A 65,973-nucleotide genomic window follows, 5' to 3' on the forward strand; every position below is an offset into this window, starting at 1 on the left:
AAATAGTGCATTTTTGTAGTTATTCTAAAAAATAAAAGATTATTCTAAATAATCAATATTTACAGTTGTTTATGTACGTATTACTATTCGAAACAACAGTTTTCTGTGAATGTTATGTAATATTTTTATATAACATAAAAATAAAAATAAAAATAAAAGTATATGTTTTTTTGCATTTTGAAATACTATAGTTATATATTCCAGTTTATTCTAAACCTTAGTACACACGATAATTTTTCAGTTCTTTATTACACATGACGGATCGTCTGTGCCCCAGATTATATATACAAAAATTATTAGGTATGTTTTAATATACTTTAACATCTTTAGAAAATATTTGTAAAGTTGTATATTAAAAAAAAGTTTGATAGAAATCATTATTTAGTTAAATGCTAAAATTTCAAAGAAAAGAAATGTACAGGACACGAAAAGAAACGAACCAATCGTGTATACTTAGATTAAATTTGAATGGATATAATATGCTGCAATTTAAGAATTAAAATGTTAAGCATTACTTTTCGTAACAAGAACGCAACAAGAACTCTGAAAAATGATTAATTTGCGAGAAAAGAATTTGATCGTCGTTATAATATTCAAGGGCTTTGCTCTTTTATTGCTTTTTCATTGTAGCTAAAGTACGAGATGAGATTTTTCGCAAGTAACATAAAACTTAAAAGTAATACTGTTAAAATATGTAAATTATTTAATCACGTTATACAAATATCTACTTGAAATGAGGTAACATGCTGATCGTATCAATTTTTTTGCAACGCGTGCTCGCTGCTGCGAAGCAGAAAAGCGTCACAGTTTCATACACATGTATCACAGCCTCGAGTGACTCCAAATTACGATTAAGGCAATTAAGTGCCGTTGAAGATTTGGAACGAATAGGTTACATCTCTTCACTGGGATACGCGAAAGAGAAGTGAAATGATTTTAATAGTTTCGTGAGGGAGCTTATGCAAACGCGGCGCCGCGTCGCATTCGGGTTAATGAAGTGGAAGTCTTGGGAGCTAAAGTTTCCTTGCTAACGGCCTAATCAGCTTGTGATCATATCGCGGTGAATTTTCTCGTCGTATAACGTCCCGTTTCTGCCCACGTCGCCAAATCGGGACACTCTTCTACGAACTGTATCTTCGTTGCGATAAATCGTGCGGCTCCCCAACGACGGAACGAGAATCTCGGTCGGTTAACTATCACAGGTTTATCGCGGGTGCGTGAGCACCCGCTCCCATTCACACACCCCGGATCGTATGTGTCGCTCTCATCCCAGAGTACATTCTGCCCGTAGGGGTGTTAGGAACGGATTTTAATGGAAAAAGCGTATCTGCACAACAGGCGTCTAGGACGAGCGCGGTCCCGACATAGTTTCCCTATCCTTTTTATTTCTCTCCCCACGTTCCGGACCATCTAGACTGAGCTATAAAACGCTAGACCGTTCCATCCAGCTTCTCTCTTCTTCCCTTTTCGACTCCTTTCGCTCTTTTCTAACCGATTCTCGTGCACGTCCACATTCTCTCTCTATCTCGCTTCACCCTTCCCACTGTTTTCTCTCTCTCTCTCTCTCTCTCTCTCTCGGTCATACATCTTCGTGAGTACAAACGTGCCGTTTTACAGCGACGTTAGTATCCACCTCTCTGTTTAACTCTTCGTGAACCGTCCGTGCGCCAACGCCTTTCGTCTCTTTTCTTCCCTTGTGTCCTTAGCCCCGACCATTTCACACGGGAACCGTAAAGTCCGAAGCGCAAATAGCGAGATATTCGAAGCATGTACGCGAAACGGAGCGTCCTGATAACGTTGCTTCTACCACGTTGGACTGATATTCGTAGTTAGCCGCGAAACTGGGACAAGCGTATCTTCGTTCTTCAACCGCTGCGTCGCAAAGCGATAAAATCGTCTGAATGAAGAAGATTACGATCAAACGTATGCGTATCATCTCGATCGAACATATTGCGTTTCCGATGTTGTTATCCTCCACATATAATTGAAGTTGCTTTGCATCAATCCGAAAAGAGGAAGCGGTGGAGGGGAAGAGAATCCCGCGGTGGAACGCATATTGTCGAGGGTGCCTCTGCACTGGAAAATCGATTCGCTGCATTAGAATCCGCTCTTTGAGAAAGTCGAAAAACTCGAGGAAGCTCAGAGAATTTTTTCATTGAGAAGAATCTCGAGTGCAAAAAAGGAATCAAAGCACTGCAGTTTTACGCCGGTAGAATATTTTTAATTTAATGACATTCTTAGAAGATCCATGTTGCATGAATAATAAATGAACATATTATTGTCATTATTGTCATTACTATATAATTGTTATTATAAAATAGTATTATGTATATAATCTTAACGATCATTATTGTTATCATGTTGTCGTTATAAGATATTTTACGACAGATTATTTCATTACACATCACATCAAAAGGTAATAGTTGTGTTTACTGTTTGATCGAATAGATTTGTTTATTCTCTTCTAGTCAACTGAAATATTGATTTTCATGAAATTGATTTTATTAATTCTTCCTTGCTGTATAAATTATGTGGAATTTCGGAGAGCTGCCTGAGGATAAGATTATTGATATGGCGAGTTAATGAGCCGATAAGTTGAGTGACCGAGCAATATGGAATATCAAGTTAATAACACGATAAAATGATATAATGACAATATTATTATAGCAAATAATTATATCAAGTGCATATTTTTAAAACGTCAAAGAATTAATTGCTCATTAAACGCAATCTTTTTAAAATTTTTTAATATAATACGTATTTCTTTATATTTTTTAAATATTTAAAAAATGTGATTATTTCAAAAAATTAAAAGAACATGTAATTTCTGGTTTGTTGAATCATATTATCGTACTTCTTACAGTTAAGACATAATTTCTTCTTTTTGGTGTAGCAATTGTAAAATGGGCCGATTTATGGAAATGCTACTTTAATGCAATTATAGTAGAACGTCACGTTTAATATCTTTTCCGTTTTGTAGTACGCTCTAAAGTGATTGCCTAAAGGCACGTGCCACTCTACGTTTGCTTTGTCTTGTTGTCGTAGTTGGCTGGCTGTGTAACAATTTTCGCGGTTGTATTTCGTATTACATACACACATTCAGAACTCGCCGCACGCCTTTGTGGCGCATTCGATGAATTGCCGTGTCCCCACCGTGTCTGGAACATAAGCACTTTACCAGCGGAATTCACAAAACAACGTGGCATCTCGCGAGTTCGCTTCTTAGGTGTTTCACTGTGAAGAAACGTCTATCACTTTGGTTTCCTGAGAAATGTTGAAACTCGACACACTGTTAGGAAGCTTCGGGCAAACGCTCATTAACTGTAAAGGGATATCGCGTTGCGTTTCGTTGAGTCGAGCATCTACAAGTGGATGAGTGTAGAGTGATTGATCGCAGCCGATTTGGCTGTCTCTCGCAAATTGGGAGAGAAATTGAGGATGTTTGCGAAATGCAAGACAACAAGACGGGGGGGGGGGGGGGAAAGGAGAAGATGCATAGAACGACGAGCAAAATAAGATTATGTAACAGAAAAAAAGAATGAATAATATTCCATTTTATATCTTTAATATTCTATAAGCTTTCAATATCGATAATTGTATTGGTAATTGTATCGATATAACGATATCGTTTATACAATTTATATCTTACATTTAAATTTAATAGGCAAAAAGTACCCATTTTTATAAACCTTACTTTATTAATTAAATAAATTTATGTACAATATGTGCGTGCGTGTGTGTGTATGTGAAATAATGGACAATAATTAAATTAAACAATTTTATACATCCAAATTATTATCGAATTTTCAATATTCGTGGTAGATATGAGTTACTTTTTATAACAGTGTTCATAACATTTTAACGTATAACTGCAGCATTCGGTGTGCTTGCTTCTTTTTCTCTCTTTTTGATAAAGAGGAGTGCAACAAGCGCTGAAATTTTCAGTGCGACAAAAACTTTTTAGGAAGATGTCCCACCAGTGGCCAGTTACCCTTAATTTGGAGCAACGCCAGTGCGCGGTTATTAAAACTTGGCGGACTGTACTGTAGTAGTTAAATATTCAATTTCCATAATCTTACAGTTCTATATCGATTCCGCTGGTGAAAATTGCTGAAAAAGGGCAACGATTATGTCAGTCGTATGTAAAATGCGCTTTGTTCGCAACGTAGTCACTCGTTTTCACGGAAGAACTAAATTAGCTCGGGAAAATTTCCTGACAAACGAGAAAATAAAACGAGAAAAAGTTCGAGCGTTTTTTGTTGCGAAATATTAAAAGTTCCTGCAATACGTTTATTCACCTTTTACGCCGCGTTTTTCCTTCTTATTTATCGGTAATGTTGATTTATTTCTGCTACGTTTGAAAAATCAATAATGACAAACCTTTTGAACAAAAGTTAATTTAAAGCAAGTAATAAGTTGCCCTTTAAAAGGAAAAATAAACCATTTGTACAGGAATTGCGAAACGTATTTTGCATTCGATATGCCGTTTGAACACTTCTCTCGGAACGACCTCAATTAGCAGATGACGGGTGTTTCATATTATTTTGAATTTTTCTTGCATCAAAGGAGGATACTCACATCTCGGGGCTTTATTATTTATATATTCCCATGAGATACCATTTATATCATTTAATTTCCTGAGAATCTTTGCGATTTAATTGCACAAACATTTCCCAGAAACTTTATACTTTACCCTCCTTTTGTTTCTTTGTGTATTAAATGAATTAGTGGAGAAATAATATGCCAAAAAAAGAATTAATCTCTCTATTCGTACAAAGCTTTGTAAATACTGCACCGCCTCCAGTGCCTTTAATAATATTAATTAACATTCTTGGGAATTATTAAATTCAATTTCTTTTTCTATGCATTGCTTACACGACATACATTTCCTTGGACGTTTATTTATCAAATTACTCAACTTCATTGCAAAATATTTCCGTTTTACAGTCAAATTTCTCTAAAGAGGATCTTCTATTATTTAGATTTTGTCCTTTTTATATCTTTTTATTTTTTCTTTTTTGTTCGCGCAATTAATGGTACAACTCAGTTGTTTTATTTCATGAAGGAACGAAGAGAATCGATAGATCCCACACTATAAAGTCCTTTTGTGGATGCGGGCATTCCGAACGACGTTAATGCTCTCAATTGTACAAAGAATCAGCTTTCCATGCATTTGACTGTTAGTATATTCGAGTAAGTAAAGAGTCAAAAGAAAGAGCGTCACTACGACGGATACATGAATAATGCGTGGGAGCTTTACCTGGATTTTGATGTCCGCGTTTACTTTTCCACGGCCTTAATTCGCTATCCAGTGTTTTTCGAGTACGGCTGCCTGGCGAAATGGTGTTGGAGATACCGCTTGACGGAGTCCCTTGAAGCTCCTTACTTATCACTGACGAAAGAGGAGCATTCTTGATAAAAGATTTCCAGCTGTCGGGGATAAAGAAGACGCGGATCTGAAGACGCAAAAGGATTTCTCGGAGAATCCGGTCGTTTCCGCGACTGCGTTAAGATGTCCTCAAAGGTGAAGGTTCTAACAAAGGAAACCTCTCAAACCGATCGTCTTCAAAGGTGTTACGATATCACTTTTGTAACAAACTTCTGTCGCTTCTTTGTCGCGTATTTACATGGAAAGAATATTGAATAAATCTCAAATTATTAATTTAATATAAATAATAATAAAAGAATACTGCTAATATTGCACTTTGTAATAATTATATATTAAACATTGGTATACATACATCAATGTAATAAAAGTAAATCTAATGAAAAAAGTTTCTAATTTTTTTCATTAAAGGATGCTTTAAATATTTGTCTTCGTAGTTTAATCTTCCGGAGCTGACGTCAAAATTTCTAACACAGTTACTGACACTGGGTTTGTGAGACCCACTTAATGTTTATGTTGATTAAAAGGCAGTTCATTTAAAAGAACCAAAATCACATAACTCATGAATACCAAGTTTGTTTTAATAAAGACAATTCGAAGGAGAGTCAAAAAGACTGTTTGTGGACTCCCTACAGATTTCCGTTGAACAATGTTTTTAAACAAAATGATACATCTAAATTAATAATTAATTAGGGCTTTATGAGAATTTTTTTCTCTCATAATGATTATTTTTGATACCTCTAATGATTATACAATACAAAAAATTGTTTAATTAAAGTCAGTAGAAGATCCAAAAACGGCTTTATTAATCTTCCTTTTTTTTTACAGACGTAACCTAAAGAATATGAATTGAATGTTCCAATAGATCGTCAGCTCCGGAGAATTAATATGTTTGAAAAAGAGTTTTATCGCAAAATTTTTAAATAAGGCACGGATTGTAAATTATAGTAGATTATAAAAAACGGTAAACTGTGTATCTATCGTGAAACAGAATTAATAACATTCCGTCAATGAAGAGATTGATGAAGACTTATCAGAGGGAGCATTTATTTTTTTGTAGGATACGTTATGTACATGCGGCTCTACAAGCTCCGCCCAAAAGAGCAGGCCACCACTCCACTTCCTTTCAACATTTTTATTTAGTAAACATCGTAATATCATAGTATGTACAATAATATACCTATCTATTCTAACGATATCACTGCGATTACGGATTTCTTCTTCTGCGTTCACTTTTTTTTTTCATCTTAATCTCTTACGCTTGCGCTTAGCAAAATCGTCGATTAGGATCTACGGCTCGTCGAGTTCCAGTTCCGTCGCACTGTCGTCGGAGCGCATTCTCGCCGACATTTAATTCACGATCTAGTTAATGATTAATTTCTCTCGGCGCCTATCACCTGTCGCTGTCGCGAAATTTCACGTGCGCTTGTGTTCGCAGTTATATGCGCGACGCGTAAATTGAGCGTAGCGCCGCGGACGAGTCGAGAGAGGCGAGCGACGCTTCGTTGCTAAAACTCTCTATTTCCTAAAAATAAAAAAATTGAAATTTGCACTTTTCGTAGCGCTGAAATTTTTCTTTCTCGACCGTCTTCTGATACCAAAGCGTATTGCACGGAGAGAATTTTCTTTTGAAATTTACCCTGAAAATATGGTGATTGTGGTACGATATAATATTTTAAAGATTTTTACCATGCACTTCAGTAAAATTGATCAAACTTATTTTATACTTTATTGTAGTTTTATTAATGAATGAGAGAGATTTATATTAAAATTCTTCGAAATACAATGTTGTCCCACGGCTATCATATTTTCAGGGTAAATTCTAAGAAAAAATTCTCACCGTGTGTGTACGAAAATACAAGCAAGCACCTGCCTCCATCGGATCGTGCCTCCAGAATTCGAGAGCTTTTCCAGTATTTGAAAAAAAAAGATCGAGATTGTATTCATCAATGCCAAGAAAAAGATAGTTTGAAAGTGAAGAGGCAGGGAAGGAAACGATCGCATTGACTACGGCGTGAAGTTTCCCACAAAGTTTGGAGATCAGGATGAGGATGTGGGAGAGGACTCGCGGACAACCACGGACTTCGAATTGGATTCCAATCGCGCCTGGAATTCAATTCTCGACTCCGGCCAGCCACGTGGAATGAACGAAATTCGAATTCGTTTCATCTTTCCGAATTCGGGCGTCGCACGGGCAATGATGCTGCGTTCATCTTATTTTACGGAGTCGGAAATTCAGAGCGTGTCCGCTTCTATTTTATGCATTACAGAAAAACTTTCCGCTGGATTCTATTCGCTATAAATTCTTGAGTCAGCATCGATCTTTTGTCAACGAAATCTCGAGACACCTAGACATTTCAAGAAATTCATTGAAGAAATTATCAGCAAATTGAGCTTCGGGAAAGAAAACAGACGATAAAATTATATTCTTTAATTTTAGATTAATTTTATTTATATACAAACATATTTTCTGATTTTATTAATTTAATAAAAAAAAACGCACTGTAAAAAAATTTGAGAGATTACTGCAAAACAATAAATTCCCATGTTTTCGATATAGAAACATAATTTATGAAGTGATAGAGACTGTGATTGAAATAGGCACCTCGTATAATTACAAGAAATTGAAAGATTAAAGAAAAAATTAAACATTATTCTTCTGCGTTATTTGATAGTGAGTGACTTCAGTTTAAGTTCCTTTCATTTTCATTTGTAGATCGACTTTTGCGCAAAGCCACGCGATGCCTGGTACGATATTCGGTCACGACACTCGGTCGCGGTCGACGGGGATTTCGCTCGCGTGTACACACGCCGCGTAATAAAACGGGTGTTTCATCCAATAATTCGTATTATTAGGGAGTAATATTAGGAAGGGAGAGAGAGGTGGGCGACCCGTGCTTGGCGTCATTGCAGTTGCCGGTGGTTTTGCTCGAATCTGACAATAATTGTGCCCGAATTACATTTTGGAAGATGATGAATGCCGCGTAATGGCTCGCGTGAAATCGTGTTTGATTTCAAATCCACCACGGACATATAGCCTGGCTAATAATTGCCCTAAAGGAATCCAAGTTACATTGTAAAGAGATAGAGGGAATATTATCACAAGCTATTGAAGCTACCGAGAATACCAATGGACTGTTAATTCTAAATTTAGTAGAATTTTTGTATAACAGAATTAACATTTTTAAACATTACATATATTTTATAAAAGGCCTTGTGTTAATTTATTATTTATTGTAAATTGTAATAAAGGAAATAGAATTAATATTAATATTATTTGTACGTTACTTAATCACAGCCAAATTGTATCTCCTTAATTCATATTAACGTATCTTAAAATTTATAATTTTATGACAGCTAAATATAAATATATATATATATATATAAACATTGAACAATAATAAAGAATAAATCTGTACAAACTATTGTCCTTCAATTAATCTTCATTAAATGGAACTTTTCTGATCAAATGCGATTTTAAACGAGCTTTTCTGATCAAATGCGATTTCAAACGAGCATTATCCATTAGCCAGAAGGAATTTAAATAGCGCTATTGATCGAATGGAATGAATCGTAATAGGATATCAACATTTAACATAACACTGAATTTCAAAGGTTACATTTATTTTGGTTCGTGTAAATGCAATTGGAAATTAGAATACTATAATGTGCTCACTTTATTTTCGAATCACTCGCGGCGTATCGGTTTGATAATCACGGAAACGTGTCAGTACGTGTAGAATTTCAAACCACGAGGTTAAATAATTTATTTGCATTTCGCTACGTTAATTGTTTATCATTTAGACATCGTTTAACTGTATCTCTATCTTTTTTTATGTTACGCGTACTTTTTGCGCGTTTGTGAACAAATCAACTGTAGATTGACTGAAGTATTTCTGTTGTACGCGTTTGCGAACATCTTGTATTTAACCGGAACAACCAGGGTCATCGATACGCCTCCCAACGTCCGCCCGGTAACGGGAAAATCGATGCGGCACGCATTGCGGACTTGGTTCCGCGACTCAACGGCGCGCTTCCTATCTCTTACACCCAGTTTCCGCCGAAAAGAAAGAAAAATGCCTGCAAACTTTTGTTTCGGCCTCGACGCTCGTACCCGCCCGCCCGCGCAATTATTTTTCACCCAACTTCTCATTGTCTTCGGGAGCCGTATATTCCACCACCGAACCACACGTGTAAGCGTGACTCTAGCAAGTTCGCCCCTCGAGAGAACTTCCGAAATATTATCTTTTCCACCCGCGCTCTTCCCTCGGAATTATGAGCTCCTTTTGCCGTCATGTGGCAAGACGCCGAGTGGCTCGAGATTCCTTTATGACCCCTTTTTTTCGACTCTTTATTGATCCTTCTTTTTTTTAGCACGACATACAAGAGGTATAATGCCAAGAAAATACACGAATAGCTCATTCGATCTACACTTCCTCATTTGCACTGCACTAGATTAGTGCATAATAAAAGTTGCTGTACATTAAATTAATAAAGTTAAATATTAAATGTAAAAACACAAATATTTTACACGATTAACTCTCAACTATAGCTATGAAAATTATATAATTGTAAATTTTAAATCGTCTTATTTAAAGTACAAAATGCAAGTAAATCATCTTATACTATTAAAAAAATTATTCTATTTATAAAATTATTTCATTTCTTTTGATAAAGAATGTACGTACATTTTAAATCAAACATATTATATTTGAATTAGATACATATATTTTCTAACAAAAGGAATAAAGAGGAATTACTATATTAGTTTAATCAAATGAACATTTCTTTCTCAGTACGACGATTGATAGAGGAAGGTTTAACTTTTTTTACCTATAATTTAAAATCTTATTAATCGTACAAATTATATAATTGCCCACAAATTTTCTCTTGGAGTCCAGATGACCCGTTGCTGTAATCGACAATTAAATACCCAATAATGATATTGTCACGTTTAACAAAATATATATATGTATTATTTCATTGTCAAAGTTGATTAAATTAGTTGATCAAATGCCATTGCATTTAGATACTTTATATAAAGCAACCTTTTTAATGTATATTAATTTCAGTGTAGTGCAAGTGACCGAATTCATCATCAGAAAATCGCTTTGCAAATTACATCACACGGTTAATTACAATTGTTGTGCACTGGAAGGAGTCTGATTGCTTTAATTGGAATTCTGGTTGAAAATGAATAAATCAGAATTTTGAATATGTTACAGGTCTAGTCAAGGTAACCGGAATTCTGATTAATATGATCAGAATCTTCTGGTTTGTTCATTTTCAATCAGAAATTTTTCTTAGTGTAGGTAAATGTATTCATTGCGAAAGTTCGCGTGACTTTGTGGTAAGTCTTTCCTACCGAGATAGTTTGGCTATCTTAGTTATGTAAATAGAGCAGAACGAGAGAAAGATTTTGCTCTTATATTAAGCGACGAAAAATACGAAAGCGATCGTGCGTGTATATTATGTAAGCAGCATACAAAAAAAAGACACTCGACCTCAATACGCGTTTTTCAACATCGTCATTCTAAAAACGTGAAATTCTTTGAAAACTCGTAATCTAAGTGTAAAAAATTTTACAAGCTAACAGCTGTAATATAAAATCTCCGATAAAATCTATATATGTCTTATAAAATAATAACAAATAGATAAGAAAATATAAGCAATATTCACGCGTTTGAATTTGAAGATAAAGACCCTACTTTTCCGAGAAGATTTTTCTTACATTAAGCAACAAAAAATATGAAAACGTGCGTATGCGTTGAAGAAAAAACTTAACTTTAATCCGCGCGCCTCATTCTAAAAATATTCGTAAAATTCTTTGAAAACTTCTCGCAATCTAACCATAAAAATTTAACAAACTTTAATAGCTGTAATATAAAATCTGTTTCTTACAAAATTCTAACAAATGGATAAGAAAATATAAGTATACGCGTGTCTTTCAAGATTCTACTTTTCTGGACGGTCGTGGCAATGCGTGTTTCTGCCATTCTTCACATCGCTTCTCTCTCGACTCATCGCGTTACTTAAATCGCTTCTGACAAGCGACTATTCGTGCCGCCCCGGGAAGTTCTATTGGACCAGGTGGGAACATCCACCATGCCAATATATCAGTCGCGTAGGAGCGCAAAGATACAAGCGACTTCGTCTCGTCGAGCGCGAATGACCCGAGCGATACTTTCGATACTGTCCGATCGCACTGGCCGGGTAACTGACGATTTTTCTTATCGGCTTTTCCGGGCGATTCTCGCGACTTTGACGTTTTCTGCCAATGTTAGCAAAGCAAATGCATCGACAAGTAAATGAGTGGTATATTTCATCCATCACGTGCTCTGTTGCACTCATATGCTGTACCTTTTCAATATATAGTTGCTTTCCATTTATATCGATTCTCACTTGTGACGTCATAACTCAGTTGAATGCGCATTCCCTTTTGCATTCTGACAATTGAGATTCAACTGAATTTTTACCTACAATCTGCACAAGATCAAGACTGCATGCTTTACTAATTGTGAGCCTAGTAAACTCACTTTAAAAAATGAAGTTATGAACCTGTGTTTTCATGTAATAACTTTTTACCAAAGTAAGCACAAGTAGTGACATCATTAATTCGAGTATGAAATATTCAGCTCACTTTAGACTCAGTTTCATTGGTGTGTAATTGGAAAGCAACTTATTTGCTCGATAGCATAGTCGAAAATAAATCAGATATTACGGAATGTTCTTGGACGTTTGAATAAAGTACGTAATCTCTCTCTCGAAACATATAATTTTACAAAGAAACTTAAATTTCACAACAATAATAAAATAATTGATGACAGGATAAGAACTGGAAACACATTTTTATAAAAAAATTAAACTATATATGAAAATCAAAATACACGGTTATAGTGCTTGCATTAAAAAAATCTTAAAAAATATCTACAAAATATTTTTTTTACACATCTTGGTTTTTCGATGATATTCTCTTAGAATAAAATGTTACTTTCAAACGATTGTCTTATCAATTAATTCTCAATAATGATATAAAAAAGAACACATATCTTTTAAACTTTTTTTAGCAATATATTTTAAAGAGAATAAAATTGATTTCTGACAACTGTGACATGTTGTTGTCAATACCAAATCACATTTTGCAAAAAAAGTTCTGTTCTATCTAAAAGTCATATTTCAAAATTATAAATATGTAGGTACGTTTGTACGAACCGTTTTATAACGAAAAAACAATCTACGCTAAAACTAAAACTTAAAACTAAAATAAATTGGTAGAAAATACATTTTCCGCGGGAAGCGAAGCTTTTTCCGATCAGGAAGGGAGGCCAATCGTCGCTGGTCAGTGCTATCTGGCAGGATATCACATCGAAACACACACAAATAGAAAGTGAAATTCTCTCTCTCTCTCTCGTTACGAATTTGGATCTATGATTCATCCACGTCACATTCGTCTCGGATGCATCGAAAAGAGCGAGAAGACGAGATATCGGCTCGAGCATCGAAGTTCCTCCATGCGGAAAGGCGCAAGGCGTGTGAGTGTGACATCGCGCAAATTATGATACAGACATTATGTACAAATTCGCGTTTGGTACGCGCCAATGCCAACACCGATTACGTCGCGATCGCGGGCGCTCGCTTTTGAATAGGTGAAACAGGTTGAACCGATGTATTCGTCGTTGATTAAGATCGTCATTAGACGTAATCCGTACGTAGCTGCATAGGAAGCGTGTGCCTGAGATGTCGTCGGTGTGTTTGTACTTCGCAGATCGGTGAATTTAACACGTGTCCAACAAACGCGTTAACACGCGCGTCATGTTGATTTGTGTCCATATGTATGTTTGCGTGTGTGTGTGTGTGTGGTCTATATTTTGCGCACAGTGAAATCTCTCTCTCTGTGCGTCCGTCTTTCTGTCTCTGCCTATCGCGCTCTGTTTGTCCGTATCACTATCTCGATTCTACCGTTAGTTCAGCGATATAATCGTTAGATGGGACAAATGACGACAGGAGTGCTCGACGTTTGATCAACCACTCTAGTAACGAAACAATACGTGAAAACTATCGTCGATACCGTTATATTGATACCATTGCTCCGTTTCCGTGCGCTGATCTCGTGAATCTCTCGTATAATCCTCCCTCTGTGAATTTAATTAAAGCAACAATTTACGCAGCATAGCTTAAGCGTGTAATTAAAGTTGAAATATAAAAAGATATCGTTTTTTACGATCTCCTTGGTAATCCAGCCCGAATCGTCAAGAATATTACGTAATAAGATAGCTATTACAAGAATAACAACGTATTAATGAAATATCATTATGCAGGCAACATTTAATTGTTGCATCTCTAGCACAAATTAAAAAAGTTACAATAATGGCAGTGGAATTGCGTTCTCTTCTAACAAACTGTTTAATGTGTATATATGTATGTGTGCATTTTCGTGTATTGTTTTGTTTTGTTCCTAGATACAATAAAATACAACGTGGCAATTATTGAATATGAAACTAAATGTGCAGAACTGATTGCGAAATAGAGGTAAAAATACATCGAGAAAGGTAATTGTGTGATGTATACGATTCTTCTGGTCTAATCAATGGTCAAAATTTAAAGCGTTCATTTATATTGACAGAATGATTATTTATGCGCGGCTCGCAATAATCGCGAGCGATTATTGTATTAAATTACCGTGAGCTCCGATTCGATTATCCAACCGTTTCATTCGCATTTATTTACAATTGTAAAATTAACTTTTACACGCGTGTCTGCCACGGGCATTATTATCTCTTTTTCGTAATCACTCTGCATTAATGTATAATCACGCGTCACGTCAATCATCACGTCTCTAATTATTTTTTGTATATTAATTACGCTGAAACAATCAGGTAACAATACAGTAAATATATAGAATTCCTAACATCTAAATTTAATTATTTTTTATGCACACAGTATGTGTACATTATACACATATCAAACAAGTACTCTTAAAATATTTCTTCTATACGTGTTAATAAAACCTTTTTTTATATTTATTAATAAAAATATATATAATAAAATTTATATTATAAGGAAGAGAGACAATAGATATCCTGTTAATAAAAGGATTTATCCAATATTTTAAATATAATTAAGTAATGAAAAAGCTTTATCGGTTTGAGCTGGATCTTAGTATTTAAGTAATATTTTGGTATAAATTTATATACATAATCAGTTCTGCAAACTGCCGAAATTATTTTCAGTCTTGAAACGTAATCCTAAACTGAACTGGGATAGTATAATATCACACATTAAATTGGCAAGCGATTTATTGGTGTTAATAAGCATTAAAAAATTGCAAATAATTATATGTGATATCGATAAGTATCATAAAAAGCTGTAAATAATTATTGCGAAAAATATCATTTCAGCTAGAATCGCAAATTTCGACTTCCCTGCATTCCGTGAGGAGTGTTTTAACCAATTCGATTACTGAGACTGCGGTGATATTTGTCGTGATAATAGTATGTGCAAGAAAACATATTTGTTAAAGACACGTAAAATAAACAATGTCATAAGACTATATGAATACATGACTAAGTTAGTAAAAAAACCTCATTAATCTGAGCTGGATTTTAATGCTTAAAATAGTGCTTAAAAATAAAAAAAATTTTAATTTATGTTTCTTGCATTTGTTTGGTAGAAAATGGCAAAAATTACGTACGTCCTTCGTGTTTCGTATTGTTTGCATATTCGATCATTAACATCGGTTAATTTTATGTTTTTAACAGGAAATTCCGTCTTTGAATGTATTTCGACAATTTACCTCTGTACTGTTGAACACTGCGTTAATTAATGGCTAATCATGAACGATAGAAAATTAGGCCATAATCCAAGTGCGTAACAATAGACTACTTAAGCTTACAATTAGTTTATGCTGATTGCATTCAATTATTGAATTTCGATGCCGTTATAATTCAATCATGAATCGAATGAGCACAAATTTCGATGCGTTTTTCACGACATGTGAATGCACTCTGTCTTAAAATTCATACTTTGATATATTAATTCAAACTAAATATTTTCTGAAATTTCTACATATAAAAATGTATTTAATATAACATTTACGCGGTTATAACTGTGCAAATTAATTGCTTAGTGCTATGTAATGCGTATATCCGATCAATAATTATAATTGATATAATTGATTTGAGAGTGACTACGTATTTACAAAGCGAACAACATAAAATCAATATTTCGTTCAGTCTTGCATACATCAAATTTACGTAAAGCCATTAATATCAATTTTAACGTTTTGTTATGAAAAAATGCTACGATAAAAATAAATAATACTTCCAGCTGTTTAATTTAAAATTTTTTAATTTAGCGACGATACATATATATTTTCTGAATAAATGTTAAAGTATACTTTGTTTTTGACAAAAAACAAAAAAAAAATAAAATAGAAAGGAGTGGCCGAAAATGAACAATAGTAAAGGTTACGAAATAATTAATAAATTAAATTCTTTGAAAAAAACACGAAAATGAAAATATTTCCATTCTATTTACGTTTCACTAGTTTGGTAAAAAGTATTAAAATATAATATGATAATAAACATGATGGTAAGAAGAAGTGAAAGACTTTAAACCAGGCCTGCCCAATTTGAGCTCTTGAGCCAAAACGCAAAGCCATCGACGCAAAAAAATTCAGTGTAAGATTTCGGGGACTGTAAAGTGTTGATACGCATCTGAGTGACGCTTATCAACACTTTATGGTCCCCGAAATCTTACTCGTACTGAATCCGGAGCTCAAACTGGATAAGCCTGCTTCAAACCGTAATTAAAATTGGATAAACAGCATGTCAAAAATATTATACAGAGAACAAAAAATAAAATACTTATTCAGTTATTCGATTCATAAATCTGTGAAATCATATAGCGCTATTAGAAAAGAAAAGAAATCAGAATGTGAATCTTTGCGGATATAAAGTGGAATATTACAAAAAAGGATTATAAAACCGATCAATTCTCAAATCACCTACAGTACAAAATCCTATAAAAAGGCTATACGATTTATAACATTGAAATACACGATTTTGGAGAAGTGTCAAAATTCGAGGTATTTCCAAACGCAATATAAAACTAATCACGGAGAGAGAGAGAACGATCCGAGTCCGAGTTGCCAACTCGGCAAATCGCGGTGAAATTTATCGCGAGAAACGTCGCCAGGATTGAAGATAGCATCTCGGAGAGAGTATGTGAGTAGCGCGCAGCCGATTATCGCGCCGGCAATTTTATGAAATACGGAAAATTGCCGGATCGAGCACTCCAGTCACGTTTTATTTTCCATTGAATCCCATCCACGTAGCTTGCATTCCCATGATTCGACTGCTCGTAAAGCGTAAACCGTAAGGCAATCGCTCCTCGCCTTAACGCTTCTCGTAAATCGGTTTCTCGCGATGCGGATTACCTGGATTATCGTGGGGGGAGGATCATGGAAAGGGGAGACCCGCGACCTCTCGGTGGCGGTCTTCTCGTCCGTTTGTGGGCGAAGGAGGGCGGATTTCGTACACCAGATCTACCGCGAAGCACCCGCGGCATTAGCATCGACGTTTACTTAACTAAGTACCTTCCTTACCGAAAGATGCAACTCTCCTTCACCGAACGCGATTACGTTCGCGTCGGGAACGTGTGCGAATTCATCGCGGCCGAAATGACGGAAGTCAATCGCACATTATCGAGTTTTTCGTCTTAAATTCCGATGCAGATCAGCGCGAGGTCAATAATCAGTGACGAACGAAGTAAGTGTTCTTCATTTTCTTAATAGGATCGATGAGCAACAACTCAATACCATCGTCCCGTCCAATGTCAGGGAACAGGAGGGTCAGATTTATAGGAGCATGTATTCGTGAACGTTCATGTGTCTTGCACTTTCTGGTTATATAGTACGTACCACATAATCTGGCGTATTCGCTAATAAATTATAATTCACGATGCCTTTTGTAAGGAGTAATAATCAATTAACCGAGGGCTGCTACTTACAAGAGGAATCGCTATTTTTTCCTTGATTGGCAGTTTTCCCTCCTTTGGTAAAAGCATCGTGAATTATGCGCAACGTGCCAACTGAACACACTCTATCTCAGTCCATTCACGGAATCTTTTTATGTCCCGTATAAATTGCGGTTGTCCCGCGATCACGTCTGCTGGGCGGACGCACGTGAAAACGCGTTCGCGTAGACAGAAAGAACGTACCGCTTCGGCCGTTGGCGCTGTTTTCGTTTTCGTTTACACCGAGGATATGTACAAAATGATGAGGGACACCAATAGACAACTCGAGGACAATATCGGCCCCGCGGTCCCCGTCTGCATCGCTTCTGGTCGCTCGCCTGTAATACAAAGACATCCTGGTTAAGGCAGCGGTATCTCAGCGCTGAAATCTCATTTTAACATTTCTACATGGAAAGGTTTTGTGGAAGTACCTAAAAAGGACTCCGCAATAATCATATAGAAAATTGGATCCCGGTGGAGTTTCATATATAATGTAGCTGCGTAGCTGTAGTGAGTTAAGTTTGCAATGCTTGTTTTCTTGCTGGATTGCGTTTTAGTAAATTACTAGAAATTCTGCGTTCTGTATGGAATTATAATAATTTACTAAAACGCTAGCAATCCAGCAGGAAAACAAGCATCGCAAACTTACACCGCAGGCTTTAGTTTTCACATAATGTAGCTGCGTAGCTGTAGTGAGATAGTTTTCATAAATAATATATATATATATATAGATATATATATACAACTTATATAGTATAGTGAACAAAGAATGTCATACACTGTTAAATCTGTAGGGGCAAATTTAACTTAACGTAAGTCGCCACTGCTCCTACTCAATCTTATCGTTATTTCATACTAAAACAATGGTTATATTTGACTATACAGTGTCAATTTGGCGATATAGTGTCACGATACAGTGTCAAATTTAATTATCGTCTTGGTAAAAAATAACGATATATTTAGTAGGAGCAGTGGCGACTAACATTAGATTAAATTTGACTCTATAGATTTAACAGTGTAGATACAAAACTCAATAATAAAAGTGAAACTTGTGTTCTGTGAGCATAAATTTTGCATCGTTAAGAAACTATAGCTCTAAAATTATCCATTATTGAGCCTTATATCTTTTATTTATTACAATATATTATATGTTACATTTGTACTCACAGAGCATCTATAATACACCATAATTCTCAAACTATCCATTATTGAATCTCATGTCTATGACGTTCTTTGGTCATCACATTGTGAAGACTAACTCATTTCATCGCAACTCAATTTTTCATGTAATTAGTATGAAGTCCTTTATAGATACACATCTGAAAATAACTTTGTTGAACCTTCGAAATAATTCTGTAGGACTCTTAAATCGGTTGAAAATATCAGAACTTTTTGTAATATTCCTCATGATGCTTGAGATTTCTACATAATTATTTTAATGGTCCAACAAAATGATTTTCAGTTCTGCATCTATTACAGCTAAAATTTTAGTTTTAAAAAACTTTTAGATTTCAGCAAAATAAATTCTTTTCTTATACAATAATTCGCACTTATCGAAGGAAAAAAAAGGGATAAAGATTATAAAGAAAATAGTATCTCCCTATTTTTTCCTTCGTCTTCCATCATGACAGGTGTTGTATTATCTTTCTGACTATAAACTCGGCTAACCAGCTATACATTTTTATTACGTCACTCCTGCTTCTGTTACGTGGTAAAACCATTATTACGAAAGGTTCTTCGGGATTTATGCCGCGAGAATAAATAAACCATCCATCAATCTATCAAGTCTCATTCAGTGAATATAATTTACTTCACACGAACCGGAAAGGCAAAAACGGAGATGGTGGGAAAGAGAGAGAGAGAGGGTTGAAGCGGCTCGGAGTTCCCGGGCGTGATCTGGATAACGAGAGCTTACCGTGCAGCGCGTGCTGGTGCCACTATGGATATTTGCACATGGAAAGTTATTGAAATACTAGTGACGTGTACCGCGCGAAGAAAGTTTCTCCGTTGGTGTGACTGGTGAAATTAATTGAATCGCTCGCTCGCTCGCTTGTGAGCGGCGTTCGTTCCGCGTCGCGGAATGCGTCGGCTAAACTTTTTAATGAATGTCAACTGCGAACGATACATTCGGATAAATGATCCTGTTTTCTGGCACACAATTTGCCGGACCGCCGGGCCGTACGATCGCCACGCCGGGAATGTTGATCGCGACGATTTCGTCCATTGTAAAAGTTTCGAGCGGACTGAAGCGGCGTATTAGGCGCGTCCTCTCTATCCGACATTCTATCGGATATCGGTCACTACGTAAAACGAATCGAAGTACAATTTCCGGACGTCCCCACCGCCCATAATGTCCGCGGAATTTTCTGGCCCTCGTAAATTCTCCAAGTTTTCGTACCCACGCGAAACTTTCGTCCATCTCTCCGTTTGTTTGTTCGCCATTCGCATTTCTTACAGCAACGTAGGAAATTTCACAAGGATTTTTCGACGGCTCTCGCTGAAATGGCGGAATATAGAGGCGAACTTTTCGAAATTGTTTTTAACGCGTTGTAACTGGAACTCCGAGGGATTATTCCGAGATACGCGGCTAATGGCAAAGTTTTCATGAAGTGGAGGACCTATATATTTCTTTCGATGCGGAATATCGGTCGCGCCAGCCAAGGCGAGCGCGCCCGTTCTACGCGTGTGCGAATCGAAGAGTAATTTCCGCCCCGTTCAGGCGGTATCAAGTGGGCAGCTGTAAATTTCTGCGAGCTTTTAAGGTGTCGTATTCTACGGACAGATCGGGATTTCGATGGTAAAATTTTAAGAGCGCGTACTTACAGGCTATTTTATTCGGCTCATCGTGGGTTTTTTTTTTATAATAGACATGTTAATCGATATTGCTGCAATGGTTTCCAAGCTAACATTTCGAAGAAAGTAATTGAATTATTGAGAACGACAAAACATAACGGAAATTGAACACTGATTTATTCTACCGTATATAATTCATTAACAAGTTATATACTAACGATATTAAAACATAAAAAAGTAGTGATATGAATACAGCGCGATAATTGATGCAAATGAAATAATAAACAATTAATTAATTACAAATAAAAATAAACATAAAAATAAAAAGTAAAATGTCCATATGAGCCACCGTAATTGTTGAAATTACTGAGTTTGTACTTCTACACTGCCAATGTTAGAGAAGACTCAATCCATAATTAAAACGTTTGCAACTAATTTTGTTGTTACAATTTAACAAGTACATTCTGTCTATAATTATTTGCAAATTATATCTTGTCGCCTTACAAATACATTATTTATGCACTAATAACCGCTGAAACTCACACTGTCAAATTTTATAGGGTCAAATTAACTTAATGTGAGTCGCCATTCCTCCTACTCAATAATATCGTTATTTTTTACTAAAACAATGGTTATATTTGACACTGTACAGTATCAATTTAACATTATATAGTGTTAAATTTAATTATCATTTTAGTAGAAAATAACGATATATTTAGTAAGAGCAGTGGTGACTTACATTAGGTTAAATTAGACACTATAGATTTAACAGTGCATATAGATATTTTTTATTTGTATCTATTTGATTTATTTTAAAAGCAACTTTTCATTTTTATTTTTATAAAGTTAATTTTTATTTCGCAATTCATGCAACTCGTACGCTTAATACAGATTTAGTGAAAATATCAGAACGTAAGAATTAAAATTTAAAACGAAAGGTTAAATAGCCATAATTGGAATTTAATAAATTAAATTGATTGAAGTCTGGCATTATTAAAAAACAAAATATTATTATTCTACGTTGAAATATACTAAACTTGAATTTTTATTATATTACTTTTTATTTTTAAATTCTGCTAAATAAATAAATTGTCAAATAAAAAATATAAAATTATAGAAAAAATATTATAATCTGAAAATAACAACGTTATTTAAAATATTTAAAATGTTATTTAAAATAATAAGTAAAATAACTATTCTTCTTTTTTTATTATTATGTACGAATTCATCTCTCTGTATGCTCAATGAAGTATGAACTACCAGTCACAGTTTTTAAATAATAATATTTTTTATCACGTACAATATATTTTTAATAGAGAGCAGCAGAAGTTTATAAATTTTCAATGAGAGGCAGGTTGTATTTTGTTTAATTCCATTAACAAAAAATTCATTGAATAATGGCATCTCTTCGCGTTGAAATATATCTGAAGAGTTGAGATCGTATAATTTAAATAAAAATATACTGTTACACTTTTATAACGTTTTGAAAATGGTCGCTTGTTATACATGACACAATATATATCTGGATTATTTTCGCGCTCTATTTCGCAATTCATATATTCCACTAAACGAGATGTATAATAGGAATATCCACGAAAATACCGAGGAAAATTTGATCCGTGCTCGCGCGATGTTGTCGCATCGCGAAAAACAAGTCGTAATAACGAGCATAATTCAATGTCTCCCGCATGCGCTTCATTAATAAATTATTCAAGCCGGGTTATTGAAGCATTCGCGAACTCCGTCAGTACCTTCGTTCGTCGCGGATGACGAAGAGCCTTATTATGCGGAACCAGTACCTCGTATTCGCGCCCTGTTAACGCGGGCGCTTGCGTATATACAATACATATATATTTATATATGTATACGCGCGCGAACTTTGCGACCGCATAATTGCTAAGAGTTTGATAGAGCGGCAAGTTTCGAACGCGGCCGAAAGCTGGGAAGGGCCAGCTGCGAGACTAAGCCGATATTCTCTGACTACGACGAATACACGAGACAGGTACACGAGGCCGGAAACCCATTAGAGTGATAAGAATTAAGAGTCATTAAGCATGAGCCATAAGAATGAGGGAAGAAAAAGCCGCTAAGATAAGAAAATATGGCAGAATACATGGAAAGAACAGTTTTGCCGTATTTAAAAATGTATTTAAAAAGCTAGATACAAATCTGAAAAAGTTATTTTGTTGGACTATTAAAATAATTATGTAGGACGCTCAAGCATAATGAATAATATTACAAAAAATTTCGATATTTATGTATTTCAACAACGGACTGATTGTTGCAATTAATACGTACACAGAAAAAAACGCTTTTACAGAAGTATTAAAAAATTTAACTAAATGTAGTAGATCTAACAATAATTTTGTTGAACTATTAAAATAATTATATAGGACACTTGAGCATGATGAGTAATATTGTAAAAAATTCGAAAAATATCATTCTACTGCTAAGAAAAATGATTACTCGGTTCTTTTTAACGGTTATCTTTAACAACGCATATTTTTGTGATAATAGTCTTAAATTGTCGTAAAATACACTTATTACAAATTAAAAAAAGACTTTTTTTAAGAATATTGTAAAGTTTTATTGAAGATTCGACCTTAGAAGATTATATCTATAATAAATTAATCAAACTTAATTTTATTCAATAATCTTGATAGAAGTATTAAACTTATTAAGTTCAGAATATATATTGCGAATATATTTTGAATGAATTTAATGCTTATGATAAACTTATAATAGATTTGCAGACATACGAACTATTGAAATAGTTGAAACGAGTAATTATTATTTAAACACAGTATGTTTTCTGTGTGTCAGCTTGAATGTCTTACATAATTATTTTGATGGTTTACCAAAATTATTTAGATCTGTATCTAACTTTCTAGATACTTTAGCAAAGTGTAGATTTTTGACGCAAGGTGCTATTTATCACATCCTCGTATTTCCTTTTACAAATTCGATTTCTAGCTTGGATCGCGAACAGTGGAACTAGACGCGCATTTCGGTGTATACAAAACTTTTCCGATTCACTATCGGCCCTGAATAGTTTTAACGATCATGTATGTGAACGACTCGGGTTACGAGCTGACTATGTGAATAGTTAACGTCAACAGCTCTTCTGAGCGGGAACAGCGATGGCTAATAAAATAATTTCGCACGCTATAAAGCAAGGTCCGATGACAGCCGGTACGCTTTGGGAATTCATTTCGGAGCGGAAATTGCAACTTGCGGATTGGCCAGGTCGATTCGGAATTCTGGCGCCTCGAAACGACACGATACTTAATCGTCGCACGGCAGAATTATATTAATTCCACGAAGTCGAGAGCGAATGAGAATTTAGCCAGACAAGCACATTTTTATTACTTGGTAATTGAAATTACCTTAAATCTTTTGGTGCTAATTTGGAACAGTTCGCCCGGTATGAAAAGGCATGGAAATCTTCCGTCATTATACGAATTGCTTTTCAGCAATGTAATTAAAATCCACGTAGATTTGTTAATCAACGCAGATTTAATGCACGTTATATGTACACTGTACACAGAAAGAACCATTTTGCTGAAGTATCTAAGAAAGACTCCATACTAATTATATGAAAAATTAGGTCTTGGGGAGATAAATTAATTTTCACATACCTATAATCTAGTTTATAATGTGACGAATAAAAGATGTCGCAGACATAAGGCTCAATAATGAATAGTTTTTGAGCTGTGATGTATCAAAAGTGATCTGTGAGCACAAGCTTTACAAATTTTTCATTATTGAGCCTTATGCTTATGTAATCTTTTATTTACCACATATTTATAAATTACATTATATGTGAAAACTAATTTGTTTCACCGGGACTCAGTTTTACATATAATTAGTGTGAAGTCCTTTAGCTAGAAATACATCTGAAAACTTTGTTGAGTCATCAAAATAATTATGTAGGACGCTCAAGCTGGTTGTTAGAATGTTGAAACTTTTTGCTGCATTGCTCATTATGCTTGAGTTTCCTACAAAATTATTTTGATAGTCTAGCAAAATTATTTTCAGATCTGTATTTACCTAAATTTTTAGATGTTCAGCAAAGTTCTTTCTGTATATATGTATATTAATTAATCCCAGCGGTCGGTCAATTCGTTGTTTAAATAAATGACAAAAATGTTCGTCGTTTTAAATATACGAAAAGTAAAATTTTTAATTGAACCACTTCAATTGATGAAGAAATGACGAGCGGAACCTCTACCGAAAATGCATGTCGTTGTCTCGTATCGCTCGTAAAATGCATCGATGAAGACGAAGTCGACGTATTCATAGGAGCAAAGACTCACCATTTAGGACATGAACCCTGATGGACGCCGTATTGGCGTTACTGGGCTTGCAGCTGTACTCCCCGGAGTCCGAGGGCTGCGCCGTTTGAATGAGAAGCCAGGAGGTGGTGACGTCGCCACCCTTCTCGGTTATCACGGAGACGCCGCCCCTGGGACTGTCGTAGCTCAGGACGTTCTCATTGTAGTACCAGAAGATGTAGGCTGGTGGCTCCGAGCTGAAGCGTATGGCACACGTCAGGTTTATCGTACTGCCTGCACCGACGTACAACTCGGGGCCGCCCAGTATCGTCGCTGTAGGTACTGCGATAAAGAAGAATTTTCTTTCGTCTTCCTTACCCCTTTCCTTCCGTTCCCCTCGTTCTTCCCGTGCCCCTATGTTGCCCGATCCCTCTTGATCATCCATCTCGACTTGGATAGACTCAAAAAGATCCATACGTGATAGCCTTTTGGGAACGGTATATTTAGCGAACGAGAAGAACGAGGTATCTTTAAAGCCACCCCGTGATCCGTGAGAAGTAATGAGATGTGAAGTTTCATAATAAATACCATGTAAGTCAGGGTAATTGAAATAATGAGGTTGACACTGTCGACGTTTGCCTCTTCTAGCGTTAGATTTAGCCCCGGGATTATCGTTAAAGTGGATTTCCATCAAGCGTAACCTTTCTTCGTTAAATTTACTGATTCATAACTTCCGGATATTTTATTGAACAAAAGCTGGAGCTATAATATATAATTTTACACATTCTGGTATATCGGTCAGTATTCGATCACGAATAATGTCTATTTTTTTAACGTTTATTTTTTTACGTTTATTCGGTCAATTTATTCTTTTTCTCTACCCTTTTATTACTCATAATATTAATTCAATCTCGTTGCGAGCACAGAAATGGATTTTTTTTTTAAAGTTAAAAGCGAGCATGCCGCTTCGTTATTACGCGGACCAATATCACGGACTGAAGTTAAAACGCGTACCAGAAGTGTTTTTGGGAATTTCATCGAATGGTAGAACGCACGCAATACGATGAATGAGATTAGATTTAACGACATATGGAACTTACCAACGACATTCAAGTGAAACTGATACGATTTGATAGGTATGGTGGAAATCTGACATTCGTAGATTCCCTGGTCACGCTCCTGTGCCCACTTTATGCAGAGGGTCCAGTCGGACCATTCGTTGCCGTGGCCCGTGTTTTGTCTGTGTAGTGCTTGAAATCGTTGGTCACTTGTGTACGTGTACGCTCCCGCCGTCAGGATGTGGATGTCCCTGTGCCTGACCCAGGATACCTTCGCAAACAAAGTTGGCAATAATGGTGATAAATGATAAATCGATAGTCAATATACGGAGTGTCCGAGCTGTCTTTTATTGACTACACTACATTTCATTTAAACAATTGAGTGATCTCAATATCGTGTGCTTCCTATACCTATAACACATGTAATTTTTTATTGTTTTCTTTTACATGGAAGATACTTTTTAATTTGTACTTAATAACCTATAATGAAAGATTTTTTCAGTATATTTAAAGATGAATATTATAGAGCTTAAGGTATTATTTATTTCTCTCTAAGTCTCTCATTGGATTGGTTTAAGAACAAAAAAGTCTTTTTTATTGTCTTCTTTTAAAACGAAGATGTTTTTTTATTTATACTTAGTAATTTATTATGTGAGATTTTTTTTAGTATATTTAAAGAGCTTTTAAAGTATTATTTATGCTCTTAGTACGAGACATTATCATGTCTTTTGATGTTTGTCTAAGTCTTTGAATTGGCTTAAGAGCTAATAACCTTCTGTGTATTGTGTATGTAAATTATATTTTACATCTTTTACTTATTTTTACACGAAAAATTCTATTTCTAGTTGTATCGTGATCTCCAATAAATTGAAAAACATTCTAATCTTAAAAAACTTAATGATAGCAACTATATGGAATCCGCTATTTAAGTTTTACGTTATGTAGAATTAATGTACATACATAGTTCAATAAATTATATTTTATAATTCGAATAACTATGCGATAGTTTTCAACTATGTACATTAATTCTATATAATATAAAATTTTGTATAGTTGTCATCTATATAGTTGCTATTATCAGATATGTATTCTCTGAAAAAAAGAATAAAATTACAAATTTCCATATTACTTTTACAAAGTAGAGAGATAATGAAAAAGTTATTCTTTATATTTCCATTTATCCAAAATAATTTTTGTATTATCATCCAAATGACGAATTAACTGTATATATAGAAACAATTTTTATATAAACAGGACTTTATTTTTATGGCACGAATTTAACGCGTTGTTTAAATTCTTTCCGGCAAGAGTAACTTAACTTTCGGAAAAATACGCTCATTGGAATGGAAACTCATCTCGATAACTCTGATAACCATTCGTGTCGGATTTTTTGCATCGTGAAGTACTTCGTACAGTACGCCTGACCAACTTTACCGCGATCCTGGAACGGAAGGAGTGAACGAGGGATCCGTCTATTTCCTTGCCCGCGGAATGCCGAAAGCCACCGACCCGTGTCGAAACGTAAGAAAAGTTGCGGAGGAATACAGAAAGTTTCCTGGTGAGAGTTTCGGGCGCTTCCTTCGTTGCCAGCGCACGCAAAGCAGATTCCCAGGCACCAGCGCCTCTCGTTCACGCGGTGCTGGCGTCAGAGTGTGAGACTTCGAGAGTCTTCGGCGATTTTCCAGGAAAGACTTCGAACGGGAAATAAAAGGATTCCGCGGAACGCGGAACGATCCAGGCGTCTTCTTACACATTCAAGATCGTCTCGGAAATTCTTCAGAAATAATATTATCTTAGAGGCACCTTTCTGACATTTCAGCCCTATGCATTTTTTCTCGCGCGACTAACTTTTTTACCTTGAAGGTAGAATTAACGAGTCATCTCTCGCGCGCGATACTATTAAACTTTGGATTGAATTAATTCTAAGGATTAATTCTTTGGATTGAATTACACTACGTATTGTAGATGCTATAAATATAAAATTACGAAATGATACGAATTTGCATAAAGATCAGTTTGTGCAATTAAAATATTATTTCTTATATAATTTAGATTAATCACATTGCATTGCTGAATTTTTAATTGTATAACAGAATATCACACCGGGTGTCTTAGAAAATTGTAATTATCATTTTGAATAGGTACAATAAAAGGACCGACTTAATCACATTATCCGTTCTTTCGTGGAATACATCGCGATGATAAGTGAATGGGGACGAGAAATTAAATTTTACTCGTGAAGAAAGTTCGGTCACTTAAAAGTTAAACCGTAAGAAAAGGCATTCTCGTCGAAGCTCACCGTCTGTTTTAATATTCCCGAGGACTATTGCGCAGAGACTCGTCGAGCTTTCAACAAAGTATATGCATTTTTGTTCCAACAAAGCGAGTACTTTTTTATTTTTCTATAGTTTTCAGATATGAAGTATGTAGAGAATCATAAAAAAATCTGCATGCGAAAAGAAATGGTGTTATTATATAGCAATAGATCATATATGATAAAAAATAAATTGTATTTCTCTCTGTCTCCATCCCCCTCTCTCTCTCTCAAAGAAATTACGACATTGACGTTTTCCTCTCGATGTTCATATATTATTAAGTTTAATTATCTAAAAATTATACTTGTTATATTATTAACTGCATTAATGTGTGATTAATTAATTAATCTTGGACACAACACTGAGAAAAATAGTGTGATTGGATTAAATAGTAATTCTGATGGAAAATGGACGAATCAGAATTTTTTTATTGAATCTACTAAAATTCTACTTGAGGTAACTAGAATTCTAATTGATATAATTATTTTGGTAAAAATAAGAATTCTAGTAGATTTTACCAAAAATATGATATCAACCAGAATTCCGATTATCTCAACTAGAATTGTAATAAATTTAAGCAGAAAATTCTGATTTGTCCATTTTCAACCAGAAATTTTTTTTCAGGCATATATTTATTCTCTCTGGCACTCAATTTTATACAAATATGTGCACTAACAAGTTTTCATGATTTTAAAAATCCCAAACGAGTCAAATTTTTAGGTGGAATCCGCCATATGTGTGTGTATGTATGTGTGTATAAACACACAAAGTTTTAATGAAACGTCATAGTTCTCTCTCTTTCTCTCTCTCTCTCTCTTTTTGAAAAGTTAAATGACATTTTTCGCTCAATAATTTCCATATTATTAAGTATTCTCGCTCTCACAAAAAAAAAGATTTAGATTATAATTGACATTTTCATGTTATTAAATTTAATCAGCTGAAAATTATGCTTGGTATACATTTTATTACTAAATGCATTAATGTTTATCGAAGTAATTACAGTTTAATTAGAGAAATATATACGTATATACATATATATATAAACACATGTTTTAATGAAACGTCATAGCTCTCTCTCTCTCTCTCTCTCTCTCTCTCTCTCTCTCTCTCTCTCTCTAAAAAAAAACTCTCTCTCTCTCTCTCTCTCTCTCTCTGAAAAGTTAAATGACATTTTTCGCTCAATAATTTCCATATTATTAAGTTTGATCGGTTGAAAATTATGCTTGTTATTTATTTTATTATTAATCACATTAATATATGCCGAATTAATTAGAATTTAATTAGAGAAATGTACATAAACGCACGTGCTTTCTGTGTACCTTGAACTTGTACCTTTTACACATTTTCGATCGTATATTGCATACATGCATCGCTAAATCATAATGCTTCTAAATCATAGTGCTCGAAAAATCGTGCGTGCAAAACACCCCCGCGTTAAAATAATTTATCGTTATCGCCTGTCAACCATCCATCCCGAAAGCAATCGCGAGGCAATGGAAGCAAAACCATAACATTGGAATTCGCGGTAACGGTAAGTTCGACGCATATTAACGTCGAGGTTTTCGTGCGCCGGGTTGCGCGTCCCCAATGCGGGAAATTTCAACCCTCTGCCTTTTCCCCTACCGGAGGGGTTGGTCTTTAGGAGTGTGGGCGGCTTGGCTGTTCGTCGATATTTTCACAGAGCTCCGACCTCGTATATAAACCGGGCGAGGTCAGGAGTGTGTCGGTTCGGCACACTGTTCCCCATTGCACACGTATATATACGCGCCGTGCAAATGCCGTTTACATATGTGCCCGACGTTGGCACCACTTAGCGTATTTACTCAACGAAGTTTACGTCTTTCGCGGTGTCTGGCTAGCGGTAGCTATTGCATGGGAACAAAAGCAGTTTAGCGCTTCCCAACTTATCCATCGGGACGAATGGGGCGATTCGTGGACGCGCCGGCGCGAGGAACGGGAGAGGAAACACTGCATCCGCGCGAAAACTGCAAGAAGACGTCGGCAATGATGAATGTCGAACGTTAAGTGAAACCAAAGCGAGCGTAACGTGTGGCAAATGGTTTCTCATATTGCCTGTAAGGCAGCTAGCTGTAAGGTGAGCTAGCCGGATGTATGCCTTTACTCACGGAAAGCGCAAGAAGTTTGCAAGCGTCTCCCCTTTCTCTGTTAATGACTTTAAATTATTACAGTATAGTTTTTTTATTCACAAAAGATAATCCTAGCTTAAAACGCAATTAAAATTTTTTTGAGTTTCATTTCTATTGATAAACTATATGGGGTTCTGGTATTTATGCCATGCGGGAATATACACTGCAGAACTTCTGCAGCAGAAGTAAAAAAAAATAGAAGTACGGGGATAATTTACAACCACTCTGTTAATATTAAATCCACCTCTATGGGATATACGACAAAAATGCAAGAGTTTATTCTTTTCTTTTTAATTTTTTTTTATTTTCATAATCGTTTCTTTTTCATGAGCACTTTTGTGCTGATTGTTGAACGTGCGGTTATCTATACTGTTAGTTGATGCTTTTTGCTGCTTCGTCTCACGGAATTCAATGGTTTTGTAGCTTTCTTCGTAAAATATCTTTCTTTTTGTCAAGTATATACTAACTGCTATCTCATTCGATATCGACACAGTAATTGTTAACACACGCGCGTTGAAAGATGCTTCGTGACGCACGTCAGAATACATTTTCAGCCTGAATACGATGGTACAAAAACGTGTCTTCGCAAATCTTATTTAGAATTTTACAATATTCTTCGATGCTATTTGAAATCTCATTCAAGTAAAAACAAATCTTTATTTACAATCTTTCCACTAATATTGAAAATAATCGTGGAGTTAATTTATTAAAATTTAATTGTAAAGTTAAGTTGGAAAATATTTGCTTTTATAAATATAAAACATAGGCATTTTAACTTAAATAAAACGATCAAAGATTAAACGTACACGATGTATGCTGTGAGTGTTTTATTTTTTGTGTGGTTTTCTGTACGAAATTGTAATTCGTGACAAAGAAACGCACCACGAATTCTTGTGTTAATGATGGAAATATAAATAATATTCCACTGTTTAAATTACATTTTTATTGCTTTATTATTTTGTAGAATATTGTATTTTCACTTCAGTAATTTCGCCTCTTTGCCTTTTTTTTAATATCCATATGAGCTGCATTGCGTGGAATTTTGCTGTTTTTCTCCTGATAATCCGATAGCGTTAGCGCGCTAATCAGACAGGCGTTTGTATCACGAATACGATTAAAAGCTCTTTCTCCCCTTTTGATATCACGTTGCATCAAGTATGTATCGGAATTTAATCTATCAACATTGAATGAAGATAATTTCAGTATTGTGCGTTTCCTGGAACATTCGATTGAATGCATGCCTTCAGTTAAGTACTGAAAATGCGAAATACAATGTATACGTGCAGTATTTGTAGAATATATGTATTAGATTTATTATATTTATAAAATATTTCCTTTCGCAAAGCATTTTATATTATTAAAAAAATATGTTAGAAGATAGATTTGACAATTTTAATATTTTAAGGATTATTAAACTCTTTTGCAAATGCTGCAAAGTTTTTATTAAAAGGAAAAAAATATCCTAATTTCTTTTAAACCGAATAATATAAAAAGGTATATTTTTGAATATTGTTTTTAACTAATAATTATTTGATTAACATTTGTTTAAAATATTTCGTATATTAGAAATATATATAGTGTGATACATTTCTTAAATAAGGAAATAATAAAAAATATTTTTTTCATTAAAAGTACTTTGAGGAAAAATAAAATATAATAAAAACTAGTATTTCTATTTTAAGATAAAAAAATTATTTTATTAAATATTTAGAATATCATAAAAATATTTAATACTTTTTTGGCAGACATTATTTTTGAAGCGACATTCCTGCAATTATTGATTGAAAAGTGATATAAATTCTTGTTTCCTCTTATTATTACAACATTCGATAGCAATTGATAGTTATTTGATACAACTACGAAACAAAATCTAGTGGTATTATGTCTAGTGACCTACATAAATGTTTATAAAATTGATCACGTCCTGACTATCTGTTTCCAAGTCTCGTATTTATTGTTTTACGTATAAATATAAATCCCGTCGAAAAGAAACATCAGCAATATATTCAGAAGAGAAACTATTTTTATTGCCATTAAATGGCCGAAAAAAATCTCTTCGATATATACATATTTCTATCCTGTATATTTCCATTTAATCATTTAATACGAGCAACGAAGTTCTTATTCTGATTATTTTTAGTGTGACGTTAGAAGTGACGTTAGAATAATTTATTTTTCTTAGCCTTTCCCATAGAATTAAACATAATAAACAATTTCAAAACGTTTCAAAGAAAGAAAAATAATTCATGGAATGTGGTGAACACGGAACAATTTACACATATTTTTATTTTTAAGATGTTAGAGTGAATTAGTAATACTTGCTCATACTTACTTTAGCAATACTTACTTATTGGCTTTGCAACAAGTAGCCTCAGGGAAAACTAAACTAACTCGTAAATTGACTTTCGCGTTGCGATAGCTTAACCACTAGTGCGCGAATAATTAAATTGCTTTGTGAGAAAACAGAAATGCGGAAAAATTTTTCAGCGAAACCCTGATTCTATCATTAAACATAGTTACTACATAACGCAACAAAACAATACAAAAAATCAATTTTTTTCGTCTATACATGTTTATTGCGGCCGACGCTTTTGCAGACGTTGTACAATAGTGTTTCAATTAAGTCTTCTCTCCTTTTCTCTTGTTTTAATTATTTTATCGTTTTAATTATTCCGTTACAATTAAATACAATAAAATATATTTTTAAATAACACAATTTCTAAAAGATATATTATTGAAGTTCAAGATATTTTATTCGTTTGCATCTTATGTTTAATTAATTAGTTTTCGATGAAAGTTTAATGAAGTGCTACTTCTTTTTGTTGGCTTCTTAATCTTTAATCTTTATTCTCAATGGTTATATCAGAAACTTTCTAAAATATTATTGAAGAAAATATAAAATAAAGTTTTGTTAACTGTTTCTACTATTGAAGTGTGAATAATTTAATTTAAGTTGAGGGAGCTTTTAATATTTTCAATTACTTAGAGTTCGAGAACTATTAGCGACTCTTTTCATTAAAGAAAGGTTCCAATGGTTCATTCCAATTCAGTATAAAATCTATTGTAATTTTTTCGGGAGAGGTTTGCAAAATCTTGTGTAATGTTTTACTTTTGTCGAACGTACATTTCTCTTCTTTTCTATAATTTTTTTTAATTTTCTATTATTTTTCATAAAACGTGGAATCGGTTTTAAGTTACTGTTGCTGTTACAAGGATCTCTATTGTCATCGTTAGAACAGAGTAACTAAATCCCTGGTTTACATGAAGGAAAATACTGTTTAAAATGAATACGAATCGACATATGATATCCAAAGGACGTATTTATTTGAAATAAACAATGAAACTGAATATATTTTAGAAGAATCGTCGGTACATCTTTGAAAGATTACGTTTGTAATAATGTGCGCAAATTCGATCAATTCGACCATCTCATAGTTTTGATCGTTTCTTTTAATAGAGATTGTAATAATAGTATTGTGTCTACGATAAAATTGAATTTCTAGTTACTTCTAAGGCCAATTAACGTTCAATCGACTCCGTGCAACTTGATTATTTCCTGCAAATCGTTTCTTCTAAAATCCCTTTATGAAAATCGGTTTCCTGTCTACCCTTTGTGTGAGAGAGAAAGAGTGTATGTGTGTATATATTTGACGATAGTTTAAATGCATAAGTTTAATTTAAATGTATAATAAGAACGATAACGCTATTTCAAGAACGTGGCGTAATTAAAATTCGTTTAATATTTCCTAATTGTGTAAAATGAAAAATAATTCCACTTATAAATTGAAGATTCTTGTCTATTCTGTATAACAACTGCAAGAAATATTTCAAGCAGGGTGAACGCTCCTATTATGTAGACGATATCTTTGTTTCGTAATTTATAATTCACAAGGCAATGTAATGAAGGTTCTTACGGTCTTGTCGCCTAGATTGCGAACTCGGCACGTGAGGTATGCAGTTTTTCCAATCAGGGCCGTCACGTTGGTATTCTGTGTGAAGTCGAAGGTGGGTTCCGGTTTCGACTTCGGGCCGGAAGAATGATCCAGCATTTGTTGCCGAGGTCTGGTCTGGATCGCGTGTCTATCCATGTTATCTATCGTTCGATCTCCTAGACTCAGCGTATCTGTAACACGAAAGAAATTTGCTGATTGAGTATTCAGAAGTTGTAGTGTACGCTGAATGATTAATGTTATTCGACAAACCGCGACAAAGGGAAAATATAAATTTTATTTCTATTGCTACACGTTTACGTACTGTATGTTTGATGAATTCCATTGAACTACATTGCATCGAGACATAGACTTTATTTTAGCATTTTATTTTTTTTAATTAGCAAAAAGTTGATTTGATGGACATTTCTGATTATTTTTGAGAAATTTAAATCGTACTAGTACACGAACTATGTTAATTTCTGTACCAGTTAATTTCCGGTTGACAAATTAGCCTTTAACCAAATTCCGTAGCCAAACAAGCGATTAGTGAAATTTCCGGTTAATTGAAATCTGTAATGGCAGCCATTAAATGCACGAGCGAGGAGTAACAAAGCTCTAAAGCACTCGACACTCGACAAAACATTTACTACTTTTTGAAAAATACAGTACCGTGGATAGCGTATATTTTTTAAGTTAAGCATTAAAAATCTAATAAAAACGTGGAAATAAAAAACCGATCTTTTATCGATTTCAGTTATTTCAATATTCGCAGAAGTCAAATATAAAAGGGGACACTGCAGTTTAATATGCGAGCAACGATCGAACTGTCCCTTGAAATAGAAAGCGATTGGTATTTCATTCAACAATTCGAAACTTTTAATGTCGTCCATTCGCTATGGCTACAATCGTTACTATCGTGTGAATAAAAGCGAAAACGTTCACGCTTATATTTCTGCAATTATAAAATATAATGGAATATAAGTATTGTAGATATGTTTAAAATTGTAATTATCAAGTTATTCACAATAGTTGTGTAAATAACATCGCTTTTAAATAATATATATTAATTTTTAATATTTGATAAAAAGTTCACAACATTCATTTATATATTTATGCTAAAATATTTACAATATACAAAAAAAAATTCAAAAAATAAATTTACTACAGTAGTTATGTAATGTAGATTTTAAATAATATTAATTTTTAATATTTAAACAAGTTTATGATGTTTATATTACAATATTCATGCTACAATATTTAAAATAATATATGAGAAGAGTTCAGAAAATAAATTATATTTTTTAGCAAATCAAGAATAAGGTTTAAAAAATTAAAAGTAAGATTACAGCGAAAGAAACGTGTCCGAGATATATGTTAAACTTTTGAAGAATCTATGTGCAAATGAAGATTATGATTTTTATTTAATTATAATTTAATCGATAAAATGTAGTTAATTGCTCAGAAAATTTAATGGGATCACTCGAGAGCTGTGACGTCAGTGTAGCTGTGCTCAGATGCTGCAAAATGGTCCGTAGCACCCGTGCACTTTGTGCACTGCAAGTTGTTGAGTTAGAAATGCACTCAGGAACGGTCGATATATGTCTCAAAGTAGTAGAAGTGTTTGCTTAGTGTTTGAAACTAACTCCACTGCATATTCCGGATTTAATGGCGGAAGATATATCCATCGCTAACATATGAACTCCATGTTTAGAGTATTTAACTCTTTTCCTATCTTGGTTTTATTTTAACAGTATTAATCCGATGTCACTTTTAAAATTAAGATAAAATAAATATCTTCAAATTTTGTCAAGTTTTACCTCTGTCAATTTTAATTTAATATTTTTTAAATTCTGTTATCAAATACTGAATATCATTCAAAATGACTTCCCAGCGACCGAGATTCAAAATAGTCGAGGACGATGATGCCAAAGCACACGATCGACTGCGTCTTTTCAATGCACGAATAGAAGGGGGCGAGTAATTTTAACAGGCAAGTGCATACAAAGTATCTATAGTTGAGTAATCAGAGAACTGTAATAGCTACGGGATGTATCTATAGCCGGAGGAAGATTGGATGGAATTAGATTAGATCAGAGCTCATTACGCTTCGGCTTAAGAGTGAATTAGGTAGAGAATGGCTTGTACAAGTAAGGGACTTTACTTTCGGTTAAGATAAATCTTTCTTCATTGTTTTTCTTATAATACATCACGTTGATGATAATGGAGACTGCCATCTTGAAGACAATGGCGATGAGCCGCAATGTATTGTAGAAGTATCTTGTCTCTCGGGATACTGAGTAGTTGAACGAACTTTAAGACACCAGTATAGCTCTTCAGCTTTGGCATCTTCGCAAGATCTGATACGTATTAAAAGTAAAACGTTCCTTCCTATAACTATCTCGAGTGAGTGTACTCTTCTCTAAAAATTAGAGTGATCAATCTTCAGTTTTTATACATTTGAATAAATATTATTCTGAAGTGCCTTACAACATGCCAGAAAAAATTTTTGTTATGTAAAAATTCTGCTTTAAGCGTATTTAGATTAATATATTGTATTTTGTTTTATTTATTTTTATTATAATTTTATTTATGGCTTATTTGCATTTTCAAAGTTTTACGCTAAGATTTAAACATTTTAATTATTTAGTGAATTTATTTATGCAAGTCTCTCAAAAACAAAAAGGAAACTATATTAAAATAATAGACACTCTGTTATTGTATAATCTAATATATATAATCGATAAAATATAATCGTATTTATGTGTTTCCTGGAGAAAATAGATCACTGCACTCTTGATTTTAATTTTAACAACGAAATCGTTGAAGCTTTGTTTCTCGCAGGATAATAAAGGGAGGAGAGTCAAGTTGTTAGTTTGATGTCAACGCATCCGAATGGAAACGGTAGATTGTAACCCCTCTAATTAACGAGGACATATCGCAGCGAGCGAGCAAAAGCTGATAGTCTACGTGGAAAACTTTGCACTTCATTAGCTTTCCACCGAGATACGCCTCAGGTGCGGCAGTCTCATGCTCCAACAATGTGATATCCGTGCAACGAAGTGTGCGTGTGTGCATGTATGTGTGGGGATGCTCTCTCGAATCTCGATATACGAAGACAGCCGTGATGATATATAAGGGGCGAGTTCTAGGAAAGCCAAAGAGAAGGACTCCCTGGAGTGCATGGAAAAGCTCGTTATAAGCTCTTCGGTCTTAGTTGCCGCTACGAAATTAATTAAAGCAAGTGCTCGCTCAGGCGGGCGCGAGATATCAAGAAATGTCCTTTTGTTGGTTGCATAGAGAATTCGCGTGCGGGGCATCATTCGCGAAAGATAATGAGCGACGGGTGGGTGTATTCTTACGAATGCCGAAGTGCACTTAAGACTAGAAGGGTGGTAGAGAGAGAGAGTGGAAAGATTATTAAGATAAAGATTAAGTTCCTCTACACCATAACTTGGCCAAGACGTTGTTCGATGTTCGTTTATATCCTGCTTGTCGTTATTGTGCCGTTACGTATATAGTACACGATATAGTTCAACGCTATAATACACGCGGCTTGCGTGTTTCTCGTGAAGTATATCATGTTAGACGTTGTATAGGACTGTTATTCAGATTTTATTAATTTATATACTCCGCGTCGTATCTATGCACGATAATGATAATAATAGAACAGTTCATTCTAGCTCTCGTAATGTATTTTTTACAAGAATGCTAAATAATAAATAAGATTTATAATTATAAAATATTAAATAATGAATGATATTAATTTTAGACAAAAAATTTGTAATAGGGACATTTTTATCGCGCACATAGAAAAAACGATTTTGCTGAAATATCTAAAAATTTAGCTATAGATACACATCTGAAATTAATTTTGTTGAACCTTTAAAATAATTATGTAGAAAACTCAAGCATGATAAGCTACAAAAAATTGTAACATTTTTAATAACCAGCTTGAGCTACATAATTATTTTGATAATTCCATAAAATTATTTTCAGATCCGCATTTAGTTAAATTTTTAGATACTTCAGCAAAAGCGTTCTTTCTGTGCATCAACCGTTAGCCTATTTGACGAAAATAGCATATTCCTCCTTGTGAGAAAAAAAACGGAAGATGACAAAGATTACGTTCCACACGTGAGAAAAAAACACATCTGCGGAGCGAGATTGTTCGTGGATAGATTTGAAGTATAACCCAGATAATTTTCATCGATTTATACACGACTAGCTGTTCAGCAAATTACGAACCATTCGTTTTCAGGGGAGTTGAGAAAAAGCTGGATTTGCCGGCGGGTTCATGTCGGCGCTTCTTTCCTTTTTTCAGAGTGACTCCCAGTAATTGCACCTTCTGTCACTAGCGGCGTCATTTGACATGGGTGGTTACTCTTGTTATTACGGTCGCGCCCGAGGTCATAGATTTACGACAGATGCAATAGAATAACTCTCTGCACATCTCGGTCGAAGATATTATAAGAAAGAAAAGAACAGAAAAAAGACATGACGTTTTAAAATTATCTTTGTATTTTTCGAATCTGGCATTTTCATATTAAACATTTAAGGATGTTATGCTATTTTAATATTAATTTGCGAATGAAAAAAGAATCCACGATAATAATTCATAGATTGAACAGAAAAGAGAGAGTTATTAACTTTATATTCATTAATTTTTTTCCTCAAAAACTGAAATTTTAAAAACAATGTGTATTAATTACTTACACATATCTTCGTTTATATAACTTCAAGTAAATTTGATATCTCATGAAAAAAACTCTATGATATAGGGATAAATCAATCATGGAGAAATATCGACCAAAAACAATAAATAAAGGTAGATTTCCAGTAAAAATTCTCACTGAGACGATAAGAACATCAATTTTCAGTAGGCAGTTTTTCTATATGAAACTTGGACTCGCAAAGGACTGACAAACGTGGTTTCGGTCTTAACGCAAAACTTCTCGTAATTCTTTTAGTAAATTGGTATGGCGCATGTCGTGAAATAAATTTAAAAAATCCAGATAATAATTTTCCTTTATGAGCTCTTCAGTTGCCTCAGTGCCAATTTAGGTATCGTGTGTAATTTAGCGTGTTATTGTTACAAGCCCTTCGTTCACGCCCAACGGTGGCGGATGTCGGAATTCATTACGCTGGAAAATGGTTTGCGAAGCGGCCGCGAAAAAGAATGGCATAGAGTTATCGATACGAAAGTACCGATAGATATATTGTAACAGCTGCAGCAACCGCAGCCGTATCATAAAACGCCGATGATGGAGGAGGAATAACGATACCTCCAGCGGGCACATATTTCTCGCGTTACTAACGTATCGATCGTCGCAAAATAATCTTCGCAGCCGCGCCTTTTTCCCCGGAAAATCCGAGTCGAGCGAAAAATCACTTTTCGTACCGAGATGTTCGATGCCGACTACGTTGCCGCACGTGACCCCGAAGGATTTGCACGTGAATCGCATCGGTGCTCTTGGATTAAGGTATTTAAACGAGTACGGATCGCTGCCGTCTTTTCGCCCGCATTTCGTTGCAATTTTCCGACACAGAGGAAGAGAGAAAAAAAAAGAGAGAAAGGGGTAAGGAGGAAAGCCGAGGGGATTTCAGACCGCCGTTGCGCCCAGCGATCTGAATATTTAGATCGCTCTGGGGCACCGGGCGAATGACCTTCGCAATAGCGAGGGAGGATCGTTTTCCGCCTCCGTGCAATGGAAGTGGACGGTAAAAGTTACGATCTTATTTCGAGCTCATCGCAATTTGCCCGACGCCTCCGTTTCGTTTCTACGGTTCGGCTCCTCAGCTTCGACCCAACGAATCGAACGAAAGAGATAGGACTTTTTTTTTATACGAGTGAGGAATATTTTAATTGCACTTCTTTTGCGCTGACGTCACGTTTACATTAAGATTAAATCCAACTCATTTTTAACGTATATCTCTATAAGATATCCAAGCTATTAAAAAAATCATTAAGTTACATGCAACACTGAGAGAAAGGATTATGTTAATTTAGCAAGCCACCGCAATACCTTTAACCGGTGATCGGTAAATATATGACAACAAATTATGTTGTTGTGATTGCTGCTAAAGAGAAAGGATTTTGTTAATTTAGCAAGCCACCGCAATACCTTTAACCGGTAAATATATGACAACAAATTATGTTGTTGTGATTGCTGCTAGTCTGCTATACCAACCAATTATTAGTAACAGAAACAAACTATATAGAATCTAACCTATCTTTTGGATAGACTTTAGCTCGTTTACATAGAATTCGTAGATGATCGTGGAGTCTTAAGTCGTAGGAAACCGACAGTCAAATATAGGGAGAATACTTGACTAGAATTAATCAATTTCTTACGATTTGAGACCCAGCAACCGTCTACGACTTTTATATATATATATATATATATGAGCCTCTTATTTGCTAGCGATACTATTGATTATTTGTTACATTGACGAATTAATTTGCAATCGTAACAAATCGATTGTTTTTTTAACAAATATCACATTTGCTTTCCCTTGATTTGTTCCTATAACAAAATCTTTTCTCTCAGTGAACGCAATTCTAATATATTTGACGTTTCGTTATATAAATTTTGTTATGTAAATCACATATGTTTTACTTTCCGTTATACATTTTTCTGTTTTTTTTTTACTTACAGGATATTTTTTATAAAAGCATTAGATATATTTTTCATTTTCAGGTTAACAATTTAAAATTGATTTTTTTCTTCAATAAAAGCATTGAAAAATAATTTTCTTTCACGAGAGATTTTTTTTTAATTAAAAACAAGAGATGCTTGGTAAACAAAGTTCTAAGAGAAAAAAATAAATGGTGATAAAGTCATATTTTGTAACCAATTTTATGCATACTTTAAAAAAAATTTTTATTTGAAATTGTTTAGTACTAAAAATATACAATGTTAAATAGCAATTTCTTTCAATACTTTTGCTAAAAAACATCAAATTACAATAGGTGTGACCTTGTTATTAATAAAATAACTTGAATAAATTTAGCAAAATGTATTTATACATATCAGATTAATAAAAAAGTTCACATACGTTCAAATTTAGAAATTAATTGAAGTTAGAAGGCTAGAGAAAAGATAGTGCAGATACACATTTATCCATTAATCGAATTTCAATCCTTTTATTTTATATATATATATATATAGAAGCGTGGCGATTTGTAACGATTTTAATTTCCGATACATATTTCAAAGGTACAGATATTCATCCCGATTTATCTTCACCATTTATATTTGTACCTCGTGCAGTTCGTACTCCAAGCAAAATGAGGTCACGCAAACCTAATTACCCCACTTCACATTTTCCCGTATCTGCACTTTTTTCCACATATTTTATTGAGTAATTATTCGTTGTGAGCAATAAAAAAAACTCGGCTTTATCTTAAACCCCGTCTTGACGAGACTTTTGCATTTTCAGCCTATTTGGGTTACGGCTCAATCAGAAGCTGACTTCATGATATCACCTTATTTATCTGACTCGTAAAATTATAATCCCCGGATATGCATGGTTATAAGTAAGACTGAAACGTTTCTTTTGCTCCATCCGAATTACTGATGTGCGAAAAACTCGCGTGTCGCATGAACAAATTAGTATAAACTCACAGTTCGCAGTAAATTATCACACATTTGTCGCAATAAAGTTCGTGTTTTCGTTGTAATGAATTTTTTTCAAGTCGCGAAATTAATGTACAACAATCCTAAAGAAATTCTGCCGCGAGACGTTCACGACGCGACGTTTCGCGCATTGTTTTGCGACATTCTGCTGTATTACTTCTGGTGAAATCCCATTCAGAGAGGCATCGGAATTGTTTTTGCAGAATTTAATAAAACCCCCACGAAAGCTCGATACGTCGGCAGGATTTACGAGCGGCGGAACGCGTATTCTGCGTGCCGTTTCGAACAATAACGGAAAAGCCAAAACGTAATTCCACCCGAGAGGGTGGCTGCGTGTCGTTATTTCTTAAAATATGCATCTCTATGCAGACGCGCGCGCATGGTTATGTAAATTTAGAATAAATCGAGAATCCCCGGTGCTCGGAGAGGCTTGAGAGCTCGGGTCGCTCTTTAACGGTCGTTCGAACGGGTCGTACCTCCGATAAGTAAGCTAGATAAAGTCCCGTGGCCTCTTATCTTTTAAACAGGCAATGTAATTTAATCACACCGGCGCGGTGTAGTCGCGTGACTCCGCATCGCGGATTTGTCTTCCCGGTGCCGCCGCGTCGCCGTTGGTACCGATGTTATACGCCCGCGTTATATGCGAGACGCGTTATTTTTTCTCGTTGCCCGAGATTGCGCGAAATAAATCGCGCCCGTTCGTATGCGCGCCGCGAGCATAACTTTTGCGCGTAGTAACGAGCGACGTAAATGATTTGTGGGTGGGCACGAAAGCGGAATAAAACGGGCGCCGCTGATAGTACGGCGTGCGAAACGCGCGGATATTTTTTTTAATAATGGAATTAGACGAATATTTCTCTAAATTCGGAAAGCCGGTACTCGTACTACTATACCAGATAACGATATGAGAATTTATCTAATAAAGCGAACTACTTTTTGCCTGAAAAACAAATAAATATATCTCCACATATGTTCTGTATGAAAAATAATATTTCATTCAAGTAAAATTTTATTTTACGCATTTAAAATAGCATTCATGCACGGTAAGAACGATTTTGATAAAGTATCTAATAATTTAACTAGATGAAGATCTGAAAATAATTTTCTTGGATCATCAAAATAATTGTATAGAATCACAAGCATGACGAGCAGTGTTAATAAAAGTTTTGACATTCTATTAATCAGTTTGAGCATTCTATTTAATTAATTATTTCTAATATTTTATAACGTGCGATAAAATCTTATAATTTTTATATAATAATTTTTTGATGGTTCAACAAAATTATTTTCAGATTTGTATTTAGTTAAATTTTTAGATACTTCAGTAAAATTGTCCTTTCCGTGTGTATTATAAGTGGAGTATAATTTAGCAAAGAACTTCTTACCCTTAAAAAAATATATCTTCTTATCTTTTATTAAAAATTGAACTCTTAGTTCTTACATAATATAATTATTAATCTTCTTATTTTTTATATAATATACATTTTTATATTAACAAGTTAAAACAAATTGTTTTATGTTACGTGGGTAGAAAATAAATTTATCTCAAGATAAAATTCTATTATTTAAAATAATTAATTTAAAGTTCAATGCAGCATTTCCTTTCCAATTACCATCGGGGATGTAATTTTCGATTTTAGCATGTCGTATACCATATTGTACATTTGCGCACATTATATTAAATTTGCTAGTTTTGTGCCCGACACTATTTCGGGACGCAACTGTCGTATCTCCCAGTTATCCCAGCGTAACATGTAAATGTAATGTATTTAATTTAAAGTTACGTCACACACTGGTCGCTGTACACCGACCAACGGTAGGAAGAGCGCGTTTAGAATTCTCTAATCAAATAATATCACGAAAGTTGCAGTAGCCCAATAGAGATGATTCGAAAATGTAAAATGTAGTTGTTATTACGTTTATCATTATTATTTCGTTATTATCATGTTTCTAGTTTGTTTGACAACCCTTCGTCGTAGTCAGCATTTCCCCAAATATCTCCAGCCGCAACGAACGCGAGTTGTATTTTGCGTTTTCCGAACTTGAAGTACCGTCGGTTTTACGTTGTTACGTTTTTTTATTTTTACAGAGAGAGAGATTACTCACCTTCGTTGCTCGCATCGTTTTCTCACACGCGGTGGTCACGTAGGATTTTCCGCCGCTAATAACTGTTACGGATTTACGAAGTATTACGATATTTAAATGTAAGCTCTAGTGCAGTTGTATTTTGAACCGCATGTAGTCTCATCACGATATTTTCACGTAAATTCCGTCCATAAATGTAAGCGATTATGATTTTTATTACACGGGGGTGCCTGAATAAAAGGGAGTGATATCCCGTGAATATCGGGAGATCGCACGAATTTATCCGATAACACAGCTCATACTGTATTCTATATGCACAATGTACTAATCTGGGTGAATTGCAATAAATTCGTTTCGTAATAAATTGTAAACCTCTGCGCTTGTCACTTAAATTTCCGTTTATTGCATGAAATAATCCAATATTACATATTACATAAATTGAAATATTTAAAAGATATAATATCTATATATCAACATATATTTGTCGCTTAGAGTTTCGGATTATTAAAACACTGACGCAAGTGCCAAGAAATGTTAATTATTTAGCTGCGTGTGATAAGTAAAATGATAAAATATTTGTATTTATACTAATATACTAACATTTGTACTAATATTATCTACTCTCTAAATCTGAATCAGTATGAATAGTCACTAATTATCCAGTGGCATACTTGGTACTGATAATCAGTGAAGTTCAACTAAAAAAGGAAGCATGTTTGAGCATTATATACTGATATGAATACTGATATTTGCATGTTAATTTCAATCTTCCAATATCATATTCATTGAATTTAAGCACTGAAACAAAGTTAGATCACATGATAAAGATTAGCTAGGTTAGGAATCTCACATTTAATTCACTGATTACCGCAGTGGCATATTTGGCACTGATATCAGTGATCATCCACTGATTCAGATTTAAAGAGTATATGTTCACTGAAAGAGAAGGTCGTGACTAAATATGGCATAGCATTTTTAATTGACTGCGGCAGCTAATTTTTTCTTTCAGTGTATCATTGTATTTATACTCTATCAAAAATTTATATTTATGCTTAACAATATTGATAACGTTTTAAATATATTCGCCGCTAGCATTTCGCGAGACTTCAAAGGATCTGGTGCCCAAGACAAGTACTAATTTATCGACATACAAGTCTGGCAGCGCCCTTCATTACAGCGACTAATGGTCTCTAATCAGATCTCAATGTTCCGTTCTTTTTCCCCACTTTGGAAGACCTCCTTCTTAACTTTTCTGTCTCGTTACGCAGGAAAAAAGGCATTGCAGCCTCGTGGGATAACAAAGTAGTAAAAACCAGTTAATTAGAAGCGTTCTTTCCGTGCGAATACATTGCACTAGGTTTTTCAACGAAGAGACACATCAAATATAAAACGAGCAAAATAATAATGGGATGGCTGACGATCTCGCTGGTTTATCGCTCGCTGTCATATGACGGAATTGCAGCGGGACTGCAGGAACTGCGTTTAAAGCGGTCGAGAGGCGCTCGTACTTTGGTCTCGTAATTAAAACACGGTGGAGAGAAAGCGGAGGGAAGAAACTTAATGTTTCCTTCCTTTCGAGGGCTCGTGAACAACAACAGTTCTCCTGGATCACGTCGCGCAGTCTAGTTTAAATCGCGTTTGTATCGTGCCGAGAAAGCGATGGCGTTCGCAAATCGCACGCGAGAAGGTGGGCGAACTAGAGAGATTGGAATAGCAATGAAATGCTTTATTTGCATAACACAACGATATAATAACGAATTCGTTGCAACAATTTCTGAGCCTGAATTTAAGTTGATTGCACTGATACGGACAGTATTGAATTTTTCTTGCACTTACTCGTGCCGATGTATTTTATTCGTAGCTCTTATACTTGAGATAAATATCTCAATAACTGAATGTGCACAGTGATGAAAAAATAATGATATATTTGTAATTAAGATATTTATTGATTATAACAAGAAAATGAATAAACTAAAAAGAAGTTAAATATTTTATATCAAATAAGTAATAAAAATATTATATAACTTTGATTGCAAATTTTTATTTATTTTAAATTTCACAGGAACTGTCATAAACTTTCGTTTATTTTGAGCAATATATATAAGTTGTTTACATTTTTTAATTTTTTAATTTTAAAAAGAAACATTTACTCTGTAATATATCAATTTCACTGAAGTATTCCTTTTTAAATTCACACGATAGTATTTTCGATTACCAACAAAACAAAGCTTCAGAGATATTAGTTCCTTTTATAATGCCACGAGTTAATAATCACAATAATACAAACCTAATTGTACCTTCTTATTATTTCAGGTCATTGGGACATTCACCTTATCTAAACAGAGACTGAACGTAGCTTGAAGCAGTTCTACCTCCACCGCTGAGCATTGATGAGTAATGAAACATGTATTTTATATCGAGACGATGATCTATGAAATTTAATAGATCTAAAATATAAAAACGCGATTAAGTCCTTACGAAGAATGTCTACTTTGTAATTTCGTAATACAGTAGAAATTATACGGATACACATTTATCATATATTATCATAAAGATCATATTATCGTGAAATATTCTCTCTCTTTTATCTTACTTTCCTTACGTTGTCCGAAATGAAAATTTAATCAGGTACTTGCGAGGCGCGTAACGAATCCTGCTTAATAAAACCGCTCACGTTCTATAACCTGCGTCGAATTCTCCCGGCGCCGCGGCGTGGCGAAAAATTGCGAAGCACGCAAGTAGCGCACGGCTATAATAAAAAAAAAAAAAACAACAATCTCTAATGGCGTTCTCTAGGGTTACATCCGTCGGTCTTTCAAGATTTAAGAGGATTAAAAGCCGATCCCTGGATGGTTCAGTCTCACGCGAGAGCTTATTGAGCTTATTTCGCGATGTCGTTTCCGTTTATTTTCTCGCGTAACGTTGCGCCAACCGTAATCTTTTCGCTGTGATATCGGGTCAATTGGGCGCAACTCGAGCCGCTCGGGTAAACTAACGGTGTTACTTTCGGAGCGAACTTCGTAGAGTAGCTTGGCAGGTGCGCCGTCAATCTCGAGAGTTCACCTGCCAGACTCCATCCCGGAATCATTTTATCTCGCCCCCGCGCCGCGCGCCTTCGCTCCTAGAAAGTATGACGAACCTTGAAATAACTTTTCGCAATAATAAAACGAGTACGCGCTTGGCTGAGTTCACGGGACCTATAGAGTTCCTCGCCTCGATAGAATGCCCTCGGGCACGGTGTCTTCGTTATTACAGTACGGCCGGTCTCCTTTTAAAGGACCCATAGCGTACAGATTGGGTGGGGTGGAGCTTGAATAAGAATAAAGTGCCCGGTAATTATTTTCACGCCGTGTGAAACTCCCGAGTTTCCATTAAGATCCGACAGTGCTGCACGACAAGGAAAAAGAACGATTCTTCCAGAGATTACGCCGGATTCCGCGTCGCGCGAAATGATTTCCACTCCACTTAATCCAAACTCATCGCGCATCGGGATTTTTATCTCGCTACAATGGTAACGCCGCAAAATTTAAATTTATCGAATAAGTCGGTCGGTAGCATTTTACATCTCTGCTAGAAACAGCTGCGGAAGTGGATTGATTAGATTGCGCTCTGAGAATACGAAGACGCGTCGTGAAACTTGAACAAAAAGATCTTTTACTGTGTATAAGTAACCGTGAATAAAGGTTTTCCATAGATTTCACAATCTATCGAAAACTTTTTTTTTATATGGTTCAATTATTACATGAAATTAGTATTAGGAATTAGTTAATTTTTTAATTATAGATACGAAGTAGGCAACATTTTGATACAAAAATGAAAAGAGAAAATCCGAAATACTTGGAAGTTGTAATTATAAAATTTGTAATAATAAATAAAAATGGATTTTGTTTTAATTCATATATTTTAAAAGATATTTTATGAAAATTTGACGAAATAATGCAACGATAATTATTATATTATTATATTTTTGAGATTTTTTTTTATATTATTTAATATAGAAGATCTTCCAATTTATAATTTTAATAAAACACAAAGAAAGCGGAAACACGTTTCCATATTATATCTATTTATTTCTTATAATGCCGAATAAGATTTCAGATGAATAAATTGTTATCTTTTCTCTAAGCATGGTCCCATGAATTTATATAAATGGATATCACTTTAAAGTTCAGAAATAACCTCTTCGACAGCTTTACTACTAGTACTTAATTAATAAAGTTTCGCCTCGATCGCGCGAGGAATAACCTTTCTCATTTGCGCAAACTTCTAGAGACAGAATAGCGGACTTCTTCAAAAAGCCTAGGGATCGAGGTGAACTGATAGAAATGTCTTTATCTAAACTGGAGCTGCTTAATTATTCTCATTATACTTATTTTCATAACTAAGCTTATACCGTTCGTTTAATTGGATCCAACATAGAGTTATTTGCAATAATGATTCATAGATTTCTTATTCATAAGAAATAAATTTTATCCGATCTATCTGCTGAACGAACATAAATAGATGCATTAAGTGACATTAATTTCCAAATAATGTTTTATCGACACGAAGTACCTACACGTCAATTGAAGTGAACACTTGCGCGCGCTAGGTATTATTGAAATTACAATCAAATTAGTTTTTGTATCTGCGTTACCTCAAATAAATTTTCGTTTGTTCGCCTGTATATTACCATATGTAAAATTAACAGTACTAATCAACTTTACGTGTTCTACTTTAAATATTCGATTGTTATTTCGATCATATTAAACATCAAAAAATACAATCAATACTAGAAATTTAAAATGTTTATTACGGTCAAAGCTGAATCGTCATTACTTTAAATAATTCAATCTTGAATTACTAATATACACTATATATGTACTTGCATGTATACTAGATTGTAGTCTTTTTTTTTTCAAACTGCACGCCGAATTGTTTTTCCAGATTATAAACGCAATTAAAATTACTCTAGTAATCGCGAATTAAATTGACAAGCAATTTAATAATTTAATGCTATCATCAAGCATCATATAATAAAGATGTTAATATGTTGAAATTGTTAATAAATTTATTGCGAAAAAGAGAGAGATTGAATTATTTAAAGCAATGAAGATCCACACAGCTTCGACCGTAATAAGCATTTTAAAGTTCTGGTATTGATTGTGTTTCTCACATATGCGGTCTAAAATAAAGATTCTTAATATTGTTTATATTACGTCACCTGAAAGAAAAATGTCATTTCCTTATTGTACCGATTATTGCGTAGAATATTACTAAGGCCTCGGTGGTCTAATGGCTTAGGATGCTCGTACGGAATACGAGAAATCCGGGTTAAAGTCCTGGCCGAGGTACATTGAGAAAAAAATGCTGTTGATTCAATTGAAGTCTATATTACAGGCTGTCACTAACATAAGTAATTAGTTTATGTATATTTTTATTGACATATAAAGGCATAAATTATTATTTCAATAATAAGGCCTTTATGTCAATAAAAAATATACACGAATTAATTACTTATGTTAGTGACAGCCCGTAATATAGACTTTAATTGAATCAACAGCATTTTTTTCTCAGTGTAATATTTTTCGCAATAAATTTATTAACAGTATAGATTGTAGTCTTTTTTTTTCAAACTGCACGCCGAATTGTTTTTCCAGATTATAAACGCAATTAAAATTACTCTAGTATTAGAGTAGTTTTAATTGCGTTTATAGTCCGGAAAAACAATTCAGCGCGCAGTTTGAAAGACTACAATATGGTATATATGTAGTGTATATTAGTAATTCAAGATTTAATTATTTAAAGTAATGAAGATTACTGATCCAGCTTCGACCGTAATAAGCATTTTAAAGTTCTAGTATTGATTGTGTTTCTCACATATGCGGTCTAAAATAAAGATTCTTAATATTGTTTATCAAAAAATACCCTTGAGGAAGAGATTTTTTAATCCAATTTTCAAATGCGGAAACATAAAACCTGAAATAAAGTAAAACTTGAAATGAAACTTTAAAAGTAAAGAATAATAGGAAATATATATATTTGTATAATTATCATTGTCGGAAAAATATATTTCTGTTATTCTTTATTTTTAAAATTATAAAATTTATTATACTGACAACAATTATAAAGTATTTCTGAAAGGAAGTGACTAATGGCCTGTGGTAATAATTAAAATACTAGCAAGTTATATTAATTATTATAATTATCTCTGCACCCAATAATTTTTTTCATAATTTTGTAGAAAATTTCTTATAAAGAATTTGATGGTATGAAAATACGTAATATTTATGTTTCATATTATAATTTGCGTATTGAAAATTCCGCGAGTTGAAAGCATTTCGTTAATTAGGTTTCAAAAGAGCAAATGGATCATAAAATCTCTTTTTTTTTAAATTAATTTTAATGTTTTAATTTCATCGAAGAGAAATTGGATTGTTTTAAATATTTTCATGTACTGTCATTACATTTCTGCAAAGATAATGTCAACTTCAGAGATTGATAAAAAGTCCTCCCTCCCCCTCCTCTCTCTCTCTCTCTCTCCGTGTGTGTTTCTTACTCGTTAAGATTTAATACCACGAGATACGTGGCGAGCATCACACGTTCTTGCAGGAAAACTCTCTATAGCGAGATTCATATATAGATAGTCGCGATGCTTCGAACAGCGGGGAAGCAGGAAATTTCGATTTATCGTCGAAATAGAAAGCACGAGAGCGATCTCTCCTTTGAACGATGCAGGATGATATTTTTCAGGATGTATACGGTGCAAGCTTCACGGCGAGTGTATAATAAGGTGAGTTACGTGGCCCAAAAGTTTTGCACTTCTGCGAGACAGTCTGAAATATATTACGCTTATAAAAGGGCACTATCAAGAGATTTCGTAATAATTATTCTCCGAGGCAGACGTGATGTATGTAATATGACGACGCTGATGTGATGTCGTAGATTCGTCGAGGAAGGTCAGTATGTGCTCGCAGAATATTTCGCGTAATTTTCTGTGGTGTTTCACTGTCCACGATCCATCTCGTGATAATATCTAGGCTGCGTCGCGACGCGTCACGCTGCGTCGCGACGCGTCATGCTGCGCCGCGCCCGCGGCAACAGATAATCACTTTGAAGCACGATTTTAGGACAGTAATCTCTTGTGTGACATTTTTCTGAGTAAATAACACGTTGCGAAATACGGTTTGGGAGAGAATTGAAAGTTAACTTCCTGTTGTGAAATTCGTTCACAATGCAAGGTATATAATCGATATTTGATTTTACAAAGTTCTATTGTTACAATAAAAAAGTATCTTTTGTTTTTTTGAATATATTTATTTGTCATTATATAATTTATATAAGAAAAGCATGATTTGATTGAAGTATCTAAAAATTTAGCTAGAGATAGCAGATTCGAAAATAATTTTACTCATCAAAATAATTACGTAACAATTTTAAGCATGATGAGTAATGCTGCAAAAAGACATTCCGGCAATCAGTTTGACAGTCCTACATAATTATTTTGACAGTCTAACAAAATTATTTTCAGATTTGTATTTAAATTTTTAGATACACACGTCTGATAATTTCGTAAAACCATCCTTTCTGTGTAAGTTATAGTGTTGTTAAGTCTAGCTTTCATAGTCGATACATACCACTAATAATTGAAAACGCTTGGAAATACTGAATAAATATGAAAACATGATCCGTTATAGGCTACTAAATAACTTGTGGATAGATATTCCTATTTGTAGTTGTATTGATCTAAAGGTCTATATGTCACAGCATGCTCATCGGTAACTAGCTGTCTGTAGACTTGATTACAATTATGCTGGCAAGATTAAACATCTCGTATTTAGAGTGTTCAAGAAATAATTTATGATATGAGAATTTTTCTGATGGCTCAGTGTACGTGAAAAATCCGATACGTACATTTCCTTCTCTGGCAAAATCCCCGTGAATGTGTAAAGTATCCCAACCTGCGAGCTTAATTTTAATGACATTTTCTCTATTTATTTTAGCAAGATGTTATTTAAATTTCCAATTTTCAGTATTATAGGTCTTTTTATTTTCCATTATGTTTTCAAAATGAATTTATTTCATGAAAAATTCTTTTTTTATATTATTTACTATTTTTGAACTATCCTAATATTTTCATTAAAGAAAATACATAATTGCAAATTTTCGAAGAGAGATCTCAAAATTTTTAAAACTAAGACGGCAATTTATGAAACGTTTTATGTATACGAATACTTAAAAAAATTAATTAAAGCATGCAGTATACTTAACAATTTTTAATTAAATTTCAGTTAATTTTAATTTTTTAAATTTATTTTCAGTAATATAATATGGTTATTGTCTTGGAGGCTTTATATTAAACAATATTATTATATTGTAATTTGAAAACTAAAATAAAATTTGTATATATTTACCTGTAAACTAGAAAAAAGTAGAGACGAATCTCTTTTCAATGCTAAAATAATCTTTCTAAAAAAGTATTCATGTTAACATTATATTACAGTTACAAAGTAATGGACAGAGAAAAAGAACAAGATATAATTACAACATTTAATTAGACAGTAATTAAAATGTGAAGTGTATTAAAGTCCACGAGTTGCATATATGTAATTGTCGTAAATAAATAAGATAAACGAATAAAAAATTAATTCAAACAAATTTATTTACATGATTTCTTAAATATTTAGGACCAAAAGCAGTTTTAATTTAGATCAGTTTTAAAATATTTGCGACGAAATTCTCGAAGTTCTCTGGCGGAGAATTAAATTTTTTAAATTTTAAATTAAGTTTTAACTTAATTTAAGCTACGTACGTGTTACGTAAGGAAAATGCGATGTTCATTTTTTCCGATGCATTTAGACTATAGAGATTCTAAAAGTCTAGCCACGCGAGTAATTTTAAATGTATTAGTTATGGATATGACCTAGTTATTGGATGAAATAATACAATTTTTTAAATTAAGCTTTTAATATGTACGACTCTAAATAAATTTGTTATTTTATAACGAAAATTTATTTAGAGTAGTACATATCATTAAAAACTTAATGTTTAAAAAATTTTTGTTATTTCGTTCAATAATAAAATCATGTCCACTAACTAGTTACACGCATTTATCTTATTATCTGTTTCTTTTTATGTTAACTTATACTATATCTTACTTATTCTCATTTATACTGAAGTTGAAAAAAACGACGGATCAATCAAAAGTTCATCATCTCGTGGCCAGACTTTCTTATAAGGTCTCTAATTTAGACCGCCTTGATATGCCACGAGCCGCGGTACTTACTTCGCATTCCACAGTGAAAAAGACCTTTTTCTTCTCTTTGCTCACGCGCCCTTATCCACCGATAAGCCGCACGCACGTTGCTTCTATTGCAGGTTCAAGTACTACGGGTCAACGACTCGCGTTCGCGATGGCATACACGGTCGAGCTATTACTGTTGAAGGCGAACGCGAGTTCTATGGCTCGTACTACTTTTCGTTATTGTATCCGCGTCGTATTGAGATGGCGATTAGTTAAAGTCGCTTTGTTTGTAAAATATTGTTATACGCTAATTAGCTCACCATGCAGTGGTGCTGTGCATGCGAGAGCAATCGCTCTATTGCAGTGACACGTCACAAATGTCACGACACGTGTCGTATGCATAGGGAAAATAAATATCGCTACATTGGCCCTTATCTGGTTTACCATTGAGGTGATATCGAGTTGTACATTTCTCTCTTGTTGGTTGTAGCTACATTATTATAGTGTATTATTACCGCTCAATTTAAATTGTAAACTTTATTCTGTAAATTTGGTGTGCGTTTCGTTACACGCATAATGTGCATGATGTATTATTTTATCCTTGTTTTTACCGAATATTAACACAATTAGTATACACGATTGGGTCCTGCCCATATTTCTTTTCTTCGAAAAATTATGAGTATCAAATAATCAGGTATAACATTTGTATAAATATAAAATTTGTTTAAATACAAATAATCTTAGAAATACTTTCTAAAGATATTAAAGTATATGTAAGAGTCACTTAATAATTTTTGTATATTTATTAAAGCGATGAAAATTAATTTCGGACACAAATGATCATCGTGTGTAGTAAAGGACTGGAAAATCATCGTATAACTAAAAGTTAAGGGGATCTTAAAGTCATCTGTTTTCAGTAGAACTGAACATATACGATTTCCCTGTCGTTGACACATTACACTACTACATCAATATCGCACGCATACATACGTACAAATTTTCTAACTAATCCTTCAATCTAAACTTAATTCTAAGAACTCAACATTGTTTATTCATGTAATCTCTAGTTCAAACCGAGATTGTTTTATGCATACAAAGTATAAAACTTGTATATAAAGCAAATATTGGCATAAAGTCGACCGGTTTGGACTACATTATCGTTTATACTTCAACTGTGGAAATGTATTCTTAAATCTGTAAAAGCAGTTAGAAAAATGCAATACTTATTTTAAAAATAACCGGTAAAACGCATATGATTTCAGGATCTTCCTTAAAGAAGGATAAAATAATACATTACGTGAAATGCACCCTCATTAACCTTAGCATTGTAATACCGAGTTGATACGTTATCTTACATATTTTTCTGTGATAGCCGTGCGAATTTGTTATTAACTCGATAACTTTAATTGAACGAATTAGCGTATCGCTACTGACGCAATTAAAGTCTTTGGAGATAAACTATGATGTCAAACGTCATTTATGCATCGCCGATATTTCTGTTATAATTCATATTATCGATAAAATATATGTTTTATTTTGGTGACGTCCACATGTCCTGAATTGTTTTTAACTTACACGAGATATACCTAAGTTGTGAGAGCGGAATAAGCAAATATTCCAAGAATGCTTATAATAAAGCGCGTTCTACTTCGGAATAGTAGTGCATTGAAATAGGAAAAAGAGAGAGAAAAATGGAAAGAGAACTGCAAGAAATTCGAAAGTTTATCTAAGCTATCTGCTGACTCTAAAAATGTCGGAAAGTTTTTGTAAGCTTCGTAAAGCTCCGTGAAAATGATAATGCAAACATTTTTGTGGAGACTCTTGGTATGCATTTAGCTAACAACGACGAAAGTTCAGAATCTGCGCAAGAGTTTCGCAAGGAATGAAGCAGGAAATGGTATCATTCTGAATATCCGAGTATTAAAAGCTATAAGCTTGATTTCTATTATATTGTTTCTAAAATGAAATGCAAATACCATTTACTATTTAAGAGAAATAAATAGAAAATTGTGTAAAACTTTCAAAGATATAAATAAAAATAAAAATTTACGCAGTTATTACACTGAGAATCTGATTGAAAATGAATGAATAAGAAAATTCTGATTATATCAATTAAAATTTTGGTTATTTCAATTAGAATTGTGATAGATTCAGAAAATTCTGATTTGTCTATTTTCCACCAGAACTCTAATGAATGCAACCAGATTTTTTTTCCAGTGTATAATAAAAACGTCGAAATTTTCTTTTAAAAACGTTTTTAACTAAAATATTGTGACCCTAAAAATTAAGACGCGCGCGAAGCTTTTCACATACCTTTTACGGCATTTTTACAGTCTTTCTACTTGGAACCTATATTTTTAGCAATTTTTTCGTGAAAATATGAAAGTTTCCTGAAATATTTGCTAGGCATAAATCTGTTGAGGTGCGTTTCCAGAAGATTAACTTGACTTGATCCCATAATAACGCGAGATCCAACGTGAAGCACCTTCGCCGACGATGACTATCTCGCAGCGTCTTAGCCAATTAGCATGTTTTAGCCCATTTAGAACCGTGAGGAGAAAGTTTCAAGATTGTATAACGAAAGTGCAAATTTGACGCTTTATATACAAGAAAAATTATTAAACTTTAAAACACGACGGATTTGATATGTTGTAATGGCAAAACATGCAACAGAATATAAAAATAAATTTGAATATTTTTATGAATTTTTTGGATTAACATATTTCAGTTTCCATTTTTATTTTAACAAAAATTTGTGTGATTTTGTACATCCATTAAATATTTTTTGTAATTAGAAATAGAATTCTGAAATTAGAATCATATAATAAAATTTATAAGACATTTAAATTTATTTTGGAAATATAGAAACATATTAGACAAGTATAACATTTTGTAATTTATACAAAAAATATTTACAGTGTAACAAAAATTAGTAAAAACTTGTCATAAAAATCAAAATTTTTTTATTACTTATAATTGATGTACTATTAACGCTGTACGTATGTGACATTTTTACGAAAAAATCGATTCGAATAAATTCATAGCGATACATGTTTGTATAATGAAAGATATGGAACACGATGCGTATCTAGAACGTTGTTACTTCTGTCATGGCTGACGTTAATATTTGCGAATGCGCGATAAATGAATATTTTAAAAGGGAGTAAAAATACACCACGTAGACCCATATAGTTTATGAACTATTGTCCCAAACCAGATATTATATTCCAAAATCGTTATACCATTGTCGATTTCGGACACACCATATATCTGCGGACTGTAAACACATGGAAATGGTTTCTGACGTTTCTATATTTATTCGCGCAGTAGAAACATCCATCTGCCATATCTATCGAAAAATTGGAGCGAAATTATACTACCACTTTTAATCTCTGCCCATACTCTTTCAAACCTCCAACATTCTATTCCTCGCCTATTTCAACCACGGCCTATTTCAACCACGCTACTTTTCCCCCAGCGACCAGCGCTTTTTATCATCTCACCCGGAGCGAGCGACGGTAATTGCTTGAATTTCTGAAGCCCTTGGGCAGCTGAAGATCACCGAGTTAGGCATCACGCGAGCGGAGACAAGCGTTTAATTTACCTGGACCAAGTTCGCGCGCGAAGTCCTTGTCGCAGTCCGTGGCGCCGAATGAAATTGCGAAAGTTGTTCGTCTAGAACGACAATGGCGCAAACGAGGTGTGAAGCAAGGCTATGAAATATAACGGCACGACGACGACGACAACGACGACAACGACGACAACGAATCTAACGAATAGAACTCGCCTGAAGGCCTCTTCGGTCGGCTTTTTATTACGCAGCCGTGTAACATCGCCAATCGATATCACGTGCAATCTCTCATCTACCAAATCGATACACGCACATATATTCGGAAGGAGAAACGTTTTACTAGTGTACGAGCACCACCGACGCCGGCACTGGCCGACTTGGGCCGAGTTATGAATAATGTATGCGATAAATTTGCGTCGCACGCATGCAAGCGCGCTCCGGTAATTCCATTAGCTGTACCATTTTATCGCCCGATACCGTGGATTCAATTGAGTAACTCCTTTCACGCCGCCAAGTACCATTCCGTTATTCCCTACGACCACCCTTGCGCCACGACAAGTCGGCGGGCATGGGATATAGTACGTGATCTCGATATTTCTCGCGCGCGATAAACGTCGTGCGGCATGTTAACTAGTTTATTAACGTCTACGTTGAATTCCTGCGGCAATCATTTGCTTCTCTTGTTAATAAGTAGTGAAATGAAAAGTTAATAAGTTAAATAAATGTAAATTAAATATCAATATATACTATGTATATTTAATATATCTGAATAAGTGATTTAAAACAAAGAGTATTTTTTGATTTTTATTGTTTTATATTTTCTAAACAAAGAAATTTCCAGAATTTATGACATATTTAAAGAAAGGGTTCGGTATTCAATTCTAATTATTGAGGAAATGAGAGAAAAAATAAGAGATTCTCTAAGTGATTTTTTTTATTTTTAGGAGCAAATTTTTAGTTTCATAGATTAAAAGCTTTTTTTTTAAATCTAGATTAAAAGTTTCATAGATAAAAAGCTTTTTTTAAATCCAGTATTTTTTCTTGCAAAGCGAAAATCTTGTGTTTGTATTTTTACAAACAGTTTTGCATACAGTTCTAATAATTCATGTCTTTCATATAATACATGCTATCCTATTATCTTCATTTATATTACAAATCAGCCATGTCTTTCTACTCTCATAAAATGATTCATTAATCATTTTAATTAATCGGCGAAACGACGAAAACCATACTTTTATTACTTCCGCCGCTTCATCTAGCAAGCTCTAATTATCTTTTTCCATTCAACAATCTATTAAATGTTAGAAACAACTATATAACCATGCAACTTGAAATAATTGTATAAACATTCATATTTTATGTCAAAGTTTCCGTTTGAAAACATGTTTGTTATGTATATATGTATTTTTAATTATTTTCTCGATTCATTGCAAATAGTATATGTATATCACGCGTATCATAAACTTCATAATATATAAATGTTTGAACTAGTTTTACTTCTCTTTATTACAAACGCGGTTATATGCGTGTACCTCAATAATAATAATATGTAATTGAATATTTTCTGCCTGATATGCACAAATTTTATCTTTTGCACTATTTAATTCAAAGAGGTATTACAACATCTCATTAAAGCATTGAGTTTGATTAATAATACATCTCAATCCCGTTAAGCGATTAACAAATAGCATAATGTGTATAGCTGTAGGTGTATATTCATGTATTTTCATAAATTTAAACAGTATATTATGCTCTCTTCTTTATCTTATTTTATAAAAAATTCTATATTTTATTCTAACAATTTATTATCTCAAGTTTGCGTTTAACTTTTTATTATTATCACATTATACATTATTCTCGTTTTTCACGAATTTCTACTTTGTTTAATATTTGTGAATATTTAATTAATTTCGCTTAATATTTGTGAATATTTGTGGTTGCCTATTTCATTTAATCAAACGAATTACTGATGATACAAAATACGCAGTAATTTTGTTTTTTGAACATGAAATTTTTCAAATTGAAGATTTTGTTTCTATAAATAGAATATTTTTCATTTTAAGTCCCTGTTAAATATACAAGTACATTAGCTTAAAAAAAAATATTTTAGAAAAAAATAGAATTAGTATTTAGTATAAATTGAAAATTTTGCTTCATTTATATTGAAAATACTTTTTCACTCATAAAGAAGGACACGAAAATATGTTTTTCAATTTTTATGCGTTTTCAATATATTGTTGACTAGATTAAAATAAGAGACACGAAAATTTTGATTACACATACGCAGAATGTTTTCGAAAACTTTTTGCTTCCATCATCATCTCCTATTACAGAAAAATACGAGTAGAATGTGCTGCATGAAGAACCGAGCACACGAATGAGTACGAAGTTTGCGTATAAAAGCGTTTGTAAATGAAATCTCGATAACGATATCTTGGAAAATAATTTTACCATAAATGGTTGAATTCGTATTAAAATGATCTTTAATTTAGTTATAACAAAATTTTAAAATTTAAAAAAGATATGAAGTGATGAGAATATATTAAAAAATAAAAATTTAAATTGTGTTCATTGTTACTATAAAATATTCTTAAAATCATTTTTTTCGACTTTTATTTAAAAATTTCCATCTTTTATAGTTTCGACTATATTCACTTCGAAAGAAAATAATCATTTTTTTCAAAAGGGTGTCCACCCCTTAAAAGTGCGTATAATGAATATACATATGTATATACACATACACACACACATACACACACTAATACGTGTCCCTTATTTTGGTTTAGACAGCAACATTAAAAGCTCGTCAAAATTGAAGAGGGACACTTCCGTCATTTCATTTTATTCCGTCAATTCCGTATCTGTCCTTGTCAATCTCATTTAAATATGTATTATATAGATGACTTTTACAAAATGTATCTATAGTTTCAGAAAAGTTGTGTATATTTTCTCGCAAATTTCTTCATTTCTAGATGCTCATCTGCAATTGAAAGCTCAAATTATAAATCATCTTCCTTTTTCAGTTTACGTCGACCATACGTGGTGAAGGAATTGTATGAATATCGCAGGCAAACAGCAAACAATCGACTTCCTCTGCGTTTACGAAGCGCAAACATGAGCCATAAATCTCTACGTTTCTTTCTCGTACCTCGCTTTCTCTTTGACTAGAACAGCAGTCGTATATCTCTCTTCCACTTCGAGCAGCGAACGTCGCGTTGCAATTAACGTAATTAAACTGAATCTTAATTATCGCAGACGGCAGTAGATGAGATTTTATCTGTGTCATGAGGTACCACTTCGCTGTTTCGTATGCGTGTATGCCTCTTCTACTAAAAGCCTATTCCTCATCTCTTATTATCATCATTTCCATTCTCTCCTACAATATTGATTGTGCAAATGGATTTTGTAGATCCTACAATTAATAACGATTGCTGACAAGAGTAGTTTCCAAGTAATTATTCGCAAAACGAAATGGTAAATTTTTCTTTTTACGAAAAAGTCAATAAAGAATACGAAAAGTGTGTTTGAATAAAAGTTTAATGTTCATTTCTATCAATGCAGATTAATTTTAATCTTGGTTTAATTTACCCGTTTCTAATTCCTAGAATTAGAGAAAGATAAAAAGTGAATTAAACCGAGATTAAAGTTAATCTATATTGATAGAAACAGGTAGAAACGTATTAGTGCAGCTTTAGTATTTTTGCAACTTTCAAAAAATTCAGTGAAAAAAATTGAGCTATATAATAACGTTTTGCTAAATAACGCGGTGAGAGATATTGCACACTGAAAACTGCGAGGAAACGCTGAAAAAATTCGACCGACTTAAACAAGAGCACATTAATAACAATTCCACGATACTCGTCTCATTTCTTCTTCGCGATTCGTAGTACTGTTTCACGATTTTCCCAACGGCCCTCTAACGCCGTGAATGCACGCCATCCCATTTTTCCATTGCAGACACGGTTCATGCAGGGTAATTAGAGAGCGGCAAAATAATTACCTTCCGTGCACATGAAGAGTATGGCAGCAATTGAGAGCCTCGCTTGCCATCTCAGAGCCATTTCCGCGACTGTTTCAGGAGACGCTTACACTTCGATACTGAAACGATTCACATCCTCTTTACGAGACTAACAATCACCATCCACTCACTGATATACCCCGCCAGACAACATCGGGTCAGGTTATCACGTCGACTCGTTCTGGCTTTTACGCCGATTATTAACACACGCTTTCCCACATCCGTATCCCGCGGCTGGAACGAGATAACTGGCAGTTTAGTCACGATTAGTTTGAGATTTCAATCCGCTCGGAGGCAGGGATGAAATCGCCGACGATCGACGGTCTATGCGCCAGATTTCCCGCAAGAGGTGACACGTATATATATATGCGCGCTGCACTATTATCCGCACTTCGGTGTGTCGTCTATCCCCTGTAGTCGTCTTTCCACGTAGGCGATAACGTGCACGGAAATGATTATGGCGAAACTTTCGACAAGCGGCGTGCCGCGTGTTGCGAAACTTTCCACCTATATCCGCTCCGCTTCCGCGGAGTCTTCGCTAAAGTCTTCGCGCTTCTCGACGATTTCAATCTTCCGGTCGCTGAAAGAATCGCGTAATAAATGTTCTGAAGGAACTCGGCGATTTGTAGTGTCGCGCGACGATTTCGGAGATGTTTTTTTTAACTGCGAATCAGGGAGTCCCTTCATAGGGCGGTCCCAGCCTCCGTCGCGCGATCGCGCGCGGTCCGCTACGTCCTAAGAATCGACGATTGCCGTGAAGTCGCGAGACACAGCGAGACACGATTGTCTCACTTCCCTTTCTCTCTTCGGCTTTGTTCTTGAGTCTTTTAGAGCAGCGGTGATCGACACGGAGCGACCGATCGATCGCGCGCCAGTCAACACGAAAGTGTAACTCCCGTAAGCACTGCTCGTTTCCGTTCCGTCGCTCTCGAGATCGCTCGAGATCGCGCAGCCAGCGGTCCGGTCGCAGAAATGTTCCCCGTTCACCGCATAACTGTTTCTTTCGCAATCCACGTCATAGTCCCTTTTTATGTGATCACAATTAATAATTCATCGGCTGAAACTGTTCCTCCGTCTCAGTCCCTCTTTCTTTTTTCTTTAACCCGTCTTTCTTCCTGGTCCTCCACCTCCGCGCCGGCTACGTTTTGATGATTAATATGAAATTCCACTCGCCGCGAATCTCCATGCCGATCTTTCGGCCCGCGAGCTGTCACCCCCGCGTTACTTTTTTAAGAAATTGTCACGACCGTTCGCGTACGCGACATTGTATATAGCATGACGGCACGCACCACGTCTTGTTTCGGTGGCAGATTTACCCTGACTGGGGAGATTCTCGGCCGTAGGAGCATGCGCGCTTCCGATCCACCCCCTGTGACGATGGAAGAGGGCAGAGGGTCCACGGACACATACGTACATAGAGATGTACACCGACGCGCGCACACACTCACCCCCGGGGGAGGACGTCGACACACGTTCGTTCGGGAGGGCGTACGCACACGCACGTACATGTACATGTGTGTGTGATAAGGGAAACCTCTCTCTCTCTCTCTCCCTCCCTTTTTCCTCCTATCCCTTCTCTGTTTCTCTCTCTCTCTCTCTCTCTCTCTCTCTCTCTGTCTTTCTCACTCTCTTGTCCCTCTGTCTCCTTATCCTCCAGGACGTACGGCACAGTGTGTCACGGACAGAAACTGTGGCAGGGCGTGCAAGGAGTGCAGAATCAAGCACGAAATCTACGGTGCTCTTAGAGATGTTGCGATGGGCTTAAAGATTTACTCGCGTCTCCACTTGTCAATCCAATCACGAATATAGCAGACCCTCCGACTGCCGATCTTCTCCAAGGTTTTTTCTCAGCGGTATGTGGAAGAGTTCCAGCGACATAATGATGAGAGCTTAAAAAAGGAGGATTCCTAGTTGGTGTCCTGTATTTCTAAATTGTAAATTATCATAGCTATATAATTGATCGTATCAATTATAGGTATGGTTAATATTAACATTATATTACATTTAATGGATTAATTAATAACAAAATAATAACATATTATTAACATATCACAAAATTATACACCGCGAACCGATTTTGAAGAAATTTCTACGTTTACAAAGATAAATAAAACTAATTTTATCTCTAAAAATATTTAAAGTCCTACTAGTTCGATTAAAAATTATATTTAATAAATTTTAAACCGTTCTTGTAAAACCATTATAATATTATCTTTGATAATTTTCGATATTATATTATTTTACGAGCGAATAGAATTTCATAGAATCGTTGAAACATAAATTTAATTAAATCCAAAATAAAAAGTTAATTTAAAATCATGATGTAACTTTGAACATCGACCATTTTATATATCAATATTCATCTCATTAAATAAAAAATGCATTTCTACATTCTTCAGTTTCTATGCTTATAAATGTATCCTTCTGTATCTTCTCTCGTTCATTTGTACTTCTCTGGTACCCAAACACCAAGAATCGAAACTATCTCTACTTGGGAATACTCCGAGAATGCAAGTAACAAGAACTCGAGCAACGTGGCTAGTTCAACTAAAGGCAACAGGAATATGAATTATAAGGAAACAAGTAATGCGAACGGAATCGTTCGACGAATACGAAGAAAATGCATAAAACTTTCGGAGAATATACTTAAAAAGCCATGGACGATACGTGCGGACTCTACTCAGCTCAATCTCAGAAGACACGAATGCTCATCGATATCCGAGAAATGTATATTTGTTCTTGTATTTATCTTCTTCTGTATTGCATATTATTGATTGCGGTACATACATATGCCGTTCTTACATTACATGAGGGGCAATCGTTACTTTTATATTACGTGAGCATCAGAGCATATAACATACAAAATAATATAAAAACGGAGAAAGATATTTTTTTTTTAGAGAATTATATACAGAATGTTACATAAAAGGTCCTTTTAGAGGCATATAGACATAGTCTTAAAAAATAAGTAAAAGTTGCTTAATTATAACATAAATTTCAAAAATCCATTTCAAAGTAAGTATATAAATCATTCATGTTCTGCGCATTTCTTTTCCTTGAGAAAGTAGGAGTATCAAATAATTAATTGTAACATTTATATGTAACTTTTTAAATACATAATCTTACAAATAAAGTATAGGTGTGTAAAAATTATTATTTTGTATGTTTGTAAAAGTGATAAAAATTAATCTAGGCCACGAACGACACAGGATCAGAAAATCATCGTGTGTATTAAGAATTGATGTTGATAATACAGGTGAACTTGATTACTTTTACGTAACGCGTGCAACGTGTAAATGTACAGGCTGCAGACAATCAAGTATCACGGGTAGAATTTTTGTTCCGCGAAAAGTATAATGCTGCATATTGGCGGAACTAATCATACTATCAGTGATCCAATTGATACAGACGAATACGTCAGCCGCGTTTTCAAAGTATGTCAACGGTGCATGAACTTTTTACACGAAAGTGTTATTGGTAATTTTGAAAATTGCTCGTATTTTTATTTCGCTATATCGATCCGCGGTCGTGACGGGCGTTATTTTTACGCGGTGAAGCAATGTTGGAAAATACCGACATGAATTCTTATCGTAGAAAGATAATTGATACAAATATTCTCGGAAATAGTTTTGGAAATACTGATCGACTTGTGTCTTTATTAAAGTTAATAGTTTGCGTTCACTTAAAAATAGCATATTAATTTTTTAATCGAAATATCTCTATTAAAAATATTTGGAAAATATTTGGAAAATATTTGGAAAATATCTTCTGTATCTAATATAATAATTTCAAAAAAATTTATTTTGGTATAAAAATATTTGTGTGTCTGTTATATATGAATAAGTTGAATTAACTTTCAGAATTTATATCGTTATTAAATTTTTTTAATATGTTTATCAATAATAATGTCGAAATAGTTTAAATTCTCATAATATCTAAACATAAATTTAAATATAATTTTAAAAAATATGTCATTAAATGTTTACATTGAGACAAAGAGCCTAAAGAACTTGAGAGTTTGTTTTGTTGTATCTTTTAATTTCATTTGAATAAAAATATACAATAAAACAGAAATCTGTAATAATTGGAAAAACAACACATTAGCAGGCAAATTTTATGTTTCACGCCACTCGTTGAGTGAAAAATACAGATTTACTGTATAAACGCTAAAGTGCAAATCCAACATTTGTTTATATGGAACGCGCACCCGCGATTTGCGCGTAAATTTGCCACGATTCAAAACTTTTAACTGGTTTACCGCGTTGCGACAAAATGGAAGTAAATATCGTGAGAGATTTTCCTACCGTTATTCGACGCGACTTAACGCGACCGAATTGGGGACCCGTGCATTGAAAATACTTCATCGTTTGATTTACGTTTGCATGTATCATCGCTTTTAAGCTGCCAGTAGTAATCAGCCGAACGTGGCCGGCCAACATTTCCCCCGATAGCGCTTTTTCACGGTGGAAACGTGGTGAAACTTTTACTTCCGTTTCAGCGCGGATGGAAATTCTGTCATCCCGAATCCCGTGTGTAACAACCATTAACGTTCCCAATAGCGAGCATATTTTTTTCGCCCCGTTTTTAAGATACAAACATGCAATTTTAATGTCACTCTAATGGTGTTATCCAAATACACGTGTTTCGAGTTATAATTTTGGAGCTTTAGCGTCGCGTCGTCTCAATTTTTTGATTGGGATAATAAGCAGCATATCAAATAGCGACGAATATTTACAAAAAGGGACTTGCAAATCAGTTTTTTCTCTCTCTATCACATTTCTATATGTTATATGTATATATTTGTTATAAATTATGTTATATTTTATTGTATAATATTGCGCTACAATATAACGTTACGATATTATGAAAGTACATTTGTGTTGCATTGATGCAATATGAGCTGGATTATCATGTAATATTCTGCTAAATTTTTGCGCTCGAGGGGATTTATCCCAGAGCGCTTAATAAATAACACCCTCTTCCTCTTTTCCCCCGCTGTGTTTTATACTTATTGACATGTATTTTAATATAAATATTGAAATAAATTCTTGTCATTCTGATTATGATTTAAATGACAATTTAAATTCTATAATTGCTTTGCCTAGAATTTCTTGAAAATGTTTGAAATAGAGTATAAAATTACATTATATACAATAAATTATAATTAATTTACATATTATGCATCCGTTTAATAGTGCACTTTTCTTTCAATAATGAAAGAGGACATAAAACAACTGAACTTACTTCTACATTCTGAATCGTTTTATGTTATTGTTCTATTTTACGATGGATTTTCCGCCAGTTGTGTTAAATTCAGGATGGTACACAGTAATAAATGCGTAGATCGGCAACATTACTAGAGTCCCAGTAAATATTCGAGCGTCCATGATAAGGTCAGCACGGAGGCTTTGAATATTAACTCATGTCTCCATTTTGCATGTCGACACGATCATGGATACCCGGACTCCGTTGGGCAAAGCCTAAACGATCATGCGATATTGCAGTATGTCAGTGGTTGG

General features: G+C 34.3%; 1 protein-coding gene across 1 annotated transcript; it reads right to left on the minus strand.

Moving 5' to 3' along the window:
• Positions 1–17,526: 17,526 nt before the first annotated feature.
• On the minus strand, positions 17,527–60,556 carry LOC108761798 (cell adhesion molecule 2). Its single transcript, XM_018508523.1, has 5 exons — positions 60,437–60,556; positions 33,903–34,111; positions 25,569–25,797; positions 24,511–24,810; positions 17,527–17,739 (listed from the first exon to the last, which is right to left on the minus strand). Exons 1-5 carry the CDS (start codon positions 60,495–60,497, stop codon positions 17,639–17,641), a joined length of 900 nt encoding a protein of 299 aa, XP_018364025.1. The 5' UTR covers positions 60,498–60,556; the 3' UTR covers positions 17,527–17,638.
• Between the last annotated feature and the right edge of the window lie 5,417 nt (positions 60,557–65,973).

The sequence above is a fragment of the Trachymyrmex cornetzi genome, unplaced genomic scaffold, assembly GCF_001594075.2.
Source record: "Trachymyrmex cornetzi isolate Tcor2-1 unplaced genomic scaffold, Tcor1.1 scaffold262, whole genome shotgun sequence".
NCBI lineage: Eukaryota > Metazoa > Arthropoda > Insecta > Hymenoptera > Formicidae > Trachymyrmex > Trachymyrmex cornetzi.

What these genes read in the sequence shown, in the direction of transcription:
- LOC108761798 (XM_018508523.1), bottom strand. Translation starts at nt 60,497, where the DNA reads ATGGCTCTGAGATGGCAAGCGAGGCTCTCAATTGCTGCCATACTCTTC. An exon ending in ACTCTTCATGTGCACGGAAG is followed by an intron (nt 34,112 to 60,436) that starts GTAATTATTTTG and finishes TTCGTGTTACAG; the next exon opens with ATACGCTGAGTCTAGGAGAT. An exon ending in GTTTCACTTGAATGTCGTTG is followed by an intron (nt 24,811 to 25,568) that starts GTAAGTTCCATA and finishes TCTTTATCGCAG; the next exon opens with TACCTACAGCGACGATACTG.